The sequence below is a fragment of the Vidua chalybeata genome, chromosome 11 (assembly GCF_026979565.1).
Source record: "Vidua chalybeata isolate OUT-0048 chromosome 11, bVidCha1 merged haplotype, whole genome shotgun sequence".
In the NCBI taxonomy this organism is placed as follows: Eukaryota; Metazoa; Chordata; class Aves; order Passeriformes; family Viduidae; genus Vidua; species Vidua chalybeata.
The window spans coordinates 18,763,334-18,832,059 of NC_071540.1; the positions used below are offsets into that span (position 1 = coordinate 18,763,334).

Genomic DNA, 68,726 nt, shown 5'->3' on the forward strand with positions numbered 1-68,726 from the left:
ACACGAGCAGCTGATCCTTTCCAGCAGACACCTCTGCAAAACAGAGCTTTTGTCATCCCTTGGTGGGCAGGAGCGACTGGAGCCTCGCGGTGGGGCAGGGGAACATTCCTGCCTTCCTGAGGTGGATGGGAAAGCAGAGGCACAGTCACGGCAGCCCTGCCCACACAGGACCAGGGCTCAGAGGAAGCCAATGTCACCTCCTGGGATGAAACCACAGAAGGCTGTGGTAGCAATGAGGTCTCCACACTATTTTAGGATACATCAGCGCAGCTCCCGGGATGCTCTGACAGAGAATAGGGCCACGTGAGGCTGGTGTGGACCACACAAACCCTGTCTTCAGCTCAGAAATGAGCTGAGATTTTGCCTCCTGCCTTCCACCAGCTCCCTCTTGGACCTCAGGGGTGCAGCAAATCATGGGGTTCCCTGAGGGGCTGGTGAGAGGCGTTCCCACCTGCCTGCAGCACCTTGGCAGGGCTGTTTGTCCCAGTATTTACACAGCCTTTAATGCTCCTGATGTCAGCGTGGAGACGTGTTAATAACCCAATTAAACTGCTCACCCAGCTATGGCAAATCCCAGCGCTCGGGGAAGGCCGGCGGGTTTTGCTTTGCAATTCCTGGGCCGCGTTGCAGCACGCCAGAGCCACGTCCCCGTGGCTGACACGTAGCCCCAGCTCGTCCCCAGAGGGGTCCTGTGCAGGGCTGAGGCAGTGAAGAGCTAAAATCTAAAGCTGGATGGACACTGAGCAGCACCAGCACTTCCTGGGAGGACGGGGACGCGCGAGGCCGTGTGTGAAACGTGGCAGAAGGTGCTCAGCTCGTGGCCTGCAGAGGTGAGGAAAACCAGTTGCCCCTGTGCAAAGGATTGAATTCCCACGGCAAAGGCACCGGGGGGATGGCAGGAGAGCCCAGCAGCTGCCCACTGGTGGGGAAGGTGCAGGGCGGTCGTGGCACTGCCCACACAGGAGCAGGGCTCGGAGCTGCCTGGACTTGCCCGTGCAGGGCTGCCGTGACTGTGCCTCTGCTTTCCCATCCACCTCAGGAAGGCAGGAATGTTCCCCTGCCCCACCGCGAGGCTCCAGTCGCTCCTGCCCACCAAGGGATGACAAAAGCTCTGTTTTGCAGAGGTGTCTGGTGGAAAGGACCAGCTGCTCGTGTCCCTCCGTGGCTGTCACGCTGCGGATGTGAGCACCCTGTGGATGTGTCCATACATCCACGTCCACGACAGATCCATGTTTATATCTCAGTGTGTCAACCACAAATATTTGAATACTGTGGTTTGTATTTCCTTTAGGTTGTTCCAACTTCCTTCTGATCAAAACCCGTAAGCTCAAAATACCCTCAGCGCTGTCCCCTGAGCTATGAATTTAATACAAACTCCTGCAGGACCAAAGAAATTGCAAATTGTGTTACGTGGTCCCACCAGAAGAAAAAACCTCCCCCCTACAAGAGTCCTTAAGCTTGGATTTAACCGTGGGGATGTTTAATGCCACCTGGGATCCCCAGAGCTGAAAAACACATCCGCAAAGCTGAAATTCACTCAAGAGCTGTTCCAAACTGGGACCAGCTTAAGCCTGTGATTAAATATTTTCTTGAATCTAAGCCTGTATTAGTGGAAAAGTCATTGTTCCGTAGTAGGTTTTTATAGGTCTGTGACTTTGGGGTCGTTTTAGTATTCTCAGTAGTTTTTTTCTTTGGATGGCTTCCTCCACTCATCATTAATATCTGGCGTCAACTGTCTTTCTTCCTCATCCATTCCCAGAGACAAGGAAAAATTTTCCCTTCTTTCCACAGATGTATTTATGTTCCCCATGGAAATTCCTCTCTGTGATATATGAACTATTTTCAGAGAAGTTTAGCAAAGCCTAAATCACAAAGGGGAAGGAAACCTCCTCGGCTTGAGTTCATGAGGGGAAAAGTTGGGATTGCAGTGACCTGTAGTGTGAATTTTTTCTTGAGTTTAATTGTTATTTCCATTCAAATCCCTTATATCCCTAGCCATAAATAACACTCCTGAATAATCCTGAATTTTTGTCCCTCTATCTGCCTCCCATAAAATTAGGAGGGAATATTTAGGATCTGCCAAGATGACAAAGTGTCCTTTATGGTGGCCGAATGAAAGGAAGAATATAACTTTGGGAGAAAGCAACATGCTTTTCTTCAGCGTAGGATTTCCTCCACAGAGACATCATCACAGACTGTCAGAAGCTGGGCAGCTCTCCAAAGGTTAGAGACAGGGCCAAAACTTACAATTTCTGCTCTGCACAGGGCCAGTTCTGTCTCGGAGATTTTAAAGGCTGTCTGACCACAGCTGTGAAATTGGGAGCTCGCAGATCGCGGCTCGCTCACGGCGTTATCTCACCAGCCTGGGACAGTTCCCATCCCGGCTGCTCCTAGGGAAACTCGCTGGGAATTGGTTGTGAAACTAGTTGGGAATAGGTTGTAAAACTAGCTGGGGATTGGTTGTAAAACGTGGATGGCAGAAAGGAGCCAGCGCAGTCCTGGGAGATGACGCTGCTGCAGCCACCATGGGAAAGCTCAGCTCCACATCCCTCTGCCTCCCTCCCTCCTCTCCCACACCAAACCACCCCAAAGCCACTTCCTACACCACCTCCCTTCCCCTTGCAGAGCTGAGTGTGGGCTCTCGGCTGGGTGTGAAGCTCCCTGCTGGGCAGCTGGGTCACCTCAGAGCTGTTGGGGTGGTGTGGGGTGAGGCAGGACTTGGTGTGAGAGCTCTGTGGAGCCACAGGAAGGAGTGTGGGCTTGGATGTGTCACATGTGGAGCTTCCGTGGTCCATAAGGTCATCCTCAGGACTGGACACCCCTCAGGGCTCAGCTCCCACGCCTGCCTAAGCCAGGGAGAGCTGTGCAGAGAGGCCAGGCCACCCAGGAGAGATGTTCTGCTCCCAGAACCCAAAAGCTCCCTCATTAGCTGAGGGTGCAGCTGCCCTGGACTAAAGGTGGGTGATTAAATCCCACAGCATTCCTTAAGAACAGAAGGAACCTCCTGGAGAGACAACCCTCACTGTGAAAAACTCCACGTTCACATCTCTGCGCCGCAGCCCCAGGACTGCAGAATCCACACGGGACTCTGTGCAGCCACGACCTTGGGTTTGCATCCCAGCACTTTCCAGTGGACACAGAGCAATCCAGGGAGACCCTGAGCCTGGGAAAGGTCTGCAGAGCCCAGCTCAGCTCTCTGGTGGTCACCCTTTGGGCCACAGCAGAGCTGCTGCTCTCACCCTGGCTGGGGTAAAGCCAGCCAGGATTTATGGCTTTTGGATTTATGGGTTTTATGGGCTCCCAGTGCTGCTCCAAGCCCCCAGATGAACACGCAGGAACCCCCAGCTCCCTGATCCTGCCCAACCTTAGGAAATCAGAGGAGATGGATTTTCCCTCAGACACCATAACTGCAATAGAGTTTGGGAGGCAAATGCAGAGCCCCTGGCTCTGAGCCAAGGGAGTAAGCCTGGGATAGGTTTTCTTTCAAGAATTCCAACTCATTCATGTACTTTCTTAATGATCCAAAGTCTTCGAGGAGTTGCCTTTCAGCTTCAGCTCCCTTTCAGTATTTGTCATGTGTGTCAAAGTTGATTCTTCGCATTTCCTCTGTAGTTTTAACATTCTCAAGGAGAAACTTCATTCCTTAGACACTTGAAAGATATTTTTCCCCCTACTGAATTCCTTTTTTAATGGAAGAAAACAAGATCGCTTTTGAAGCAAACAGGGGTGAGAGCAGAGGAAAGTGTGTCTCATTTGGAGATGCTAACAAAGACATCTTAACAAAGGACTGGAAGAGGCCATGGAGTCACTAATTCCTCATATTATTTGGATGGACAAGCAACGATCTACAAGCAGTGACCACTTGTCCACCACTTCTGAGCTCTTGGAAACCCCAAGAGAATTCCCTACACCAGCTGGCCCTGCTGAGGAGCAGGAGTGGGAACAGGAGCCTCCCTTCATCCAGCTTTTTTCACAACCTGCCCCCACCTTTGGGAACTCAAGGAAAGGCCAAAAGGTCTCTGCTGAGCCACCAGGGTGGAGTATGACGAGTCCTGTCTTGATGAAAGACTTGACAAGAGCAAGGCAGGGAGGGCAAGGCTGGGAGGCCAACCCAGCAAAGCTCGGTAGGTGCCTGCCCAGGCAAAGCCTGAGTGCTGCAAATTAAACACTCAGCAAAGCTTGGCTGAGCCCTGAGAGACAGAACCCCCTCCAAACACCCCCTCCTGCTCCCCTGGGAGTCACACCAGAAGGAGCTTCCACATCCAAGAGCCCTCTGGAGAGACAGGAGAGCACCTGGGGTTTTGGGATGCGGGATGGGATTTTTGTTTTCCCCAGCGACGGAAATCATGTGTGGCTGCAATAAGAATTAGATCAGGAGACTTCAAAGGGCTGAATCACATCTCAGTCTGCTCTTGGGCTGGCTCTGCTCAGCCTCAAGCCTTATCAGGCAAGTTTGGCTACGTGATTGCATTTCACACTCCAAACACAATTCTTTTCCTAATTGTCTATAAACTACGCCTACAGCTTTCTGCCACTTGTTTTTGCCAACAGCTGACCTGTTGATGCTCAAGCGAAGTAAAATATCTCTGAAATTAGCTAAGAAAATAAAACTGGGCAATCAAAGGCTTCAAGACAGGCAGCAAAGCTGTGCAGAGCAGCAGCTGGGTGCCCTGGTTCAAGCTTTAACTTCGTCTGCTACTATTTACTCTCATTAAATCCAGAGTCGTCTGGCTTCATTTGGTTTGCCAGAAATTTGCTTTAGGATAATTTAGATCAGAGTCATCAGGCTTTCCCCCACCACCACCTTTTTAGGACAGAGGATAATAATAGAGGATTTTTTTTTTCCATGAAAGCATATGCAATTTCCTCTCTAGCCATCCAAAACAAATAATCAGGAGATTTCCCTGTGTTTACAATGGGTCTTTCTACTGACCTTCCCTGCAAAGCACTTTAGGAGAAATCAGTGAAAAATACTCCATGAGAAGTGGGTCACAATTGCTGTTATTGTTACTCAGAAATTATGTAGTGTCTAATCTGAAACCAGACACAACAACTGCGGGCTTCTCTTTGCCCTTTTCATAACAAACCAATTCTATTTAACAGTAAATACAGTTAAATGGGAATGAATCTGGTTTGTACAGAGAGACATTGCATGTTTATTAATAATCTTCGTGTTTAGTGTTTAGAGCAGTTCCAATTCTGAGCTGTAGCAATGTATAAAAACTTTTCTCTTGGCAGGGTTGAGTCACTGTGACTGACTTGGCTCTGCCACTCTTTTTGAACAACCATAATTACATCAGTTTCAAACTGGCTACATGAGCCTCAATTTGGAGCAAAGCAAAGATGGGCAAAATTGAGGGCAATTCTTTCAGATGTCATGGGCAAAGAGATTTATTCAGCCCTTAATGTGAGGAGTTTGGACAGATTTCTTTACCTTTTACCTCACTTTGAGGAAGAATTACTGGGGCTGCTTTTAAGTCACATCACTGGGTTTTGGGAGTTCTTGCTGTGAATGCTCAGCCCAAGGAAACCAGGGGTGCCTCACCTGCACTGCCAAGAACAGGTTGTAAGGAAAATAAAATCAGCCTCTTGGGTGAGCGTAGAGAGGACAGTTTAGGCAAAGGTTGCACTTTCTGCAAGTGAAATTCCACCTCCCCTAATTCCCAGATTTTACCCAGCTCCTCCGCATATAACCAAAGGGTGATTTCACCAAAGCTTGAGCCTCAGGGGGTTGGGAGTTCCAGCCCTCTGGCTGTGTGTCCTGGCAGATTCTGGAGATAATTCTGATGGCCAGCTCAGAGCAGGAATTGAGCTGTTGTGTGATGAGTGTTGATGGAGGTGAATCTAGACAAAATGCCCTGCCCAGCTTTGCGTGAGTAAGGATGGAAAGAGATCCCTGGGAACCAGAACCCTCACCTTTCGTGTCTGGGGATGTGATTATGAAATGCTCATAATCATCAGCCAGCTCCTGCCAGGAGCTGCGGGTCCATACTGCCCTCAGAACTCAGATCCTGTGCTGGAAACGAGGGAGTGCTTCTGGTGAGCTCAGAAAACACAGTTTGAGGCTCTTGTTCCCATGGTGTGGCTGATCCTGAGCGCCTGCTCCTTCAGGGGGGTCTCCACTCCTGTGCAGCTGTTAATGAGACAGGGCCCAAAAGGAGAGAGATCACAGGATCATGGAATGGTTTGGGTTGGAAGGGACCTTAAAAATCATCTCCTTCCAGCCCTGCCATGGCAGGGACACCTTCCACTATCCCAGGGTGCTCCAAGTCCCATCCATCCTGGCCTTGGACACTTCCAGGGATCCAGGGGCAACCACCTGTGCCAGGGCCTCTCAAAGAATAATTTCTCCCTAGTGTCCAACCCAAGCCTTTTCACTGTGAAGCCGTTCCCCCTTGTCCTGTCACTCCAGTTCCTGATGAAGAATCCCACTCCAGCTTCCTCGTAGCCTTTTCAGATACTGGGAGGTGCTGTGAGATCTCCACACAATTTTCTCTTCTCCAAGCTGAGCAGTCCCAGCTTTCTCAGCCTGTCCTCACGGAGGAGGTGCTTTTGTCCCCTCACCAACTTTGCGGCCTCATCTGGACTTTTCCCAACAGCTCCATGTTCTTGTGTTGGGGGCACCAGAACAGGACGCCAGGTGGGATGTCACAAGAGCAGAGCAGAGGAGCAGAATCCCCTCCCCTGGCCTCTTCTCAGATTGGTTTCCAGGTGGAACAGGGAGTTCCACTGGAACTCTCCTCCATTTAATTTTCTGCAGGACAACCACGACCACCAAATCCAACCCTGCACAGCTCAGGCGTACAGAGAGAGGCACAACAAGAAGTGAGAGAAAGTAGAAGAGATGACAAAACACAACTTTTCCTGTTTTACCTGTTTACCTTTAGGGAGGTGGATGCTTTCTGGTGCCCAGTCATCACTTCTGGGTGGGTTCCTGCTGTGCTGAGGGAAGGGTGCAGCAGCAGCTGGGACACGTGGCAGGACAGCACCAGCTTTTGCAGGGGATGAAGAGCTCCTTACACACTGTGAGATCCCAAATCCATCACGTGGAGCCTAATGAGGGGGCTGAGCCAGGCCAAATACAACTGTTTAACAGTTTATTTTAACCATCCAATGAGAGAGAAACAACTTAAAAGGATTCATGCTGCCAACAAACTTTTCCTTTTTTTTTTTTCTCTTCTTCCCCTCCTTGCATGGCATTTGTTAGAAATCAGGATTTTTCTTAACTAAATGTCTTGTGGTCTCCTTAGCTTTGTTTCTTAACAGGGTTGTCTTTATGTTAGTTTTCTTTGGCTTCCCAATAGAAGAGTAACAGATTTCTTTTGAAGTTTTTATTGATGAATGAGCTCCTATAAATAACTCTCTGTGGCAGCAGCTTGATCTCAGAGTTTACTCTGGAATAATAGTAGCAATGGGAATGGAGGAAATTTATGGCAGCATGACATGAAATAGTTTAATGGGCTTCATACTGTTTAACTTAATCTTTACAGATGTAAAAACAGAAATACAATTATTGTAACAACTATTATTACATATTGCTCTTCTAAGGAAAACAGAAACTCAGTAAGCAATTGGGGATAGGTAGTGAAGAATTAGAGGGTCCAGCTCACCATGGATTTGGGAATTACTGGGTTGGGCCAGTGGATTTGCAAAGCCTCATCTGGAGAGCTCTGGGAAGGATGGGTCTGCAGGTGGGATTTGGCACTGGCGTGGAAAGCTGAGGCACGGGATGTAGGTGCTGGAAGCTGCTAAAACCAGGGGAAGTGGTGGAGCTCTGACTTTGGAAGGAAAAGAAATCAGCCCTGTGTTTTATCCCTCATCCCACCTGCGTGCTTGGGGAGGAGCTGATCCCAATCCCACCAAAGGCAATGGGGGGTTTTTGGACACATCCCCTGTGCCCTGCAGCCCCGCGAGGGGCACAGCTGGAATCCTCCCACTTCAGGAGCAGAAATACTCCACTCACAGCAACCAAAGGATGGGAAGGATGGAGGGAGATGATGAAAAGTCACCTGATAAAAGAGAATTTAACTGTTTATCACATGTCTGCTCATCATGGGTTTGCTCAGGTCCCTCAGACAACGTCACTTGAGGCAAAGGTGACCCAGATGTGCCTCTTTAAGCTGTGGAACCTTAGGAAAGTGAAAAGGAAAATCATAAAATTTTCTGTCTAAATGTCCAACCCAGAGGCCAGCTGGCATTTCACCCAGCCCAGCATCCAGCTGGGGGATGTTTGAAGCAATGTGCAAGAGGTGGGTGTAAAACCCAGTGTAAGAATTACTAGGAAAGGTCACAAGACCTAATCCAAACCTGAGATTTGGCTCGTGGCCAAGCCCAGCTCCATTTGCTTCTCGGTGCTTCGCAAAGAGCTTGGGTAAATATTGAAACATGTTGGTGCTCTGCGTAATTTCTGTTAAAAAAAAAAAAAAAAAAGCTGACAGCTTTTGTTTCCTCCTTCAGGGAGCATTATTTGAAACAAAACTGCAGCGAAAATGATCAGCATTGTGCGTTTCCAACTGTCTGTTCAGTGGGAAATTCGTGTCCTCCACGGCGCTTTCCAACCCACGGAAATCGCCCGTGCGAGAAAGAGCTCGCAAATTCTCCCTCGATTTCCAAAAATGTGGGAAAGTTTATTTATTTCTCCATGCATTCCTGATTCGCAATGTGCTCTCTAAAAATGTCGCTAAGATTTAGGCTAACCGAGCTCATGCTAAATTTAGCAACTATATTTTAAATAAACATTCTTTACGCTTTGCTGAGCCGGCTTTGAAGCTGGCTTAAAACAAATCGTGTTCACATGAACATGAGCAATGTTTGACTTTGGCCTAAGAGAACATCTGAATAAGTAATAATGTATTATTCGTTATAATCCGAAAATGAGATCTTAGAGGTCTCATTCAGTCAATTTAGGAGAGATTCCTGTGAGGGATAGCGAATCAGGCCTGGATTATTTCTGGAAGGGCCCGTTCTGTTCTAGCTGACCACACAAAACTTCCTTCTGGTGTCTTGTTAGACACTGGAGCTGCGAGGCTCAGTGAAATCAGCTGTGACTTAGCACGCACTGCATTTGAGGAATCTGGCCCATTTGAAAGCACTTAATGATTTGTCTGGATAAAGCACTAAAAATATACTGTGGGGAGCAATTATGCAACGTCCAGACTGATGGATTGCATAACCTCATAGACCTTTTCCATCTGTAACCTCTCTCATTCTGTGATCTTGTCTTCTTGGTCTTTCACTTCAAATCAAATATGTGATCTGTGTAATATCCTGAATGCTGTCTCCCAGGAGATCTCTTCTCTGGGTGTGTGGGGCCATGAATCAAGTGAGGAAGCAGATCCTTCTTCCCTTTTTTGCTTCAGGAATTGGCTGCTCCTCACACCAGCCTTAGGAGCAGTCAACAGGAAGCCAGTAGGGTTTGGTGTGGAAAGGGATGGTCCCTCCTTTGTGTGTTTTCTGTGGTAAAGAATGGAAAGAGAATTCGCTTTTAAAATTAGGGAAGGAGAAGATGCTACAAAGTCCCTCAGATTTATGTCACCTTGGAATCAGGCACACCTTGAGTGACAAACCCTGAAAGTGGCTCCTGCTCATGCATAAATACTTGATTATATTTTATACGTGCGATGGGACCAACTTTAGGAGAACACACACTGAGCCTATTTAAAGACTGGAAGCCCCATTTATGAGGAATTAAACTCCAGAATGATTTTAATACGCCCAATTTTCAGTTCCCCTCACAGGAAACTCACGTTTGGAGCAAAGCCCTTCTGGGAACCAAACAACTCCTCTGTGAGCCTCTCCCACTCTGTGATCTCCCTGCTCCTAGGAGTTAAAATTGGCTGCAGAGCTCTGGAGATGAGAAACCTTGCTGGGTTGGGAGAGGTCATTCCTCTGCAGAGGAAGGGGAAGGCATCTCCATCGCCCACACAGGCCCTGTGCTGTTTATTCTGCATCCTGGGCTACTTCCACTTCTCCCCAGTATTCCAGACTGGTGTTTATAGCCAGCCCTGAGAGGTTGGGCAAGCCAGGAAGAGGAAGATTCCAGGGATGAGTGAAGTGCTGGGTGGCAGTTCTGTGCTTGGCATCTGCTTTTTTGGCTTGTGAAGCAGGTGTGAAACCATTGGCACCCATTCCTTGCAGCTTCTCAGGTCCTTGATGTTTCCCTTTGCTGCACAGCACCAAAATTCACGTGGATGTGGAGAGGATTAAAAGATGCTCAGCCCCCATCCAAAGGGCAGGAATTGGTGAGCTGACTGCACGCTCATTGCTCTGCTGTTGTTTTTACTGTGTGTTTTTATTTTATGTTTTTACTGTATGTTTTTATTGTACCATGACTTCTCCCCTCTCTATAAACAGATGACGTGCAGAAGCCGTGTGTGGTTACTCATCCAGCCTGCTGGCAATAAGACCCTTTTTCTTGGTGTTCATCCCCTTGTTACAGCACTGGCCTGATCCCAATTAATTCCAAATTGCCCCTCAGAACTGCTCACCGGGTTCTGAGCTCATTGGAGTTAGTGTCACTTTTGTGCAGAGCATGTGAAGTTTACTAATTTCACTCCCTCAAGCGAGACCAAAATCAAGCTCAGTGAGGCTTTTAAAGGCTGCAGCTGTACTTGGTCCCACTCCACTCCACCAAAACAGAAATAAGATCAAATGTCAAAGCAAAGCTTCGCAAAGAAACAAATTCCCATTGCATAGAAAAAGCTGGGTTTCCAAAAAAAAAGAAAAAAAAAAACGTGTCTGTGATAAAAATATACATCGTGTATATTAAACTGAGACTCACTTTTTTCCACCAGTAAAAACTGCTCTTGTGCAGAAAGGGCTTGGACAGGGAGAGGTTCCACATGTGTGAGTGGGAAAGGAAGAAAAGCCCTGTTTGCAGGTCCAAAAAGGTATTTTGGGGGCTGGAATAGGAGCTGAGAGGTGACACAACTGGGGGTCACAGCTGGAGGCCAAGTTAGGAGAAAGGGAGACAGAGGAGCTGAAGACACAGATGAAAAGTGATGACTGAGAGCATAAATATCCAATTTGGGGGGGTGAAACCTTTCCATGGGCCGGGCTGTGGGGACACCAGGGATGTGGGGACACCTTCCCTGTGGGAAGGGCTTGATGGAAACCCATCACACGAGCCCTGGGAGGCAGCATCAACCTCCCAACCCCACCCTGAGCCCAAATCACCACACAGGGCGTGCAGGGAGGGTCTGAGGTCTCTGTTGGGCTCATTTTCCTCCCCCTTGCAGCTTCCTGTGGGTGATGTCCCCTCACAGACCCCAAAGGGGCTGGTGAGGTCAGTGCCAGCCTGGCATGCAACCTCCTGGCCAGGTGACCCCTTCTGTACCTGGCACCTGTCCCTAATGCCACACAGGAGTGGCACTGCAGGGCAGGGGTGGCACACAGGGAGCTTTAACCCTCTCAGCACTCACCCAGCCCTGGGAATTATGGTGGGGACTGAGCAGCGACACCTTCACAACCTCTTGCAAGTGTTTCTTCATTTTCTAATTCAGTGCCAGAACTTTAAACAGTGGCCTCAATAGATATCCAAACAGCAGCTGTCAGAAATAGGAAGCTAAGAAGGGATTTTATTAAAACAAAGTCTATCTTGCAAATCTGATTTTAAAAAATAAAATTTTTTTTTTTATTCTCTTTTTTTCACATTGAGAAGCTCCAGCTCAGCCTATCCAGGGATTTGCCTATGAGCATCCTTTTTTTTTGCCGGGGGGGAAGCTAAATAACAATTCTCATGCTTTGGAGATTTTCTGTCCTTCCCCACGAGCTCTTTGCCTTGGGCTGAAATGAGCAACCCTGGTCCAAACACCAAGGAACTGATGCCAACCTTCCTCTGCAAAAACTGAACCAAAACTCACCCGAAATCCCCCCACTTCCAATACCCTGGGGCTCATTTAAGAGCAAGCTTTGCTTTTGAGACTGGGTGGGATGAAAGAAGGGGGAGAGAAGGAGGAACAATCATTTGGGGAAAGATTTCATCAGTTTCAAGGAACAGGCAATTTCCCAGGAGCCTTTTTGTAGCTTCTCCCATCTTTTTGTGGCCCATCATGTCAGCACCAGGATATTTGCAGCAGGCCCCTCTCCTCCATCCTCCAGCACAAGCCAGGGGGTGTTCCACATCACACCAGCCACAATCCTGAACAAAAATACCTTTATTGGATATAGGTTTGGTTTCATAATGAAAATTGAGAATATATATATTTTTTTTCCCAAAAGGGCATTTATCCACGAATATACAAAAAGCCTCTATTTATGGCAAACAAACAATAATACAAAATATTCCTGATTTCTTGCAATGTGTCAGGATTCTTCCTTCTTTACAAAAAAAACAAGAAAACTTTAGAAACATAGCTGATGTCTCTCCTTTTTTTTTTTTTTTTTTTTTCCTGGTATTTGTCCTGGCCTCCACAACCCTGCCTCAGTCTTTTTTGGTCAGAAGCAACCAATCCCAGTAAGAGATGGAACAAGACAAAACTCCGTGTTTGCTCATCTATCCCCTTTTTTTTTTTTTTTTTTTGGCCGCATCCGTGAGCAGAAACTCTGTGGGGATACTCCAAATCCTCAGTGCTGAGCAGGAAACCAGTTCCACACCATGCTGGATCAAAGCAAGCAGGAATATTCAGGATGAGCCTGGATTGCTCGGTGTGCCATGAGCTCAGCTCCAGTTTCCCACTGGGAGGATTGGGCCAGTGGGGAATAGCAGGAATTATGATGTGCCTGTAGGTATTCATGGCAAAATTACCGGTATTATTAATGCCTGTGGGCATTGATGGCAAAACAAAACTCAGCCTCCTCCCCCCGGGATGGGGCTTGGCTTTCAAAGGAAAAATAAAAGAAGAAAACAGAGACCTGGAGGGCCCGAGGGAAACCTGGTCTGAGGAACCTGAGGGATGCAAAGACTAAAGGTGCAGAGCAAACCCCACGGGGCTTGGGGCCAGCGTGGGCATTCCCCCGGTGCTGCCTCTACCTCCACCGCCCACGGGAGAACAAAGCCGCTTTACCTTCCACAGTCGCTCTGGCAGGGGGTGGGAGGCACCCGCACAAGAGAGTCCGCAGCGAGACGCGCCTTGAAAATGCCCTGAAATCCTGAGTCACCTTTAAAACATCGCTTGGGAGGGGGCTTTTTTTTGTTTTTTAGGTCTTTACCCGCGTGGTGAGGTCGGAGTCCGATCTCCCCCTCCCACGGCGCCCCCCGGAGCAGCGCTCGGGGCGGGGGGGGGGATGGGGGGCGTAAATTGCGGGGCAGCTACTGGAAATTAAACACCGCCTCGGAGAAGTGCAGAGGGAAGCAGGAGAGGAAGGGGATGCCGATGTGGTAAAGCCTCCCGTGCACCTGGGAGTCGAGCATGAGGGACGCGTTGAGGGCCGGCCCGAAGGCGCCGCTGGCCACCAGCGAGCCGCCGAGGCAGCCGGCGGGGCTCTCCCGGGCCGCCTTGGGGGCTGCCCCGGGGGGCGGCGGCCGCAGCCCCTGCGCCAGGATGCTCTCGATGCTGAAGCTGCGGCCCCGGGGGCCGCTCTTGTGCGGCGGGGCGGCAGCGGGGGGCAGCGGGGCCGGCCCCCCGGGGGAAGCCGCTGTCCCCCCGCCCGGCCGCGGGACCCCCGCGTCCCCCGGCGCCGCGGCCGCGCTGCCCTTGGCCCGCTTGGGCTCGACGGGGCGAGCGGGCGGCCCCGGCTGCTCGCCACTTTTGGCGTCCGGCGGGGCCGCGGCTTTGGGCTTCCTCTTCCTGCGGCGGTAGTTGCCGTTCTCGAACATGTCCAGGCACCGCGGGTCCAGGGTCCAGTAGCTGCCCTTGCCGGGCCGGCCCTTCTCGCGGGGCACCTTGACGAAGCAGTCGTTGAGCGAGAGGTTGTGGCGGATGCTGTTCTGCCAGCCCTGCTTGTTGTCGTGGTAGAAGGGGAAGCGGTCCATGATGAACTGGTAGATGCCGCTCAGGGTCACCTTCTGCTCCGGAGCCTCTTTGATGGCCATGGCGATGAGGGCGATGTAGCTGTAGGGGGGTTTCTGAGGGGGGTCCTGCCGGGACATCGCCCCCCCGGCGGTGAAGCCGAGCGCGGCGGGCAGGTAAACCATGGACGGGCTGCCCAGGGGGGAGAGGTGGCTGCCGTAGATGTGGCTCATCGCCGGCGGGCTCGCAGCTCCGCGTCTTCCCCCTCGGAGCCGAGCGAAGGGACGGGGCAGGGCAGGAACGTGGGACGAGTCCACCGGGGAGCTGTTTGTGCGAGCTCAGCTCCCAGCCCTGCCCGAAGGAGCTCGCTCTGCCTCTGTCCCTGCTTCATAGCTCTTAAAAAAAAAAAAAAAAAAAAAAAAAAAAAGGGAGGAAAAAAAAAAGTTAAATAATTGTTGTAAGTTTGCTATTATATGTTGACTTAGCGCTGGAAAATAAATTGTCTCTGATAAACAGTCGTTTGTGTTCTCAGCCCACCCACATTAATTAAAATTTCATTGCTACAAAACTCCGAGCTCTCTCCACGTGTCTCGCTGGTACCAGCCAATGGTCTCCGGGTTATTCCTTCATTTGTTTATAGAATTAGTCTGTTGATAAGTCTGCCCACCCAAGTCGAATCAAGCTGTGTTTATTTGGAAAAATTTCCGGGCACCCAATATATAAACGCACTGATCTGATGTTTGAAATATCACGTCCACCCTTTGACGCTGTAAGCACACACAGCAGAGCAGGATGTTCACTGCTGGAGCTGGGGAGCAGCGGGCAGGGATCCCCGCGGCAAAACCGGGGCGTTCAACAACACAAAAATTTAAAAAAAAAAAAAAAAATAATTGAAGGAAGAGAAAGGGGTGGATGAGGGGAGGAGGCAGAGCTGCGATGGCGAGGAAGCAAAAGGGAAGGGGGATCAGGTGTGGAGGGGTCCTTGGCACCTCCCGCTGCAGGGACCCGGGTTTGCACCCCGAGGGGACCCCCGGGCACGGGCGAAGGGGGACCCCCGGTGCAGCCCCGCTCGCAGCCCGAGCTGCGCCGGGGGAGACTGCAGCAAGAGGGGAATTTGGCAGGCCCGGGGAGGAGGGTCAGTATTTGTGAATGCGGGCCTGTTGCTTTATATTATGTACTTTCCTGTTTATAACAAGGAGGGGGATTATAACAACTTTACAAGTGCACACAGCTGGCCGGTGCTTACATTAGGAATTTGTGATGCTCTTTTTCTGTATAAACGTCCAGGTTTGGGGCTGTGTTTTCTGTTGTCGGATTTTTTTTTTTTTTTCATTTACTGACGTAACAGCTTTAATCCGAGGCCCCGAGGGATTCCGATGCACTTGGAGGTGTCGCCTCTGTCGCCAGTCCCCCCGCGGGTTTAGACCTGCGGGACCCCCTGTTCTGTGGAGCATCTTTTCTCCGAGGGAGGGAAGAAAAGGCCTGAGGGGGATCCTTTTCTCCTTCAAAGGGAAATATCCCAACAGCGCAGCTCCCACGGGGCTGCTGGGATTTTTACCTGGCAGGGGAGGAGGTAAAAGCCGAGCTCCGGGTGTCCCCCCAGCACCACCCGGCCCTGGCGATGCCATCCCCGGATTTCCCTGCAAGTTCCCCTTCACCCGTGGGGTTTCTGGCCCAGTGTCGCTCCCCTGCCGGGAGAAGGATTTTCATCGCCGAGGTAAAACCCAGCGCGATGCTGTGGAGCTCCGGATGGGTCCTGAAACCGCCAGGAGAGCCTGGGAAACGCAGCCGGGGTGCGCAGGGAGGCGGCTTCTGGGGCGGGGGTGTGGGGTTCTCCCCTCTCACTGGCTGGGCCCACGCGTGGGAGGGGAACTCACCCCTCTAACACCGCCCTCGCCCGTAATTCCGCGTTCCTCCCGCGCCCTGCGCACCCCCTTCGCCCCCCGGGAGCCGCAGCACCAAAAGCGCAATAAAGACCCAAATAAATAATAATAAAAAAAAAAAAAAGACGGGCTGAAAAAAAGATGGGTGAAAGGAGGGCTCCCCGCCTGTCGCCACTGGGGAGCAGCACGCCCGGGCAGCCTCCCCGCCCCTGGAGCATCCTCGCCGGGGAGGGATGGGGCAGAGCGCGGCTGCTCTGAGCCGCCCGGCGCATCCTCAGAGCGGCCGGCCGAGGGTCTTCCCCCCTCACCCTCCTCCTCTCCCCGCCTCGGGGAGTCCCCCGCTCCTTGAGACACTCCAGGCACGGATTAGTAAAACAATAAATACTCGCGTGTACGGCGGGAGACACTCACAGGGCTCCCGCTCTCTCCCCGAGCTCCCTCCCCCAGGAAAATTCTTGCTTCCTCCCTTTTTTTCCCCTCTTGGCGGTGGGAAATCCTTGGAGGCGGGGATGCGGCTTTTCTCTGCGTTCCTTCTCCCCCGCTCATGTGCTGCGTGTTATCCCTGTTATCCCTTTCCTGCCGCCGGCATCGCTGGAGCTCTTTAGCTGCGTTATCCGCACGGGATCGGCCTCCGAGAGGCTCCGACGGCTGCGGGGAAGCGACAGAGGGGGGTTCTCGTTGATGTTGTTGGTACCGTCGCTCTTTCCCTAAACAGAAAAAAAAAAAAAAAACACCAAAAACCAAACCAAAACAAAAATAAACAAACAACGCGGAGCAGGCGAAGGAGGCGCTCCTGGATGGGTTTCCCCTCCTCTCCAGCTGACGAGCCCCTTTTAAAGCAGCAGCGAGGAGAGGTCCCGGGCGGAGCCCCCGGCGGGAGCAGGGCGCAAATGAGCTCTCCCCATTGCTGCTGCATCCCGGGAAACGGGGGAAGAAAGGGTGCAGATCAGAGATTCCCAATCCTGCTGCATCCCAGTCTTGGGGGAAAGAAGGGGTGTGAATTAGAGCTCCCCTTTCCTGATCCATCCCGGAAAATGGGGAAGAAAGGGTGCAAATCTGAGATTCCCAATCCTGCTGCATCCCAGTCTTTGGGGGGAAGAAGGGGTGTGAATTAGAGCTCCCCTTTCCTGATCTATCCCGGGAAATGGGGAAGAAGGGGTGTGAATCAGTGCTCACCATTCCTGATCTATCCCGGGATGGGGGGAGCAAGCCAAAAATCAGAGCTCCCCCCTCCTTCTGCATCCCAATCTTGGGAGCAAGAAGGGCTGTACATCAGCGATCCCCAATCCTGCTCAGTCCTGCCCGGGGGAAACGGGGATGTAAATCAGAGCTCCCCGTTCCTGCAGCACTCCAGGATGTGGGGAACAGGGCAAAAAACCGTGCTCCCCTCTCCTGCTGCATCCCGGCCTGGAGGGCAGCGGGAATATGAATTTGAACTCCCCATTCCTGCTGCATCCCGGCCTGGAGGGGAGCGGGAATGTAAATCCGTGTTCCCCGTTCCTGCTGCATCCCAACCTAAAGGAGAGCAGGAATGTGAATCAGAGCTCCCCGTTCCCGGCCTGGAGGGGAGCGGGAATGTGAATTTGAGCTCCCCGCTCCTGCTGCATCCCGGCCGGGCTCCTCAGGAACGAGCTCCCGGCCGGAGCTGCCCGCCCCTCGCCCCTGGCCGAGCACGGCGCTGCCCGGATGCCGGTACTGCCCCGGGATCAGGGATGTATTTCCTTCTCTCCCGGCCTTCCAGTGCCGGCTATGGATTTTCTGCGAAGTCCCTTCGGAAATGACAGAAGAGCTCATGGCCTTCCCCAAAAACCGCTCGGGCGGCGCAGTCCCGCGAAGTCTGGGGAAGGTGGGATTGATTGGGAGGGACGAGACAGCTCGTGCTGGGCTGTGCTGGGCTGTGCGGATTCCTGAAGGGAATGTGTTTCACCCGGGCCCTGGAGCACCAGGGAAACGCTCCCTTGACTGGGCTACGGGCACGAGATGAAAACCGCTGGCTCTTCTCCCCAAGACCGAAACTGTCTGGGGTTTTGGACAGGTTTGCAAACCCGGTGGTGAATGGTAATACGAGAAAAAAAAAAATAGGAAACCCATCCACCATCCTTATCCTCTTCCCAGAGCCACCCTAAGCCCCAGCCGGGGGCTACCGGCCACGCAGCACCATCAGCCAGTCCCGCGGGGCCAAGCCTGGCCCCCCTGACCTGCGGGGAGAGGGGCTTCGGGGGGGGTTTTGCTGCTCCTTCAGGGGGCTGCAAGCCAAATCTGGTCATGGCTGCCTTCAAAAGTTACCCTGGGCCTTCCTCTTTCCTTCCCCTCTGCTCCGGCCACGCTGGAGTCACCTGTCGCGACAGACTCCGATGGCGGTGCCGAGCTCCCTATGGCAGCTTTTAAACAGAGTCACCAAAGGATCCTCTCGCCTCTCCTGTGACACCAGCCCACCCCAAAGTGCTCTCCTGCGACACCGGCCCACCCCAAAATGTTCCCCTGCGACACCAGCCCACCCCAAAAATGCTCCCCTGCGACACCAGCCCACCCCAAAATGCTCCCCTGCGACACCAGCCCACCCCAAAAGTCTCTCCTGCGACACCAGCCCATCCCAAAGGGCTCACCTGCGACACCAGCCCACCCCAAAATGCTCCCCTGCGACACCAGCCCACCCCAAAGGGCTCCCCATGGGTGTTCGGGGTGACTGGGGACGGGCGCCAGGGACAGGAGGGGACACAGCAGAGGGACGATGCTCGCAGCCCCGCGGGAGCGCTCCAGAGGGACGGGGAGAGGGGAGAGGGGACGGGAGCGGCGCCGATCCCGTGCGGGAGCGTCCTGCCGGGGCCGGTGGGGAAAGAAACACCAAAAAAAAAAAGGAGTTTTTTGGGGGGAAAGGGGATGCCAGGAACTGTCCAGCAGCAGCGCAAGGGGGAGGTTACAGAGCCCTGGGGGTGTCCCTGATCCCGGTCCCGCATCCCATCCCCGCCTGAGGAAAAGGGTCCCCAAATTCCCAGCGCCCTGGTGGGAAGATGTGGGAGCGATGCCGGGATTTCTCGACGCGCGTGGGAAAACCCACAGCAGGCACCTGACTTCAGCCATCTCCCCCCACAGCGACCCCGGGATGCGCGCAGGAAAAAAAATCCCACGGGAAAACGATCTGGAGCGGGGAAGAATTCTTTCCCAATTCATATTCCCCCCCTTCCCCCAGCTTTTCCTCTTATTTATTTTCTTTTCATCATTTTGCTCCCTTTATTTCCCTATTTTTTAATCCTTTACACTCTGTATTTTCACTTACTAAGAGAGCACTTTGACATTTATTTCATTAAAAAGTAATAAAAAAGAAAAAAATATAAAATTAAATAAAAAACACCCTCTGAGAGCCAGGAAAAACGGCAGGGAGTTGTTTTTTTTTTACAAGAATGTTCCTTAAAATACAGATCAAGTGAGGTTCAGACATTTTTTTCTCATTTAAATCGAGAGTTTCGGTGCTTTTTGCCAGCTTTCAAGCGCAGGCGAAATTTAACCGGTCAAAACCAATTTAGATCATCGATTTCAACAGCCTGACGTGGGTATAACCAGTCCCGAATCCCCCCCAAAAAAAATGTTTTGAGGGGCCTTGGGGGCTGCGGGCGGTGGGATGGGGCACGGTTGGGATTTTTCCCCTGGAAATGCTGGATGGATGTGATTTTACAGCTGGGAAAGGAGCCTGGCTCCGGACAGCTGGGTTTGAAAAGTTCCAAAGACCTCCTAAACCCTGCTTCGGGCTTTGCCGGCATTCCCAGGCTTTCAGGATTGCTAAATCCGGCGTTTCTCCCAGGATTAAAGCCGCTTGAACAGGTCAGAGGATAATTTGGGAAAAGCCAGAATATCTGGCAGTGCCCGGCCTTGCGAGCAGGAGCTTCAAGAGATGAAGAGAAACGAAAACCAACCAATTCCTCAACCAAGAGAGGATTTCAGAACTGAAATGACTCTCGAGTGAACTTTCCACCTTTCTAAGACTCCGCAGCGAGGCCGGGTTGAAATGATCGCTCTCAGGCACTCGGGGTTCCTTTCAAGAAAACCAAATAAATAAATGAAATGGATTTTTAGAGGGGGGGTTGTTTTCTGCCCTGGAAAGAGGCGGCTCCGGGCGCCGAGCCCCGCGCAAGGACGGGGCGAGAGGAGCAGAAATTCCCCTCCCTGCACCTCCCGTTTTCCTGTTTTCCCCATCGCAGGCCTGGGAAAACTCCCGAAATTTCACGCTGGCAGGGATTTAGGATCGAGGGGGCTCAGCCCCGCCGTGGTTTTCCTTCCCCCCCTCCCCAGTTGTACAATTCCAGCTCTTCACGTGAATTCAACCTTTTCTCCAAGAAAGAAACCTCAGAAACCTTCAGGAAAAATATTTTTTTGTTGTTGTTTTAAAAACAACCACTGCCACGTTTTCTGCGTGAAAGAAGGAAAAAAAAAAAAACAAAACCTGTAAAAAAACCCCAGTTTATACACAGAGAAGCGCCAGACTTGGAGCAGAAAAAACCAGCATGGATTTATTTTAAGGTAAGTACAACAATTAGGACCACATCAGACAAACGAACTTTGAAGCAGGTTAAAGCAAATAGTCCTTAGGAATGGTAAAGGTGAAATCTATTATACAAAACATCACACGTCGTAAATAATAATAAAAAAGTATCAGATACTTTGTCTATTTTTTTTTCCTTAAAAAAAAAAAAAAAATCCACCAGCAAAAAATAAATTATTTCCTCGTCTTGCGAAAAGAACAGCTCTAAAACGAAAGAAAATCTATTGCATAATTGTACACAGAAGAAGAAGAAGAAGAAATCACTTGTCATTAATTTGGAAGTTAGGAACCGTTGGGCGAGACAAAAATAATCCAGTGAACTCAACTTTAAATATTATATTAATGGCTCTGAAAAATCAGCCTGATTAGAAATCCACATATTTTTTACAGCACAACAGAGAACTCAAAAAATACCCAGGACATATATTTATATATATATTTATAAACTTTTTTTTTTTCCTTTTAAAACGTATAAATGGTCACTGCGATATTGGTCCATAACTTATTTTTCTGAGACCCCCTATATTTAGCATATAAAATTTGCCACTTTTAGATAGACATATATATATATATAATTTTTTTAACCTTTTTCTTTTCTTTCTTTTTTTTTGGTTGGTTTTTTTTTTTTTCTTTTTCAAATGAAGAGATCCCTCTTTTTTTCAAGTAATATCTACTTGTCCGGAATTTAAGGAGGCCCAAAAACGGGGCTTTTGGGGGATCTTCAAACTCTGTGGCCGCAAAGTCCACGGGGAAGCTGTCAGATTTATTTTTTATTGCCGTGGGTTTATTTCTCCCGATTTTTTTTTTTTAATAATTATTATTAATAATATTTTTTTTTTATGAGACTAAGCTGGGGGTGGCGGCTACTCAGTACTTAGTGCAGTCGTAGGAGTAGGGGGCGGCGTGGCGGTATAGGGAGGGCGCGGATCTGTAGGGGATCTGACAGGCGGAGTTGCTGCTCACCTGGTGCTCGCTCAGCGCCGCGCTCTCCATCCCCAGCCGGTGCGACGTGAACATTTCCCGCACGTTGGGAAAAGTCTGCTGCTGAGAGCCGAAAGTGTGCCCGGGCAGGTGGCTCAGCTCAGCGCCGTGGTTCAGGTACCAGGAAGCCGCGGGCTGTCCCCCCGCCGCCCCTCCGCCGCCGCCGCCGCCGCCTCCGCCGTGGGGATGCCCGGTGCCCAGCGCTCCGTCCTGCCCCGCGGGCAAGCTCAGCGTGCCCAGGGGCGACGGGGCGCCCGTGGGATGCTCGGCCAGCCCGTCCTCCAGCGGAGCGCACATGTGGGCCGGCCTGTCGCCGCTGTAGAGGCTCATGGCCCGCATGCTGCAGTGGTAGCTCCCACTAGTGTCCAGCGCCTGGCTGCACGCCGCGCTGTAGCCCGACGGTTGCCCCGCGGGGTAGCCCAGCGCCAGCCCGCCGCCCGTCCTGCCCGAGGCGGCACTCACCGGGCTCAGCTCGCCCGCGGGGGAAGTCCGCAGGGTCATGATGCTCTCCACGCTGAAGCCCGGCAGCCCGTTGCCGGCCGGGTGATGCTCGGGCAGCGACGCGTCCGGCGAGGCGGCGGCGGGGGGCGAGGCGGCGCTGCGGGGGCTGTCCCGCAGGGCCCCGCCGCTGGCCGGGCTCAGCGTCTCCACCTTGGTGATCACGGGCAGCTCGGGAGACGCCGTCTCGCTCTTGATCACCACCTTCTTCTCGGAGGCCGGCGCCGAGGCGGAGGAAGAGGAAGAGGAGGAGGAGGCTTCCTTGGGGAGGTCGGCGCCGGGCAGCCCGGGGGGCTTGGGCTGCTCCTTCAGCAGCCGCTCCCGGGCCTCCTCCTTCTCCTTGGAGACATCCTTCTTCTTGAAGCGTCTCCGGCGGCGCAGGAAGCTGCCGTTCTCGAACATGTTGTAGGAGTCGGGGTCCAGGGTCCAGTAGCTGCCCTTGCCCGGCTTCTTGTCGTCGCGGGGCACCTTGACGAAACACTCGTTGAGCGAGAGGTTGTGGCGGATGCTGTTCTGCCAGCCCTGCTTGTTCTCTCGGTAGAAAGGGAAGCGGTCCATGATGAACTGGTAAATCCCATTGAGCGTGATCTTCTTGTCGGGGGCGTTCTGGATGGCCATGGTGATGAGGGCGATGTAGCTGTAAGGTGGCTTCACCAGGTCCTTGGGGGCGGTGGGTTGGTGCGGGTGGTAGGGGCCGTAGGAGCGCCCCATGCCCGCCGCGTACTGCTCGGCGTGGCCCGAATAGACGCTCATGGGGTTGCCCATGCCGCCGTACGTCCCGGCAGCCCGGTAGTAGTTCTGCTCGCTTAAATACGGCACCACTCCCAAAGCGTTGGGGTCCGAGACGGAGTAGCGAGCCTGCATCATGGAGAGGGGCTTCCCGCGGCCGGGGAGGAGAGGAGGAAGAGGAGGACGGTGGAAGGGCCTCACCCCCGTCCGGGACCTCTCCGCGGAGAAGGGAGAGAGGGAGAGAGCGGGAGAGAAAGAGAGAGAGAGTCTCGGAGCCGAGCTAAATCCCAGCGTGTCCTCTAGCAGCGGCACCGCAGCGGCATCCTCCGGGTCGCCGGGGGCAGGGTGGTCTCTGGCGGCCTCTCCCTCCCTCTGTATGACTGTGATTCTGGTACACACGCCTACGGGCCCGCGGCGGCGGCGGGCGCTGCTGCGGGGAGCTGGGCTAGGGGGTGGTGGCCTGTTCTCGCAGGAAAAGGGAATTAAAAAAAAAAAAAAAATTAAAAAAAAACAAAAAACTCCGAAAAAAAAAATTTAAAAAAGAAGAAAAAGCAGCCTTGCGGAAAACCCAGTCCTTGTCACAAGAGCGGCCCGAAGCGTTCCGGAGCCCCCGGAGGGGTGCGGGAGCCGCCGAGCTCCCTCCCGGCCGCGCCGCGCAGCTTCAAAACTCGCCCCGCGCCGCCGCCGCGCTTTTACTCCCCGCCGGCCCCGCCCCGCGCCGCGGCCGCCAGCCAATGGGAGCGCGCGGCGCCGCGGCCGCAGCCAATGGGAGCGCGGGACGCGGCGGCGCTGGCGGGCGGCCCCCGCGCGCTCCCGGGCCGCGCTCCCCCGGCCCCTCCGCCCCCTCCGCGGGGCTCGGCGCTCCGGCCCCAAAAAAACGGCCCCGAGCCGGCCGGGGGGATCTGCCCGCTGCCCCGCGGGGGCTAACGGCGGCGTTTGTAAGCGCTTCTCGCACGCAGGTTGATGGCGGGGACGGTGGGAGCGGTGGCAGCGCGCCGGTCGCGCCGTAGCGGCCGGTGTCGCGGTGTCGCGGTGTCACCGCGTCCCGGTGCCCGGCGCGTGGTGCGTTCGCGTTTTGAAATGTGTTTTAAGTGGAGTTCAATGGGGAGAGGCCGCCGGGTGCTCGCACGGCGGCGGTGGCATCGCGGCTCGGCCCCGGCGGCGCCGTCGCTGCGGGTTCAGAGGTTCCTCTGCCGCTTTGGGGGGGTTCGGGGATATTTGATTATCACAGGGAAAAACCCAACAAAACCAACAAAAAGCGGCGAGCGCATTTAAGTGTCCATGTATTTTTTTCGTTCCGGGCGTTGAGGTGGATTTTCTTGTGCCTGCGAAATCCGCCCCTCTGCCTTCTCCCTAATGAGTTCATTAGAGGCAATCAGAGCGGGACAATTAGGGACGCATGGTGACCAAGTGTAAACTCAAGTGCTGGGGGAAACTGCTGCGAATTGTTCTGTTCCACCCGGGAGAAGCGTGGGTCTGCCGGGCCAAGGAACCGAGGTGGGAAATCAGCGATTTCCCCGCTCCGCAGGAGAAAAAAAAAAAAATAAAAATCAGAATATAAGTATAATCAAAAATAGCGCGGTAAAATCGATTCGAGCCCGAAAAGACCGAGATAAGGTCGAAATGAATTTGCTGTCACTTCGCTCGGGCTCCTTCCCGCCGCCTCCCCCGAGCCTGCCTGCTGCCGCTCTGATTCCTGAGCGGTGATTTTTGGGTTTCTTACACTGTAATTTTGCCTTGCCCTCCTTGCAATTTGTGTGGTTTCGTAAGGCTTTAAACAAAGATATTTTTTTCCCCCAAAGTCGGGCTGGGATTTTGGCTGGCTGCTGGGATCGAGGGTCCCTTTCCCGCTCGCAGCCCGGGCGGTGAGGACGAGACCGCAGCCGGCTCCGGCCGTGGGAACCCGGCGGGGCTGTTAATTACCGGAGATTTTCTTAATAAGAAAGGAAACGATTTTATGCGATAACTAAGGGGACGGAAAAAAAATTAAATTATGAGGCAGCTCATCTACAAGGAGGGATGGTTAAAAATGATCTGCGATGGAAAATTTGATTGGGGAGTTTCTCCGGGCGCTTCAAAATTGTTATTTAATTTTGACGGAAATAATTTTGAATGTTCGGGGAGGGTTTCATCCACCGAGAAAATGTCCGGGGATATTTTGTTTGGGAAAACAAATAGTGAGTTCAGCGAGATAAGCTGATACTTTTCATGTAAATGTATGACCATAAGAGAAAACTTTTATTTTTTCTGGAATAATTTGAGAACGACTTCACACTTTTATGTTCGGTTTTCAAATAAATCACATTTCTCGTAACAACCTGGGCTGTGTCTTAGCTTACACAAGTACATGGGATTTCTTTAACGATATAAGTTTATAAAATGCTGGAAATTTTAAATGTAGAGCTTGAGCAAAGCCACCCCTGCGGTGTCGCAGTGCTGTCCCTTCCTAGAAGCCTGGAGAAATATCCCTGATGGAATCTTACCTCTCCTCGGCTGAAAACTTTACCGAGCTGAATTTCTACAGAACCCCCAGAAGCAGCAAAAGTTCTTTGCTTGCTGCAGCTGGGCACTGAGCAGAGACCGAACCAGCGGGCTCGGAACAGCCCAAAATTCGAATGGCTCGAAGAAAACAAAAAAATAAAATCAGCACTATGAAAAATACGGGAGCGCGGGCAGAGGAGCCCCTTGGAGCGCGGGAGGCGCTTGGAAATGCGGGATTTTCCCCGCGGGGCTCCCTTCGCCCGGTTCCCCGGGGGAGCCGCCGGTTTTCCTCTCGCAGCCTTTACCGGCAGCGGCAGCGGAGCTTTCGCAGCGCTCGGGGCGCCTCGGGGGCCATTCCCGGTGTCGTTCCCGTGGCCGCTCCGGGGCCGTTCCCGGGACCGCTCTGGGGCAACTCCAAGGCCGTTCCCAGTGTGGTTCCCGGGGCCATTCCCGGTCTGTTCCCGGGGCCGCTCCGGGACCGTTCCCGGTGTCTCTTCAGAGTCATTCCCGGGCTGTTCCCGGTGCCGCTCCGGGACCTTCCCTGGACCATTCCCGGGCTGTTCCCGGTGCCGCTCCGGGACCTTCCCTGGACCATTCCCGGGCTGTTCCCGGTGCCGCTCCGGGACCTTCCCTGGACCATTCCCGGGCCGTTCCCGGTGCCGCTCCGGGACCTTCCCTGGACCTTTCCCGGGCCGTTCCCGGTGTCGTTCCCGGGCTCGCTCCGGGACCATTCCCGGGCCGTTCCCGGTGTCGTTCCCGGGCTCGCTCCGGGACCTTTCCCGGGCCGTTCCCGGTGTCGTTCCCGGGCTCGCTCCGGGACCTTTCCCGGGCCGTTCCCGGTGTCGTTCCCGGGCTCGCTCCGGGACCATTCCCGGGCCGTTCCCGGTGTCGTTCCCGGGCTCGCTCCGGTCTCACCTGCCCGCGGGGGCTCGGCACGGCGTGTGTCGCCCCCCAGGGGACACCGCGGGGACTGCAGCGCTCCCCGGCACCGCCCGGGCGCGGGGACAGGGACGGGACAGAGGACAGAGAAAGAGACACGAGAGACTGAACAGGAAAAGGGGAAAGAGGGAGAAGCACGGGAGAGAGGATGGAGGTGGGAGCAACGGAGAGAGAGGGTGAGTGGAGAAAATGAGTGGGCAAAGGGAGAGGAAAAGTAGGGAAGGATGGAAGAAACAGAGAAGGAAAGAGAGAAAGGAGGAAATGAAGGAAGGAAAGAATGAGGGGGAAAAGGAAGAGAAGGGAGGGAGGGAGGGAGGGAGGGAGGGAGGGAGGGAGGGAGGGAGGAAGGAAGGAAGGAAGGAAGGAAGGAAGGAAGGAAGGAAGGAAGGAAGGAAGGAAGGAAGGAAGGAAGGAAGGAAGGAAGGAAGGAAGGAAGGAAGGAAGGAAGGAAGGAAGGAAGGAAGGAAGGAAGGAAGGAAGGAAGGAAGGAAGGAAGGAAGGAAGGAAGGAAGGAAGGAAGGAAGGAAGGAAGGAAGGAAGGAAGGAAGGAAGGAAGGAAGGAAGGAAGGAAGGAAGAAGGAAGGAAGGAAGGAAGGAAGGAAGGAAGGAAGGAAGGAAGGAAGGAAGGAGAACAGCAAAGAAAGACATGAAAGAAGTGAGAGGAGAGAAGGAGAGGAAAAAAAAGATGAAGAAAGAAGGAAGGAAAAGAAAGAATGAAAGAAGTAGGAAGACAGATAAAGGAAGAAGGAATGAGAAAAAAAAGCAGAAAGAAGAGAGAAGGAAAGCAGGAAAGAGGAAGAGAAAAAAGAGGAAGAGATGTAGAGGAAAGGGAAAGGGAAAGGGAAAGGGAAAGGGAAAGGGAAAGGGAAAGCTCTGTCTGGCACCAGTCCAGCCAGGACCCGTTGATTTTCTCCCAGTTTTGCACCCATACTGGAGAGGGCAGGAACCTGTGGCTGCAGGGGGCTGGTCCATCCCAATTTTCCAGACATTGCTGGACAGCCCAGGCCAGCCCCACCTGCCCTGAGGTGCCTCCTTCACCGGGTTATTTCATGAACACAAAAATTCACCCATCCTCTTTATTCACACATGGAAATCCACACTCCTTTCATTAATGAAAACTTCATTAAAAATGCCTCCCTTTAGAATTTGTAGCCTTTTTAAGCCCCTTTTAAAGCTTTTTCAGCCCCAGTAGAGCATTATGGCTGGTTTAAAGCTCCTTTTTGGGTGCATTTGGGCTGATTTTTGTGGCTGCCCTGGCGTGTTCAGGCTGCACTTCCAAGGAATGATTCCTGCAGCACAAGGAGTTTCTTTCTGTGTTTTTCCCAGGGTTTAAATTCATCTGATTCATCTGTCCCTCCCTTCTTTTAGGTGTTTTCGCAAGTTGTGGGTGTTTCAAGGGAGAGCTGAGTTTTGTTTGTTTCAAAATCCCAGATCTTTTTTTTTTTTTTAAACCTCTTTCACTGAAATATTTGATCCAGCTTGGTAAAAGTGGATTTTAGAAGCGATTCAGGCCCATCCAAAGATTGATTTAATTTATAAAAGATCTGGTGGCCTTGTCTGCTTCCTGAAGAAAAGAGATTTTCCTGTGGCACCTGTATGAGCTGCTCCAGGCTGCAGTGACAGAAAAGACCCTGCAAAAGGAATTTGGAGCAAATTTCAGCCCTGTGGAGGCAGAGCAGAGAATTGAACCAGCAGGAAAAGATTCCACCCATCAGCAAACTCCTCCTTTTTTCAAGGCAAATTGCCCTGATTTGTAGAAAACAGCTCGGAGCCTCTTTTCTGGAAGCAAATCCTGGGAAGGAACAGCTTTGCTGAGCATGGCTGGATGGAGATGTAGGTGGTCTAGAAGGATCTCAGCGCTGCTTGATTGCTAAAGGATTAATTATTAATTACCAGCACTGCTCTCCCTTCTAAATTTGCATGCAATTAATTCTAATTACAATAGAAGAATGACCAAACAATTTTTTTTTTTTTTTTTTTTACTGGCATTGATACAGGTGTGATGATCTGGATGTGTCATTTTTCTAGGTTTGCTAATATATTTGTGGGAAAAATCAGACACATCTGAGGCCTTTTTGAGGTCTGAAAGAGAAGCATCAAACTTCCCAGGATTTGCTTCCAGAAAAGAGGGCCTGAGCTGTTTTCTACAAATCAGGGCAGTTTGTCTTGAAAAAATGAGGAGTTTGCTGATGGGTGGAATCTTTCCCTGCTGGTTCAATTCTCTGCTCTGCCTCCACAGGGCTGAAATTTGCTCCAAATTCCTTTTGCAGGGTCTTTTGTGTCACTGCAGCCTGGAGCAGCTCATACAGATATCAGAAAACTTTAATTAAAATATGTGAACTGATTAGATCATTAGAGATTATCTACTTCACACCTGTGGAACAGTGAGGGCATGGTGAGAGCTGAGAAATGAGAGAGTGACACCATAAAAGTGATCTCTGTGCTCTGAGGTGGCCTTTAGAGACTAAAAACAGCCTCTGAATGGAAAGACTGCTTTCAGCTGCAGCTTAAATGGAACAGATTCATTTCTTTGTTAGAATATTAGCTCAAGCCTTGAGCTGATGGAATAGCATAAATATTGTAAGTGCAGGTGACCCCGGTGGGAAGAAATGCTGATGTGTGACTCCAGCTCAGCAGGGTGATTGATTTCTTTATTATAACTGTGCTATAATACATTAATATACTATTTAAAGGAGATACTAAAACTACAAACCTGCTTTTCTAACTACCATGTCTAACTCACAACTCCTGACCCTCTGTGAGAGTCCAGGCACAGGTGGGTTGGATTGGATTGGGTTGGATTGGATTGGGTTGGGTTGGATTGGATTGGGTTGGATTGGATTGGGTTGGGTTGGATTGGATTGGGTTGGATTGGATTGGGTTGGGTTGGATTGGGTTGGGTTGGGTTGGATTGGATTGGGTTGGGTTGGATTGGATTGGATTGGGTTGGATTGGGTTGGATTGGGTTGGATTGGGTTGGATTGGGTTGGATTGGACTGGATCGGGTTGGATTGGATTGGGTTGGATTGGATTGGGTTGGATTGGATTGGATTGGGTTGGATTGGGTTGGATTGGATTGGGTTGGGTTGGATTGGGTTGGATTGGATTGGGTTGGATTGGATTGGGTTGGATTGGGTTGGATTGGATTGGGTTGGGTTGGATTGGGTTGGATTGGATTGGGTTGGATTGGATTGGGTTGGATTGGATTGGACTGGATTGGACTGGATTGGACTGGCCATCAACTCAAACAATCCTCACCTGAATCCATCCAAGCAATCACCCCAGGTAAACAATTCTCCAAACACATTCCACATGGGAAAAACAAGGGGCAGAAATAGAAATTGTTTTCTTTTTCTTTCCTCTGTGCTGCTCTGTGAAGAATGCTGAAAGAAAGAAGGATGTCCCTGCGACACATAAATAACAAAATGTCATTCCTTTGGAAAGCCCTAGAGCAGACCAAACTGTACAGGTATTTTTGTGGGGCGGGAAGCACGAAAGTGAACAAAGAGCAGAAGGCAGAACGCCCTTTTCCTTGGGCTGGGGACATCGGGTGACAGCGGCCAGGCAGGGCTGGCACTCCCAAATTGCTCACCCAGGCAGTTTTCCACAGCAGGAATTGCAGGAATGAGCTTCAAACACCTGGGCCCAGCTCCACATGGGTGGTCTGCTGTGCCTGGAAGGATTCCCACTGGCTCCAGTGGCCAGGGAGAGGTGCTGGCTTTGGGCTTCTTCTTTGTGCCTCTGCCGAGGTCAGGATCGAAGCTCTCGAGATGATACCTTGTGTTCAGACTTAGATTTATTATTATTTATATAGTATTGAACAGATATGATTTCTTAATTTATTTATTTCTCCTCTATTTATTGTTATTTCATAGTGTATTGTATTATTTCATATTATATTGTCTTGTCTTGTGTTATATTGTAATATAATATAATAATTATATATTATATTATATTATATTATATTATATTATATTATATCATATCATATTATATCATATCATATCATATCATATCATATCATATCATATCATATCATATCATATCATACCATACCATATCATATCATATTATATTATATTATATTATATTATATTATATTATATTATATTATATATATTATATTATATTATATTATATTATATTATATATATTATATTATATTATATTATATTATATCATATTATATATCACAGTATATAATATATTATATTATATCATAGTATATCATATATTATAATGTTGTATTATAGTACGTTATATTATATTATGTTATGTTATATTTTTATATTATATGTATTATGTTATATTATGTTATGTTTTATATTATTATATTTTATTATTTTCTATTATATTTTATATATATTTTCAGATTATTATATTATATTATATTATATTATATTATATTATATTATATTATATTATATTATGTTATGTTATGTTATTTTTTATCTCTATTACAAGTCCTGAGTTCTACAGCATTCTACTAACAAGCTACAAAATCTATCTTCCTTTACAAGGTCTTTTAAGGCTAAACTATTCAATTAAGAAATGACACCTAAATTATTTTCACTTTTAACCCAATAACCAATCACTCGAGGTCTGCAATGTGGATTTTCTGCCCTATTACAAAACACCACCCAAACCCACGGAGAAGAAGGTGCAGAAGGACCAGCCACCACCCCAAAACCTCCATTTTGCCCATATATATTGCTAGATTCTAAAACCTTAAACTCTTGAGTTTTCTAACCCTAAAAATCCCGAAGTTTTCTAACCTTAAACTCACAGTTTTACCCTGTGATATCCCACACTTCCAATCGACCTGCACACCCGCAATCCCAGTGCTATCAATCAATTTTGGGAGCCTTTCTCCACAGCCTCAGGTCCAATAGAGAATTTTCTTGTGGGTCTTCAGCACAGAAAGTTAAAAATTCTCAGCACCCAGGACTCCACCAGAAAGGCTCTTCCCAAACCCACCAGCGCTCCAAAACTTTCATTTTTTGGAGAAGGTGAAGCCTCACCGCAGCATTATATGCGGACATGAATCCGAATTTGGGAATCGCTGAGAGCTGGAGGGAGAAAAACTCCTGAACTCAGCGGAGTCTTGGCCTTTGTGGAGAGACAAAACAACTCCAAAAATGAGTTTGCACCTGCCCAGCTGCATCTGCAGCTGCTCAGAGAGGAGCACCCGAATTCGTTCTGCTTTTTTGGGCTGGCGCTCGGCTCCGAGCGAGGACCCGCAGCGTCCCAGCCAAGCTGCAGCTCCGAAGGCATTTCCCCCCTTCCCCAGCACGCTTTAAAACAAACCCTCATTACCTTTTATTCCTTTTATACCTTTTATCGCCGGCCGGGGCTCTGTGTGCGAATCACCGACTGCACCTCGAGGTGTTTAATTGCCCAGCATCAGCCTCGTTACCTGCTCATGGCAATGGAGTAATTAATAACTGTTTAATTGCCCAGCATCAGCCTCGTTACCTGCTCATGGCAATGGAGTAATTAATAACTGTTTAATTGTCCAGCATCAGCCTCGTTACCTGCTCATGGCAATGGAGTAATTAATAACTGTTTAATTGTCCAGCATCATCCTCGTTACCTGCTCATGGCAATGGAATAATTAGTATATTTTTAAATTTCCAGCATCAGCCTCATTCCATGGTTATGGCAATGTAATAATTAGTAGATTTTAAAATTTCCAGCATCAGCCTCATTTCATGGTTATGGCAATGTAATAATTAATAGCTGTTTATTTTCTAGCATCAGCCTCATTCCATGGTTATGGCAATGAAATAATTAGCAGATTTTTACATTTCCAGCATCAGCCTCATTACCTGGCTATAACAATGTAATAATTAATAGCTGTTTAATTGTCCAGCATCAGCCTCATTCCCTGGTTATGACAATGTAATAATTAGCAGATTTTTACATTTCCAGCATCAGCCTCATTCCCTGGCTGTGACAATGGGAAGAGCCAGCAGCTCACATCCCCGGCAGCAGACACAGAACTCAGTGTCACAACTCACTTTAAAAGCTTTTTGACCAATCACACGAAGCAAAAGCACACTGACAATAATTCCATCCAACCACTATAAGCACACGTGCCTGTTAAAACCTTTTAAAACATTTTAAAACCTTTTAAAACCAAACCTGGTTAAAACAGGTTATTTTAAATACAATACCTGCTTGCAAGCCTCAAAACACAATGCACAGAGCTCCGTTATTAAGCTCAGAAATTCCGAATATCTCTCTGGATAGATTTTTGTGTAGCTCAGGGAGTTATTTCAGTCAAGTGTAATACACTGACCACCCTTCTATTTCTCCTCACTTTCTACTTCTCGTAGAATTTTTTTGCTTATGTTGACTGTTTAGTTTTAATGGCAGTTCTGCTGTCTTCTTTTTGCCTTCTTGCCTTCTGCAACTTGTCTAAAACTTCCTGATTTTAAGGATTCCTACGCTGAAGGCAATTCCCCCTTCCCCAGCACACTTTAAAATAAACCTTCATAAATTTTAGTCGTCTTTTCATCGTTCCCTCCATCCTGCTCTGCTCAGCAGTGTCGGGATTCTCAACCTCCTATTTTTTTTTTTTTGGGGGGTGGTTTTAGTAGAATGCATTAATTCTATAAATAATAAATCGTGCAAATAGTAATTTATTATGCAATTAAAGGCGAGCAAGAAGTGAACTGGCGGGAAGCCGGCACAGTGTAGAGGCTGGATATTGTTTTATTCACCACCGGCCGGTTTTAAATGGAAAAGTAATTAATGTGAGGGATTATTTTACAAAAGGCAGGGTGGGATTTTGCCCCCAGCCATAAGACGTGATGGAAAGCCCGTGGTATTTATATAATGCGGGCGTAAATCTCACATTAATGCGCCAGCACCGCCTTTTTTATGTTTAATTCCAGACATAAATCGGGCCCTGCGCGACCTTCCCTCACACCGCTCCCCCAACTCCGCCTTCCAGGCCTTTTGAGCCCTCAGCGCCGCCGTAGCCGCTGCGCGCGCAGGAGGGGGCGTGGCCAACGTGGAGGCTCCGCCGTCAGCGCTGGCATAACGAGGGGGCGTGGCTTTACTATAATGACGTAATTGCTCTGGTGAGGGCGTGGTGGTGACGTCATGATTGAGGCGAGAGTGATGGGCGGGGCGCCGGTGACGTCACGGCGCGGCGGAGACGGCGGGCATGCGGGAGGGGCTGTCGGTGACGTCACGGCGGGCGGGTGCGGGCGGCGATGGCGGTGACGTCACGGCGATGGCGGCCCCAGCGGCCTGCTCCAAGTGGGACATCCGGGAGAAGGTGTGGGAGCACCTGGAGGCCTCCGGCCTGGCCGAGTTCCCGCGGCCCGTGCGCGGCCGCATCCCCAACTTCAAGGTACGGCGGCCGGGAGGGGCCCCCAGTGCCCCCCAGTTCCCTTCAGTGCCCCCCAATTCTCCCCAGTGCCCTCCCAGTTCCTCCCAGTGCCCCCCAGTTCCCTTCAGTGCCCCCCAATTCTCCCCAGTGCCCTCCCAGTTCCTCCCAGTGCCCCCCAGTTCCCTTCAGTGCCCCCCAATTCTCCCCAGTGCCCCCCAGTTCCTCCCAGTGCCCCCCAGTTCCTCCCAGTGACCCCCAATTCCCCCCCAGTTCCCCACAGTTCCTCCCCAATTCCCCCCAGTACCCCTCAGTTCCCTCCAGTACCTTCCAGTGCCCCCCCAGTTCCTCCCAGTTCCCCCCAGTGATCCCCAATTCCCCCCTATTCCCCCCAGTGCCCCCCCAGTTCCTCCTCACTGCCCCCCAGTTCCCCCCAATTCCCCCAGTTCCTCCCCAGTGCCCCCAGTCCCCCCAGTGCCCCCCAATTCCCCCAGTTCTTCCCCAGTGCCCCCCAATTCCCCCCAGTTCCCCCCAATTCCCCCCAGTTCCTCCCCAATTCCCCCCAGTTCCCCCCAATTCCCCCCAGTTCCCCCCAGTGCCCCCCAATTCCCCCCAGTTCTTCCCCAGTGCCCCCAATTCCCCCCAGTTCCTCCCCAATTCCCCCCAGTGCCCCCCAGTTCCTCCCCAGTGCCCCCCTATTCCCCTCAGTTCCCCCCAGTTCCTCCGCAGTGCCCCCCCAGTTCCCCCCAGTGTCTCCCAGTGCCCCCAGTCCCCCCAGTGCCCCCCAGCTCCCGGGCCAGCCTCTCCAGCCCCGGCAGGAAAGCAAACAGGGCAGAATTGTCAATTCCCGAGCCCCAGCACAGTTTGAGAGGCCTGGAAATGGGAGCTCCCTCAGCAGGAGCACCGAGTTCCTCTCCCACTTCAGCCCTGTCCAGCCTGGCACGGGACATCTGCAGGCATTACCCGAGAATTAACAGCCCCTCAATTAAAAACCTGCAGAAATCAGAGGGGGAGAGGCTCTGTGAGCTCCTGGGTGCTATTTTCTGTGAGCAGGGCTCCTCCCATGCTGCCACCAGGCTGCTGGGCTTGCAGCAATTCCGGGCTGCCCGTGCAGTAAAATCCAACCCCGACGCTCCCCAGAGGAACGCCCGCTTCCTGACGCTGCAAGTAAGTGAAAATACCAAAATCCCAGTCCAAAATGCTCTGCTCTTGGCTCCCTCCCCCCCTCGCAGGGCTCTCTCCAGGCCTGCTGCTCTCTCAGGGAGCTCGATGTGTTCAGCAGAGCGCGGGAGGTGAAGGTGGATCCTGACAAACCTCTGGAAGGTGCCCGGCTGGCGGCTCTGCAGGTACCTGAGCAAGCCCTGAGGAGCAGCTGGGAGGGGGACGGGGCTCACCCCCACACTGGGGTGACCCCGGGAGGTGCTAAAGTCTCTCCTCCAACCCGTGCCTTCAAGGAAAGACTCAGTAGTCTTCAGCCATCCAGTCTCAAGGCAGTTTATTGTGTGTTGTCTCAAGGCACACACACTCCCTGGCATTCTCCCTGACTCCTCTCCCTCTCTGTCTCTGTCTCTCTCTGTCTCTGTCTCTCTCTGTCTCTCTCTGTCTCTGTCTCTCTCTGTCTCTCTCTCTGTCTCTCTCTGTCTCTCTCTGTCTCTCTCTCTGTCTCTCTCTGTCTCTGTCTCTCTCTGTCTCTCTCTCTGTCTCTCTCTGTCTCTCTCTGTCTCTGTCTCTGTCTCTCTCTGTCTCTGTCTCTCTCTGTCTCTCTCTCTGTCTCTGTCTCTGTCTCTCTCTGTCTCTGTCTCTCTCTGTCTCTCTCTCTGTCTCTCTCTGTCTCTCTCTGTCTCTCTCTCTGTCTCTCTCTCTGTCTCTCTCTGTCTCTGTCTCTGTCTCTCTCTGTCTCTCTCTCTGTCTCTCTCTGTCTCTGTCTCTCTCTGTCTCTCTCTCTGTCTCTCTCTCTGTCTCTCTCTGTCTCTGTCTCTCTCTGTCTCTCTCTCTGTCTCTCTCTGTCTCTGTCTCTGTCTCTCTCTGTCTCTCTCTGTCTCTCTCTCTGTCTCTCTCTGTCTCTCTCTCTGTCTCTCTCTGTCTCTGTCTCTCTCTCTGTCTCTGTCACTGTCTCTCTCTCTGTCTCTCTCCATCTCTCCTGCCCAAGGGGCTGCTGCCATCTTTTATATCACACATTACCTATTAAATGTTTATAGTTTTTCCCCAATGCCTATCACCTATATTGAACAGTGACTTTCTACTCTAAACCAATCTGTGAGTGCCAACATCACCAAGAACATGGGGGATAGGAAGGAGAAAGGAGGACAGGGCATGCCCAAATCCCTCCATCTTAGAACCTCTGACCCCCATGTACAAACCTCAGACCCCTCTGTACAAGGCCTAAAACCCCCTTGTACAGCACTCAAAAATCCTACCTTTTACTTTGTGATTACTTCTATTATAATATCTAAACTTTTATGATTTCTTGTTCTTCCTGCAAAGTTGGTAAATTGTTCCATGGGTCAAATTCAAAGCCACAGGGGTTTCCAGCTGCCTGCCAGGGTCTCAGAGGTTCTGCCCTGGGCCTGGAACATCCAGGAGTGTCTGAGGGACACCTTGGGTTCTGACAGGAGGGGACAGCAGCACCTGGCACTGCATCTCCAAGGGGTTTTATGTGCAGCTCCTTTGAGGATATCACATCAATAGGTGTCTTGGAGTGGATTAGGCTGGGATTTGAAGGGTAATTCAGTTCCAACCCCTGCCGTGGCAAGGGCAAGGGACACCTTCCACCATCCCACAGTGCTCCAAGCCCCAGTGTCCACCTTGGCTTGGACATTCCAGGGATCCAGAAGAAGCCACAGCTTCTCTGGGCACCTTCTCTGCCCACCCTCACAGGGAGGAATCTCTCCCTAAATATCCCATCTCACTCTGCCCTTTGTCAGTTTGAAACTCTTATCTCATAAAGCTCTTTAGAGACACAGCTTTAACAAGGAATTGCCTTTAAAGGTATGTCCTAAAATATCTTCAAATGTCTGTCTTACCTTTTATTTCTTCAATAAACCTTTTTATGGAATTCTCCTGTATTGCAGGAAATTAATCTTACCAGCACTACACAATCGACAGCATCAAAAATTAAATATTTGGCCATGTGGTTTTTACTGTGTGACAACAAAAATATTTCTTCAGTGTTGAATGAAGCTTCTCATGTGGTTCCCCAGGCAAGGAAGACTTTGCTGGTTCCCACACCACGTCTGAGGACTGGGCTGTTCAACAGGATTGTTCCTCCTCCTGGTGCCAGCAAGGAGATGCTGAGAAGATGTGCAACATCTCAGGTGGGAATCGGGGATCAGGGAGGGCTGAATTAACTTGTGGCCTGAGGATGGACCAGCTGGAAGTTGGAAAACCTGAAATACCTTCCCGTTTGGATGTTATTCCTGGCTTTGTGTACATTGATAATACTGAAATCAGGAGAAAATTCAGTCCTAGGGTTGAAAGGGATTTGAATTGATATTTCTCATGTCTTTTGGAAAATCATGAGTCAGATCTTTCTTCATGCTCCTACATCCTGCAGTTTTGAGCTGCAGAATATTCTAGTGCTCTTAGGTGTTACCAGATGGGAAAGTTGAGGGTTTTTTTGAGAGTACAGCATCCAAGAGCCGTGAATTGTGAATTGTGAATTGCATTTGCACGCAGCGAGGCCCGGACACGTGCTGAGGCTCGGTTTCACAGCGCGGTCTCTTGCTGCCCTCTCGTGTTACAATCTCACCGTGCAGCCGAGGGCTTTGGCCAGCCAGCCCTGCAGGTTTTATATCCATCTTCATCTGCCCCGAAAACCCAACTGGGACGGCACTAGAGGGATTTATTCCTCCTTTATCTCCTGCTAAAGGCAATAAAGTTCTGCAGCGACCCCATAAACACTGAGGTTGGAAATGGCTGGTAATTAATAGTGACTTTCTTTGTTGGAAGTTCTATTGCAGTCATTAACTAATTAAGCTGTTCAGGGCTGAAGAGCATTTTTGCAAGAGACCTTTCTCTTGGCCTGCTGTCTGATCTGGGCTCTTACCACCATGTGTCTGGTTTTTCCCCCCAGCCCATTAATGAAAAAATGCTGTTGGCAGTTTGTATTTACAAAGCACTGTGCAAACAATCCTCACCACGCTGCTGGGAAGTGCCTGTTGGGCATTAGTGCTGATAGTCAGGCACAAATTGCTGAATTCCTGGGGTTTGTGCTCTGCACAGAAAAAGTTTGGCTCTTTATTGTGATTTTTAATATTGTGAATTTATAATTAGCAGCGAGTTGAGTTGGTGTGAGGAGCATTTGCAGTGTGCTGTCCACATGCATTGGGAGTGATTGAATCACAAGATGTATTTTTAATAGTTCTAAACCTCTGATATTTAAAAACCCAAGTAAGCATAATTTTTAATTTCTGCAATCTGGACAGAATTTTCATTAAGATGAGAACAGATTGAAGAAGAGTGGGTGGGGTTGAACAGGGAGAGAGAAGAAAAAAAATAATTGTATCACTTTTTGTAACTTCAGATTTTTTTGTGCTGTAGCTGTCTGTGTCTAAATTAACTTTGTGATTTGTATTTCAGAATTAATTGAAGCATTTGTAGTGCTCTGGTATTCCTCAAGTTTTTAGTAGAGTAGGGAAGTGTAAATAGGAAGTGTCACTTGCATTCATTTTTAGGAACAGATTTCCAAAAAAGTGTTTCAAAATTATCAGGTTTTGATCCTAAATAAAAAAAACCCCTTGCTTCTAAAAGTGCCCACCTCCCTCAGCCCTCCTTGCAGTGTGCCAAAATTCCTGTCCCTGTAGTAGGGAATCTATTCTAGGATTCCCTGGGGGATAACTTCCCAGACATGTACAGCTTGGCTAAACATGGAAGAGACACTTGGAAACGTGGGGAGTTACTTGGATTTATCAAAATATCCTGGATTTCTGCCTCAGTTTTGGAAGATTGTGCACTCTGCAAACGTCAAATGCTGTTTTTTTTTATTTTTTCCCTGCAGGGTGTAAAAGACTACAGCGTGCCTGTGGGGCTGGATGGGAAAGCACAAGTGGACTTGGTTGTTGTGGGATCAGTGGCTGTCTCTGAAAAAGGTAAGGAAAAACTTCCAGCAGAAAGGTCCCAAGTCCCAACCCAGTGGCAGGAAGGCCACACCACGTGGCAGAGACAGATTTATCCTTGGAGCTGAGTTGTGCTCTTGGGTCTTCTGTGTGTGCCAAATCCCTGCTCCCAGTGCAGGGAATGCCTCAGGATGCAGTGGGCACACAGCAGTGGGCTCAGAGATGTTTTGGCCTTCAGGAAAACTCTCGAGGCAAGCAATTCTTTGTGCTCTAAAGGAACCCAAGCAGGCTCCCTGGTCAGAGATCTGCTCTGCTCACACAGGCTCTGTGAAAGGACATGTGTTAGACCTGCTGATTCAGGACCTATCTGGGGATCAGATTTTGCATTTTCAAGTATTTTGGAAACCTGCTGGTGCTGAAAAATTTTCCACTGACTTTATCCCTTGCCTAAAATAACACAGTTTTTATATGTGACCCAAGCTCCTCTTTGCCCACATTAACCTGTGTTGGATGTGAATATGAAGGTTCTAAATACAATTGCTAGATAAACTTCTGTTTTAACTGCATTGAATTTGTTTATTCTGAATAGGAAGCTTCTGGGATCTTTTAGGAGTCATTGAAACTGATGTTTTGTTTCATTTCAATGCTGATTTCAAGGGAAGCTGCACTCTGTGAGAGATGCTGATCTGATTTTTTCCAGAGTTACAACTTGCAGACTGCTGGGTTAATTACACCATTTTAACAACTTTCCACTGTGCTGTTTGGTTTTTTTTTTTTTTTTTTTTTCCACTTTTCTGTGCTTTAGGCTGGAGAATTGGCAAAGGAGAAGGTTATGCAGACATGGAATATGCAATGATGGTGTCCATGGGAGCAGTGCAGGAGGACACACCTGTGGTTACCATTGTGCACGACTGCCAGGTGAGTTCTGATGTTCAAATATCCCCTCTCCAGCTGGGAGAGAACTCTGGGACACTTCCTGCTCTGTCTGGAGAGGAGACATGGAATGAAGCTGGTTTGGCATCTTTATTCCCATTGTCTTTGATGGATTTTCATGTGACAAGACACCAGGAATGGGGCACAGCTTTAGGGAGTTTGTTTTTAGCTACTTAACCAAATCTCTGCCTTGTAGGTGCTTGACATAGCAGAGGAGCTCCTGGGTGATCACGATTTAACTGTGGATTACATCCTCACTCCAACAAGGACTATCCAGACTAATTGCAAACGACCAAAACCTCAGGGAATAATGTGGCACAAGGCAAGTCCAATCTTCATTCCAGTTAAATCTTAAATTTTTGCTGCTGGTGGCACAAGGCAAGTCCAATCTTCATTCAAGTTAAATCTTAAGCCTTTGCTGCTGGTGGCTTGCTAATACCAAAAACCTGCTGATAAACCCTCCATTTTTATATAGAAACAATTTTTAAAATGAGAAATACTTGGTGAAAGAGCAGATGTGTTTGTCAGGTGAAACAAAACGGCAGCATCTGTGTGCAGAGGGGTTTAAGGGGTAATGGTGAGGAGGAGAGATATTTCCCTACAGCTGAGGTTGCTGTTTCAAGAGCTGGAAGTGTCCAAGGCCAGGCTGGATGGGCTTGGAGCAATCTGGGATAGTGGGAGGTGTCCCAGGGGGTGGAACTGGTGGGTAGAAGTCTGTGCTGCTCTGGTTGTGAAAGGAGAACACAACCTGCTGCTGGTACATTCCTGTTTGTGCAGTGGATTCACTTTCCAAGGATAAATTTGTGGCTGGAGCTCATTTTCAGGTGGAAGAACGGGGACTTTAAACATGAATCTTCCTTTATTGGTAGTTCCTCTAGTGTGGATTTGGCCTTTTCCCCCTGCCCAGTGTCAGAAACTTCCTCAGCTTCCCAAATAGTTTCAGGAAAGCCTTGAGTGAATTGTTTTACTGGAGGTTCCTGCTGGGAAAGCTTTTTCTTTGTCATTGGATTTTCATTTCTAAAATCATCCAGTTAAGAGAGCAGACACAATCCTGCATGAGTGAGTAGAGCAGGAATGCTGAAATGAGGAATTGTGCACCCACATCTCACAGAAACTGAGGAATTTTAAGGGAGTACTCCCAGGGAAATCAAAAGTTGCTTGTTAAAATTTGCCAACCAGCTAAAAGAGTTAAATTTCTTTAGGTAATGTATCTACAACAAATAAATTCTAGCCAGGACTATTTTTATTCCAATAGTGGGAGAGCATTTTACCCTGCCTGTGGTTGAGGATTTGAGGTTATAAATAAATAAATAACAGCTCTGTCTGTCCTAGTGCATTTTTTCCATTGAATTATTTTTGAATTGTAATTTTTTTTTAGGATATTATTGAATGTAATTGTGTTGAAGGCCTACCCCTTGTGCCCCATCCATCTTGCCAACATATTTTTGATCAGTTTGTCTGCCTTGGTGTCAGACTTCTCAGTAAGTGGCTTTGCTGACACGTTTTTTTTTTTGTTTCTTTTTTTGTGCCTTTAGCAGAAACTGATTTTTCTGCAGCTTTCACTGAGAGTGGAGCACAGATTGACCCTTTATTTGTATTTGAGTGTTGATTTAACACCTCTTGTTTGGAGCTGTGTGGATTAAATAGGAATATTGGGGAAGACCAGGGATAATCATCACTTTTCTGTCATTTTGGGACCAGAACAAAGTGTGGTGTCTATATGAAGCAGAAATCACCATGATTCCCCAGGGAAATGAGTGACATTTATTTTGTGTGTGCCTCTGGTGGTACCTGAATGTTCAGCTCTTGCACAGAGGGGTTTGGAGGTGGGAGGTCTGGTTAATCAGCAGGGTGTGAAAAAGGCAGCATTTGATAGGGGCTATTTAAGTGTTTGTCCTTTGGATTTTCCTGGCTACTTCTCCATCATTTGCTCTCCATCCTTTTCTCCTTCAAATCCTGGCTTTGCCAAAAGAGCAAAACTAAATGAAGCAAGAGGCAGTGAGTAAATAAATCATCCACTTCTAAACACGGGCTTTTGTCAACAGAGAGTAGCTTAACTTCATTGTGAAGACTTGTGAGCTGGAAAAGACATTGTTAGGAAAAATAAAAAAAAAGCTGATCCTCGGGGAGCAGGGCTGGCTGAGGCCAGGAAAATGTTTAGGAGTTTGAAATCCAGGTGTTTGCAAATATGGGATTACAGCTGAGGATTGCTGTAAGGATGTGCTGCACCCTCAGCTCCAGAGGGAAGGAGGTGCTCACCCAGCAGACAAATCCATGGCTGCATTTTCCTGGAGTGCTCTGGTGTGTTCTGAGCTGTTTAAAGACTTTCAAGGAAGTGGAAGAGCCACAATATCATCAGTACCAAAGAATCATTATCAAGCACTCCAGAAACACTTCTAAATCCACAGTGCTGGGGGGTGTTTGTGGAACTTTTGTGCCTCTGAGGTCAGAGTTTTGGGACATCAATTTGAGTTACTGGAGGGCAGCAAGAGCTGCTGAGAGCTGAGCACTCTGGAAAACTTTATTTGGATGCCAGTGGAGAATTATTTGGCTTCATCTGTCTTGAAAATCCAACCCATTGTTTCTGGGAACTCTAAATTCATGAAGCTACTTGCTTTCTCATTTAATGTTTTCTATGGGTAACTGTGATCTTTATCTGGGACACTGGCTATTATATTTGTCCCAATTATCAAGTTATTTGTGCTGTGCTTATTATAAATTGAAACTGTACAGACAAATTAAAATATTTGGGTTCATGAAGAGGGAAAGGAGAGTAGTTGGTGGAAAAATCACTATATTTTAGCAAGCATTTCCTTCTGGTTTTGAAATAATTCTTTTGCTGAGAATTTTATAGCAGTAGGAAAAGAATTTTCCTGAAATGAAATGAACTCTGGGGGGAATCCCTGTGGCAGAGATGGAAACCCTCTGACAACAAACAGCACTGGGTGTGTGATAGAATATTTGGAAAGGAAGGCTCAAAAAACGCACCCATCCAAGCTGGCAAATCCTTCAGCAGAAGGAAATTGCAGTCAGTGTAGGCAAGGCTTTGTTTTGGTGTGGTTTTTTGGGATGGTGGGGGGGCAAGGAATGCTTCCACACATCTCAACACCTTTGCAAAGCTGAGCCTCGCTGCAGAGTCCCCGGCGTGCACGGGTGGCATCCAAGTGTGGGCTGCAGAAGTTTCTCCTGAGGGACACCAGCAGGCTCCACGGGCTGCCAGCTCCCAGAAATACATCCTTGGATTGTGTGCACATATTTGGACATTTTGTGCAAATGAATGATAAAATGTTCAACTGTGCTGGCCTTGCTGCCCCGGCCTTGTCTGTGCCACAAATCCCTGTTTGCTCAGAGCTCCTGGAAACGAGGACACAGCGTGAAAAGAGGACACAGCATGAAAAGTTGGGTCTGTCCCAAGGAGGTTTGGAACAATCTGGGGTCAGAGCCCTCTGAGGATGGGCAGAGATGAGCTTTGCAAACAGCTTTTGCTCACCTGTTTGGAAGGGCTGATGGATCTGCAGCACTGGAGATGTTTGGTGCTGTTTGCAGCCTGCCAGGGCAGCAGCATCAGTGTCCATCTTAAAATCATGGAATGGGTTGGGTTGGAAGGGATTTGAAAGAGAATCTTATTCCAAACCCCTGCACACCTTCCCAGCTGTCCCAAGGTCTCCAAGCCCTGTCCAACCTGACCTTGGACACTCCCAGGGACCCAGGGGCAGCCACAGCTTCTCTGGGCACCCTGTGCCAGGGCCTGCCCACCCTCACAGGGAACAATTCCTTCTCTATATCTAAACTAAATTTTCCTTTCTTCCATCCTGAGGCCATTCCCCTTGTCCTGTCACTGAGGAACAGTCCACAGTCCCTCTCCAGCTTCCTTGTAGCCTGTTCAGATCCTGGAAGGTGCTGGGATGTCTCCAGGCTGAACAACTCCAGCTTTCTCAGCCTGTCCCCACAGGGGAGGTGTCCCAATCCTCCTACCAACTTCGTGGCCTCCTCTGGACTTGATCCAACATTCCATGTTTTTCTGCTGCTGGGGACACCAGAGCTGAGCACGGGATTCCAGGTGGGGTCTCACAAGATCCAGGTGTTCCTGTGTCACTGAGATGAGGAGCTGTGGGAAGCAGAGTGAACTAGCAGGATAAGGACAGCCTCCCATCCCATCCCATCCCATCCCATCCCATCCCATCCCATCCCAGTGTGCCTCACTCCAGGACTGCAGTGCTTCCAGGGAAATGTCAGTGCTGTTTGCCTTGGCCTGGGCTGGCCCAGGGGTCAGCATTGCTCACTCTGACACAGGACAAACACATCCTTCATTCTCCACAGCAGAATATGGAAAGTGGCTCTGATCAGAGATCTGGGAGAGCAGAGGGTGAGGAGAGCCCTGGTGTCCAGCAGGGATGCTCAGGAGTCCATTTGCCACCACATTTTGGGATCAGTCCAGGTAGCCATGGATGCTGTGGGTTAAGTGCTGGGAGATTTGTGTTGGCACTCAGCATCCAGGACTTTTTCCCTCAGGTTTCTGTCAGAAAGGGGCCACATTTCCCTCCTCAGCTCCTTTCCCAGTAATTGTGTGCCAGAAGAATTTATCCAGCCTGCTGTCCTCTTTCCCCAAGGCTCTCCCAGCCATGGCAGGGATTATTAAATGATTAATTGCCTTTGGTGGAGTTATTTTTAACCCAAATCACTTCAGAGTTTATGGCACAGACCCACGAGCACTTCTTTTGGCCAACCCCAGAGGGCTGAAGTGTGGAATTGGTCTGAGAATTGGTGGCCAGGGGATGACAGGGAACTTGAGCTTTGGTTTCACTAGAAAAGCTAAATCCCAACACTCAATCCAAAGTTTCAAAACACCAGTAAATGGTTTGGCTTTAAAGGGATGGGGGAAGCATCCAGTGCTGGCTTTGCCCATGTTCACATAGATGGATCAACCAGACTTGGGCTGGGATGTCCCTTCAATTCTGGTTTGGCCAAAAGCAGTAGGCAGGGACAGGAATAGGGGTAAGCAAGGCTAGAGAGGACTGGCCAGCCAGCACAGCACCCAGAAGTGTGCAGCTTGTTTGAAAGAGAGGAGGAATATCTTTGGCCTCCCTCCACATGGAAATAAATCCTTGCAATCCTCCCCAGCTCACAGGACAAAAGGAACTTTTTGCATGATTGTAATTAGCAACACATTGTGCTATCACAGGGTTCTTTTGTTTGCTCTTTTGCAACAGAGCAGAACAAGCTTTTTCCTCTCCCCTGCCACCCACTGCCCCCTTTGCCCTTTCAGTTCTCACCCCCAAAACCCCAAAAACCCAATGGATTTGTTTGTTGAATTGAAACCCCAAATCAAGTTTCTGCCTTTCCATGGAATAGAAGTGGGAGAAAACAGGGATAGGTTTAGAAGGTTTGACCCAGCTGAAATATTCTCCTGGAGCCCAGAGAAAAAAAACCCTCAAGGTAAATCCTCTGTGCCTCTTGTGACAAGAGGGTGTCAGCTGACAGTGTCAGAATTTGCCTAATGTTTTTTACAAATCTTTGCTAAGACAAAAAAATAGAAATCTTAAATCAGCTGCCTTTGTTGCTTTGCTGAAGGTCTGTTGCTGTTGTGTTTGCACAGGGCTGGATTTTGAGGGAATGACAGAATCACTTCATGGTGGTGTTTGATCAGAACTTTAAAGAAAATCGTTCATAGCCCTTACAAAAATCCCAGAATTGTTGAGGTTGGAAAACACCTCCAAAATCATCAAGTCCAACCTGTGACTGATCCCAGACCAGACAACTGAGTGCCATATCCTGTCTTTCCATAAACACCTCCCTGGGCAGTAACTCCAATGTCTAATCCCCCCTTCTGTGCAGAAATTCCTCCTAAAACATAAATGCTGTTGTCACTGCATCTTCCTGAGGTTGCCAGGAGCCTGAAACAGTAGCTCCAAGAGTCTGATGCCAAACTCTACTTAGTGAGAGGAGATGCCTGGTGGAAGTCTCTTACAGATGCTGTTCACTGGATTATCTAAATCCTGCCCTTGGATTGTCCTTGAAAGCCTGGGAATTCCAGGGTTTATCCTCTCAGTGCCCATCTCTGATTGCCCTCATCTCCAAAGCCCTGAGGGTTTGCCCTTGGTAGCATTTCCCTTTCTGACCCAACACCCAACCCGTGCCTTGGCAACTGAGTTTAATTTCAGGATGAAAGGAACTGTTCTTGGATTGTGCTTTAGGGCCAGGAGTGATTGGTTGCATGAGAACAGAAAAATGTTTTTCCTGTTTGGTTTAATTAGCATAGAGCTTACATTTCACATCCAAATTTGACAGAGGACAACAAACGTTCTTAATTGTTGGCCAGTACAAGCAAAGAGAGACCCTTCAGCCCTTGGTTTGATGTTGTATCACTCAGGGAAGGGCAGCTTGCTGTCAAACACAGCACTTGGAATTCCTGGCTGAGAAAAACAAATCAGCCCCAGAATCCACAGGGTAATAACTCTGTAAAATGTGGAAATGCTCTGCACCTTTCTGTGTGGAGGCTCCTGGGGCAAGTCCCCAGAGCAAGTCCTTGCTGTTTGATGTTGTGTTAGCAGAACTAGCACAGGCTTTATGGAAATCATGTTTTTATTTAGTTCCAGCCTGAAATAAATCCTGCCTGTTTGCTTTTCAGAAGATTAAGAGAATTCTGTTGAGTGACTTGCCTGTCACCTCATCCTGACATTGCCCCCACCCTGCCTTGGCTTTTCCTCGAGTCACTTCAGAGCTGAGCTCCTGTCCCCAGAGAGCTGAGCTTGATGTTGTGCAGATCCAGGCTGGCTGTGACTGTGACTGTAGGAGCAGGAATTCAGAGGCTCTGGGGTGGCTGAGGTCTGAGCTGGGAGCTCTGCAGGCTTGTGCTAGCTGGGATGTACTGGTGCTGCTCCAGTCCAGCCTGCTGAGGGTGGTGGCCCTCTCACATTCTGGGCTACTAGCCTGGGTCTCTGCTAGCTCAGGCATTGCTTCCCCAGGCTCTGTTTTGCTCCCTACATTTCAGCATTGGAGCTGGTGTTGATGGATGTTGGACTTGTCCAGCAGCCAAGCAGGAATTCCTCCTCCTTCCAAGCTCAGTGTGCAAGCCAAGAGCTCGACCACATTAGCTGGGGAACCAGTGCATTTCCTGCCAGTGTCTGAGTGCAGCCTGGGGCATCTCATGCCTCACATGGATGGGGTTCAGCTGTTGAGAGGAAGAGCCCTTGCAGAAAAGCTCTTTGGGAGCAGGGCATGGATGCATGGACGGAAGGAAGGAAGGAATAACGGGCTCTCAGTGTGAAGCGCAGTGTCCGAGCGCTTCCGTTCCCTGCCCCAGCCCAGCAGATCCATGTGGGATCTGAGGAGCTGTGGGTGGTGTGGGAGGTCGGATGGCACAGAGGGGATGTGCCCCAAGCAGGGGACGTGCCTCCAGCTGGCCCCACATCCACAGGAACCCTGCTCCAAGGCACGCTCCTGCTGCAGCTTCCACCATTGTGTGACCCAGCCCATGGGATATCCTGTTCTGGGGGAAAAGAGCACCAGGAGCTCTGCAGAATGGAAGTGTCTGATGGATTGGGATGGATTCTGCCAGGCCAGGGATTGTGTAGGATTCTGCCAGGCCAGGGATTGTGTAGGATTCTGCCAGGCCAGGGATTGTGTAGGGTTCTGCCAGAACAGGGATTGTGTAGGATTCTGCCAGAACAGGAATTGTGTAGGATTCTGCCAGGCCAGGGGATTGTGTAGGGTTCTGCCAGAACAGGGATTGTGTAGGAATCTGCCAGGGTACGGATTGTGTAGGATTCTGCCAGGGCAGGAATTGTGTAGGATTCTGCCAGGCCAGGGATTGTGTAGGATTCTGCCAGAACAGGGATTGTGTAGGATTCTGCCAGGCCAGGGATTGTGTAGGATTCTGCCAGGCCAGGGATTGTGTAGTAATCTGCCAGGACAGGAATTGTGTAGGATTCTGCCAGGCCAGGGATTGTGTAGGATTCTGCCAGGCCAGGGATTGTGTAGGGTTCTGCCAGAACAGGGATTGTGTAGGATTCTGCCAGGCCAGGGATTGTGTAGGATTCTGCCAGGCCAGGGATTGTGTAGGGTTCTGCCAGGCCAGGGATTGTGTAGGGTTCTGCCAGAACAGGGATTGTGTAGGATTCTGCCAGGCCAGGGATTGTGTAGGATTCTGCCAGGCCAGGGATTGTGTAGGGTTCTGCCAGGCCAGGGATTGTGTAGGATTCTGCCAGGCCAGGGATTGTGTAGGATTCTGCCAGAACAGGAATTGTGTAGGATTCTGCCAGAACAGGGATTGTGTAGGATTCTGCCAGAACAGGGATTGTGTAGGGTTCTGCCAGGCCAGGGATTGTGTAGGATTCTGCCAGGCCAGGGATTGTGTAGGATTCTGCCAGGCCAGGGATTGTGTAGGATTCTGCCAGGCCAGGGATTGTGTAGGGTTCTGCCAGGCCAGGGATTGTGTAGGGTTCTGCCAGGGTAGGGAATTGTGTAGGATTCTGCCAGAACAGGAATTGTGTAGGATTCTGCCAGGCCAGGGATTGTGTAGGATTCTGCCAGAACAGGGATTGTGTAGGATTGTGCCAGGGTAGGGATTGTGTAGGATTCTGCCAGGGCAGGGAATTGTGTAGGATTCTGCCAGGCCAGGGATTGTGTAGGGTTCTGCCAGGCCAGGGATTGTGTAGGATTCTGCCAGAACAGGGATTATGTAGGATTCTGCCAGGCCAGGGAATTGTGTAGGATTCTGCCAGAACAGGGATTGTGTAGGATTCTGCCAGGCCAGGCATTGTGTAGGATTCTGCCAGGGCAGGGAATTGTGTAGGATTCTGCCAGAACAGGGATTATGTAGGATTCTGCCAGGCCAGGGAATTGTGTAGGATTCTGCCAGAACAGGGATTGTGTAGGATTCTGCCAGGCCAGGCATTGTGTAGGATTCTGCCAGGGCAGGAATTGTGTAGGATTCTGCCAGGGCAGGAGCACAGGCCCTCAGTCAAAGCAAACACAGAGGGAGAACAAGGAGAATGAAGATCTGAAGGCACTCGGATAAATAAATGTCAAATTGGAATAGTCCTGACTTTGGTTGGGATTTGCCTGCTGGATCCATGTTGTGCTGCTCCCTTCAAGAGCCACTAATGTTTATTTTTGTCCTGCAGTGTGTATTTAAGGAGACTTCCCAATCAGAGCAGCAATTAGGAACATTTGGAATGCTCTGGCACTCTGTGTGGCAGCAGGATAATAAGGCTCCTCTCTTTTTATGGCACAAACGAGCCCTGATGCTCATCATCTTTTTCTGGAAGGCGAGAAATCCTTTTATAATAATTATATCCATCTTCCTCCTTTTTAGGTCAGCTCTGAGATGCTGGGAAAAATCCCCATCCTAAAGACTCTTCGTTGCAGGGAGAAGCAGGCTGGCAAGGATGTCACCCTCCAAGATGAACTCCCAGCCCTGGCAAACACCAAGAGAGCAGCAGTTTCAAACAAGAAGGTGATGGCTGCAAATCCCCAGGCACAGGCTGCTCCAGGCTCAGCTCCAGTGGGACAGGAAAGTGATCCTGTAAATCCCAAATCAGAGGGATCTGACACAATCACCACTGTGTTCGTGGGGAACTTGCCTGGCAGCCTGAGAGTGAGCGAGCTGAAAAGTGCCCTGAGGGAATTGCAGGTGGTTCCTGTTGGCTTGAAGTGGCAGGGAGCACAGCACAGGGCTTTCCTGGACTACAGGGATCAGGGAGCTGCACACAGAGCTGTGTCCTCCTTGCAAGGCCTGAGCCTTGGGGGCAACGCTCTGAGAGTGGAGCTGGCCAAAAGCCAGAGGAACAAAGGGCAAGGAGGAACCAATAGTCACAAATGAGTATGGAGGAGAAAAAAAAAAAAAACACAAAAAAAAAGGTGTTTTCACTGTTTTGTGAGAAGCCAACCTGAAGTTTAAAGGTTTTTTTGTAACCCTCAGGTTTAACAAAATCAAATTTCTGCACAAACTCTCCTCACTTCTGCACTCAGACATGCAAAGGTTTATCCCCACAGGTGACAGAGGAGCCATTTCTCTATAAATAATTGCCCACAAAGTACCCACACTCTGGTTTTGGTGCTGTTTGGTGTTTTTGTTAAGCCTTAAAAGCTTAAAGCTTAAAGCCCTGCCCCTTAGCACCTGCAGCAAGGTGGCTCCAGTCAGTCATTAAGGTTAGACCTGCCCCTTTAGACCTGTCAGGTTAAAAGCCAGCAGCAGGAAATCTGTCCTAAGGGTGACAATTCTCTTTACTGAAAAATGGGCTTTGCCTGTTGGAAGTTTTCAATTTATTTTTTATAAAAATGACCAGGGAGAGAGAGAGTTTTTCTTTTTTGTGCCTTGAGGAGTGGCTGTGGAAACACTGGGTTAGTTCTAGCTCTAGTAAGAGCTGGTGGGAAAGATGAGAACCCTTTTCTCAGCTTTTTGCTAAATCACCCCCTGGTAAACCTTAGGAAAGCAAATCCCAGTTTTCTCTGCTTTTCCCCAAAACTGCTTTTCTGATGGATCAGATAATTATAAAATTATAATTTTATAATTTATCTATATAATTTTATAATTAGCTGCTTTTCCTGATTGTCTCTTCTAATGGGATGTGATTCCTTTGCCTTTGTGATATAACATTAATAATAATAATTTATTATAATCATTATTTACAATATTATTTATAATTATTTATATTGTTGTTGTTGTTGTTGTTGTAGTGGAAATGAAAAGCAGTCACACCATGGTCAGAACTTGTTGGTGCTTAGTCTGGCGTGGAATTCTTTGGGAATTTGCTGGAGATTGATGCTTTGTCAGCATCCCTGATGCTCTTCCACATCATCAGAGAGGAGGGTGAGACATCACCACCCAACTTCTCCAGGTGAAAGTGCTCCCAGGCACTGTCCTGGACATGAACATTCCCTTCCAGTGTAATGGCCAATAATGATTTATCTGCTATGGCTCTTATTACCTTTTTTTTTTTTTTCCCTTGGGTTTCCTATTCCTGAAAAACAAGTTAAATTTTGGCCCAGCCATCCTTTTTAAACAGAAGCACTTTTGCCAGTGATGCTGGGCATGTAGTCAAAGTAAGCATCTAAATGGATTTTTTTTCTTTAAAGTAAGAGTTGGAAAGTTGTTTTTTTTTTTTTTTTTTTTTTAGCCAGGGAGTACTGTTAAGTATATTTTAAGCAGATTATTATGCCTTGAGGGTCAGACGTTTATTCAGTATTAAATAAAAAGTTCTCATCGTTATCACGTGGCTCTGTAGGGAAGGGCTGAAGGAAAGCTTTGGAGCTGCATCCAGCCCTGGCATCCCAGCACAGGAAGGACAGGGAGCTGCTGGGCAGAGTCCAGAGGAGGCACCAGGATGAGCAGAGGGATGGAGCAGCTCTGCTGGGAGGAAAGGTGGAGAGAGCTGGGATTGTTCACCTGGAGGAAGGAAGGCTCAGGGGTGAGCTCGTAACTTTCCAAATGGAAGTGACTCCTCCTCCCCATGGAGAGGGACACTGGACAAGGGCCTGGAGTGACAGCACACAGGGAATGGCTTCAAAGTGCCAGAGGGCAGGGTTAGATGGGATATCAGGGAGAAATTCTCCCCTGGGAGGGTGGGCAGGCCCTGGCACAGGGTGCTCAGAGCAGCTGTGGCTGCCCCTGGATCCCTGGCAGTGCCAAGGCCAGGTTGGACAGGGCTTGGAGCAGCCTGGGATGGTGGAAGGTGTCCTTGTTCACAGCACAGGTTGGAACAAGGTGATCTTTCAAATCCCTTCCAACCCAAACCATTCTGTCATTCTGTGAACTTCTTGTAAGGTCAGCAAAGGATCTGGAAAAAATCAGTAGTTCCATTCCATTCTTTGTACAGCTCCAAGTGATTTCCAGGATCACTGGGCCCAGATTCAGACAAGCACTGCACAACCCTCTGGGTCTCATTTCAGGGCTTGTGCATTCAAGGCTGAGAGCCAGGGTTATGTTACTACCCAAACACACTCACTGCATCATCAGCTTCCAAAGCAGAGGAAAGAAAAACAAAAAAATAATTATCCATCCCTGCCTGCCCTTTCCAAATGATGGCAAATTGAGAAATGAGATCATTTGCTGTTCCTTTTGACTCTGGGATATTTCTTGCTCTGCTGAAGATGCCCAGGTGACCTTAGCAGTTAAAAGCCAGTGACTCTGCCAACGAAAACTTCAGCATCTCAAACTTCCCCTGTTGCATTTCAGGTGAAACCACCCTTTTCTGGTCACATTTGTGGGAATCACATCCTCTACCTTCTTTCCTTTCTTCCCATCTTGAGTTTCAGTGCAGATCTGTTGATGTGTTCTGTAAATGTGGTAACTTTGCTTGCTGTCCTGCCAGCCCAGCCTGCAGCCAGGGGCCAGTTTTGTTTGGACAAACATCTGGATGTTTTTCTGTTTGCAGTTGTGGCTCTGGATGAAGCCCACAGGTGAGCAGTGTCCAAAATCTTGGCTCTTTCCAGCCTGTCCTGTGTTTCACTGCCACATTTCACTGTATTTACCCAACATCCTGTTGCTTTCCCAACTGAGAGTTAAACTCCAAACCATCCTGTGAGGAGATGCTAACTAGGGGTATACAACAGGTTGGAAATCAGGAGGAATTTCTTCATGGAAAGGGTGGTCAGGAATTGGAAGGGGCTCCCCAGGGAGGTGGTGGAGGTGTCCAAGGAAGGGCTGGACCTGGCACTCAGTGCTCTGGGCTGGTGACAAGGTGGGGATGGGTCACAGACTGGATTTGATGATGCTGGAGCTCTTTTTCAACTTTCATGATTCTATGAACTGTGGTTAGGAAGAAAAATAATTACTGTAAGCTTAAGCTTATTAGCATTTTGAAGGGACTGGAAAAATGCTGCAATGATCCTTGTATTTTTTGCTTGAGGTTATCCAGGTGCTGCCATCCCAGTCAGTAAATCCCTCTGAAATCAGTGCACTTCTACCTTGGAGAGTCAGGGAAGCAGGGGCAGGGATGGGGCTCTTGGTGCTGCTCTTCTCCAGCCAAAAGACATTTCAGTGCCAGCTGCCAAAGTGCTGTTGAATTAAATGAAATGAATTAAACACAAGAGTGGCCAAGGCACAGCCCTGCACGGCCTTCTGGTGTCTCCAGCTGCATGATGTGGATTTTCTCCTGTGGGCTGACCCTAAAGGAAACAGCAGACTGTGTAGGAAAAGTGAATGGGGCAGTCTGCCTCTGTCAGAGCTATTGTTCCAGGCTCTCTGCATGCTCAGGAAGGCATCACTTAGAGCAGAGTCAGGAGGGATTTCTGTAAGTCCACAAAACTCTGAAATGCAACAGATTTTATTGAATCCTTGGGTTCTGATCTTATAAGAAATCTCGAGGAATTGAAGCCTGCTTATGTTTTACTTCAGTTGAGACCAAGGTCATGCAAGATACCAACAATCAAACCATAAAATCCATACTCTGAAATATTCTCTGCCTGAATGAACAGCCTTTAAAGAGCAGAATACTTCCTCAAGTTGTGATTCCTCATTCTGTACCTGCTGTAGCTGTGACCTGTGCACAAAGATACAAAATGTGCCTCATCTCAGGTGGCTCCAGGCCCAGTTTTACTGCTTAAGACTCATCAGAAAATCATCAGCAGTGGCAAAGCAGTGCCTGGATGCTGCAGAAAAGCCTGAAATGCTGCTGATAGATCTCTACTCTGCTTTTAATAGGGAGTGAAGTGATCCCTAGCACAGCCTTGGGTGCAGCAGCAGCAGAGCTGTGTGAGGAGAAGAAAGGTTCAGCAGTACAATGGGAAATGCTTTCCTGAGCCAACTTTGTTCCCAGTAATTCAGACTGAGGGCTCTCTATTCTCTGCACAGCCCGATGTCCTCGCCTGTCATGTGGTCGGGCACATTCTTTCCAGCTCCTTTCACGGCACAAACACTTGGGATGCTGCTGCTGAGCTGCTGTTGCTGCTCTCCCCTCTTTTTGAAGGTTCAGTGGGGGAAGATGCTGGTCTGGAGTGAACCCCTGGAGCTGGGTTTGGGACCACCAGTGACCACCAGTGTTCCATGAGGGACATGACCTTCCCAGAACCATTCTCCCTTTCTCCCTACCTTGATTTGTGGCAGAAATGCAGAGTGAAACCAGCACGGGGTGAATGGAGCCTCCACCAGCCCCATGATGGAGAACAGGGTGACTTTGGAGGGGGTTTTTGTTGGAGGCCATCAGTCCCAGCATGGTGTGTGGCACAGAGCAGTGAGGCAACGCTGGAATCTGCTAACAATGAGGCCGAGGTGGCTCCGTGCCACCCCAGAACTGCACAGGCTTGAGGGTTTTCCTTCAGCCAGCCGTGTCCATGCGTTTCCTGGAACACAGACAAGGCCACACAAGCTTCCAGCCACCAAAGACAACAGTAAACAAGCTGGGTTGTTGGGTAGGCTCTGAGCTACAAGAGTCAGAGACTGTTTGTTTCCAGGGAAGGAAAAAGGGGAGAAGAAAATCTCTCACCATCAAGGCTTTGTCTTGGATCTCACATCCAGGTCCACATCCAGCCCTCCAGCATCTCCCTGATCCCCTCCCAGCAAGCAGCCTGGAAGGACAGAGGTTTTATCCCATCATCCCAATAAAAAAAAGTCAGGAAAGGGATGGTTAAATGCTGTCTCCAAGTCATGCCTTTATTTTGTGTATGCTTTTTTTTTTTTTTTTTTTTTATTTCATCATCTTCTACTGCTCCAAAGGGAGAAACAAACAGCTTTTAGGGAAATGTTTCCATTGAAAAGTCCAGCACTGGGGCTGTGTTTTTTCTCCACAGGGCTGAGGAGGGGGAGGAAAAGCATGTGCAGGGATTTCTCTCGTTCCGGTTCCTCCGAAGGAACAGCCCCTCACAGCACTTCTGGCTCTGGAGGAAACATCTGTGGCCATGGCCACGTTCCTCGGGCAAACCCCCCTGCTTGGGAGGCTGTTGTGTACCAAATGCTTTGATTTCCTGGTTGCCATCTCTTAAAGATTATCTCCCTCCCAGAAAAGGGCAGCATTTCCCATGTTTCCATGTGTAACGTCCGTGATGGCTGCTGTAAACATCATGGAACGTTTCCCTGCCCCTCCTCTGACATAGGTAGCAAAATCTCTGCTTTTCATCTTTCAAAGCCCTGCAGAAATGTTTAGGGTCGTGTATCCTGCCATTGTTCTGGGCTGGGCATCCCACTGAAATGCCTGGGAGAAATGAGTTCAGGATATGGATCTATCTCTGGTCCATCTCTGCTGCAGCCCCAGGAACATCCACATTTTACGGATGGCAAGGCAGAGATGGCTCCTGATAGACTGGAGGCAACTGGTCATTCCCAGCCCTTTGGAAAACAACAGGAGGAGAGGCCAAAAAAATCAGCAAAAGCTCTCAAAAAACCTCAACCAAGCCCCTCTTGGGCTTTTCTGTGTGACAGAAGTGATGTTCCCAATGGGAATTTTAATACCTGGAGCATCAGGGTGGCTCTGGGAGCCTTTAATCCCACTGGTTCTCCTGTTCTAGAATTTTCCATCAAGGTAGCCAGCACCTTGGTATGCCAAGGGATAAACCACAGCTCCTGTTTCTTTGGAGACAAGGCACCAAAGAGAATTTTTTTCCCAGATTTTTCCCAGAATTTTGCTTCAGGAACATCCAGATTTTACGGATGGCAAGGCAGAGGTGGCTCCTGATAGACTGGAGGCAACTGGTCATTCCCAGCCCTTTGGAAAACAACGGGAGGAGAGGCCAAAAACTCAGCAAACGTTCTAAAAATCCACCAATCGAGCCCCTCTTGGGCTTTTCTGTGTGACACAACTGATGTTCCCAATGGGAATTTTAATACCTGGAGCATCAGGGTGGCTCTGGGAGCCTTTAATCCCACTGGTTCTAGAATTTTCCATCAAGGTAGCCAGCACCTTGGTATGCCAAGGGATAAACCACAGCTCCTGTTTCTTTGGAGACAAGGCACGAAGGAGAATTTTTTCCCAGAATTTTGCCCCAGGAACATCCACATTTTGCAGAATGGGAAGGCAGAGGTGGCTCCTGATAGACCAGAAGCAACTGGTCATTCCCAGCCATTTGGAAAACAATGGGAAGAGAGGCCAAAAACTCAGCAAACGTTCTAAAAATCCTCCAATCAAGCCCCTCTTGGGCTTTTCTGTGTGACAGAAGTGATGTTTCCAACAGGGAGCATCAGGAGGGCTCTGGGAGCCTTTAATCCCACTGGTCCTCCTGCTCCAGAACTTTCCATCACAGTACCCAGCACCTGCCAGGGACAAGCCACAGCTCCTGCTTCTTTGGAGACAAGGCACCAAAGAGAATTTTTTTCCCAGATTTTTCCAAGAATTTTGCTCCAGGAACATCCAGATTTTACGGATGGGAAGGCAGAGATGGCTCCTGATAGACCGGAGGCAATTGGTCATTCCCAGCCCTTTGGAAAACAACGGGAGGAGAGGCCAAAAAAATCAGCAGAAGCTCTCAAAAAACCTCAACCAAGCCCCTCTTGGGCTTTTCTGTGTGACACAACTGATGTTCCAAACATTTTGTCTACCAGGGGATGCCTGGAACCTTTAATCCCAGTGGTCCTCCTGTTCCAGAACTTTCCAGCACATGCCAGGAACAAACCACAGCTCCTGCTCTGGGAGACAAGACATGAAACACAAATTGTTCCCCAAATGTGCCACCTCCAGAGGTGTCCAAGTCACACAAATGTGTTATCATCCACTCATCCCACACTTTGAGCCAAGCCAGGTTTACCTTTCCTTAAAGAACAAACGCACAGGGCGGTTAAATGGGATCAAAAAAAGGCCAGGGGGAGAAGGGAAACGTTCACGTGGTGAAAGCTGCCACATTTGTAAGCATTACCAAATCCATGGCTACCACTCCTTCAGATTTCAGAGTGAATAATTGCTCGGACAAGAGCCATGCTTGTGCTTTTTCCAGAGGGGATCTCGTGTTTTCCGAGGGTTTCCAGGCACCTGCACTGCTCATTTCCATCCCTCTGGAGGAGGCAGTGCCTGGAGCTGCTGCTCTGCAGGGACTTCTCTTCACCCCCACGCAATTGCTGCAGCAAGTTCTGCTCCAAATGAACTCCTGGTACCCCAAAGTCCCTGCAAAACTTTCCAGGCCGTGTCATCCTGCTTTCCCAGGTGTGTTTGCTTATTTTTGCAGTAATTAGCCTGAAGCTGAGCCGAGCCACAGAGCTGCACTTTCTGTGCCATTGCAGGGCTTTTGAGTCTTGCTGCTTTAAATAAAGGAAGGTCTGTGCTCAGGCTCATGTTCTCACTGCTGAAGCCAAGTGGCACTGCCAGTGTCCCCACATCCCTTCCCATGATTTAAAAAAAACCACCCGAGGTGGTTTGACCTCTGGAATTGCCATTTGCTCTCTGGTTGCTCGTTCCAGAGGTCTCTGAGGTCACCTGGAGAAGCGTCTGAGGAAAGGAAATCCCTACTGATGGCACAGTGACCCCCTCAGTGAAATTTACCAAAGGATCTGCAGCTCCCCTGCAAAAATTTAGTTCAAGACTGGACTTGGAATATTTATCAGAAGTTGGATGAAGCAGAGCAACCTCTGATTCATGGAATGGTTGGGGTTGGAAGGGACCTCAAAGCTCATCTCATCCCATCCCTGCTATGGCAGGGACACCTTCCACCATCCCAGGCTGCTCCAAGCTCCATCCAGCCTGGCCTTGGGCATTGCCAGGGATCCAGGGGCAGCCCCAGCTTCTCTGGGCACCCTGTGAGAATGGGAATTTGGATATTGAGTCAGAAGCTCAATAAGATTTATTCCTTCTGTTGTCTTTTATTAATAATAAAGCCACAGGATCATTTAGATTGGAAAACCCTCCCCTGGGATCATCCAGTCCAACCACTGATATTAATATTCTGGTTTGAATTCCTTACTGGATTCTGACAGGGAAAGTTACTTAAGAAAACAAGGCAGCCCCGTGCCTTTCCTCACTCGTGGAGGCAATCTGAGAATTTCTGGGAATAACATCAGCTTCCAGCTGCAGAGCTGCACTGGGGGCACCTCCTGCTCCTCTGGGGGCTCCTCTCATCCACCTGTTTGATCCCTGAGGATGACTCCTTGTGGCCAAGATTCCTTGGCAGGGATAAATCCTCCAGGAGCATCCCAGCACTGCCTTTTCCTGCACAGCATCAGGCTGGAGTTATGCTTGGAAAGGGAACAGATGTTCAGGTGTGGCCTCCCAAAAGCATTGCAGAAATCAAAGTCCCCTTCCAAAAGTGACAAGAGCTGTTGTTTGATCCCCTGAGGTCCACAGATCCCAAATATTTTGAGGGAGAAATCAGGCACCCACTGATTCTTATGGATCTCAGCCTTTACACCTGCTAAGAACTTGGTGCTAAACTCATCCCTTGGCATCCCAAATACAGGTTAAGTCTCCAAGGTTTTCTGGAAATCTGGATAATCTGAGAGCATCCTGTGTCAGGTGCCTGTATCCATGGGTTACTCCATGCTTTTCCATGCCAGGTGTTCCCATCTGTCCCACCTGGGCACGGAAAAGGTTTGATGCAGAAGTGCTCCATAAAGGAATTTCACCTGGTGTGAAGATGGGATAAAAGGGATGTTCCCCCTCACAGGTCCGGATGGCAGAAGGGGAAAATGAAAACAAAATCAATCCATTTTTAAAGAGATTTTTAAAAAGTCATTAATAAAGGAAAAAAGCCCCAAGCTTTTTAGCCCCCACCTGGTGGGGAAAGGCTCCGAGCCGGCCCTACCTGGGCGGGTTCGAGGCCAAATTTTGGGAAAGCCGCGGGCCGGCGGTCCCTGCTCGCGGCCGCCAGGTGGCGCTGCCGCCAAAGGAACGGCACCGCCCCCCCAGCCCCGGGAGCCTCCGGATCCCACCGGGATCATCGGATCCCACCGGGAGCTTCCGAACCCACCGGGATCATCCGAAACCAGCGGGAGCCTCTGAATCCCACCGGGATCATCCGAAACCAGCGGGATCATCCGAAACCAGCGGGGTCATCCGAAACCAGCGGATCATCCGAACCCACCGGGGTCATCCGGATCCCACCGGGATCATCCGAAACCAGCGGGATCATCCAGATCCCACCGGGATCATCCGAAACCAGCGGGATCATCCGAAACCAGCGGGACCTTCCGAACCCACCGGGAGCTTCCAAACCCACCGGGAGCCTCTGAATCCCACCGGGATCATCCGAACCCACCGGGATCATCCGAACCCACCGGGACCTTCCGAACCCACCGGGGTCATCCGAACCCACCGGGATCATCCGAACCCACCGGGAGCTTCCGAACCCACCGGGATCATCCGGATCCCACCGGGACCATCCGAACCCACCGGGACCTTCCGAACCCACTGGGAGCCTCCAGATCCCACCAGAAGCTTCCGGATCCCACCGGGATCATCCAACACCCCCGGCCGGGATCCTCCGAACGCACCAGGAGCCTCTGAATCCCACTGGGATCATCCGAACCCACCAGGATCATCCAAACCCACCGGGAGCCTCTGAATCCCACCAGGATCTTCCAAACCCACTGGGATCATCCAACACCCCCAGGATCCTCCAGATCCCACCGGGATCATCTGAATCCCACTGGGATCTTCCAGATCTCACTGGGAGCCTCCAAATCCCACTGGGATAATCCAAACTCAGTGGGATCATCCAACATCCCCAGGATCCTCTGAATCCCACTGGGATCATCCAAATCCACCGGGATTGAGATCCCACTGGGATTGTCCAACACCACTGGCATCATCCACATCCCCCCAGGATCATCCAAACATAGCAGGGTCTTCCAAACCCACTGGGATCACCCAACACCCCTGGGATCATCCAAAGCCCCCAGGATCATCCAAATCCCATCCCACCAGGATCATCCAGCATCCCTGGCATCATTCAACAGCTCCAGGATCATCCAAATCCCACCAGGATCTTCCAAACCCCCCAGGACCCTCCAGAATCCCCAGGATCCTCCAAACCCCCCAGGATCCTCCAGCCACCCAGGATCCCTGAGAGACCCCTCGCCACCATCCCCCCCCCCCCCCCCAATGCTGCCTCCCAAAAACGGCCGCAGATCATCCCAACGGACCCTCCCAAAAATGTGTGCCCCCCACAGGGGACCCAGCCCCACATCCCCTCTCCCAGGCCTCCCTTGGGATCTCTGCACTATCCCGTGCTCCCTCCAGCTCTGTCCCCACGTGGCGCTCACAAACACGAGCCCACGAGCAGGTGACAGTGGCAGACACAGCTCCAGCTCCACGGTGGCCTTGTAGGGATGAGGGAAACATCCTGGGAGGAGCAGAGGGAAGCATTTTGCCACCAAAATCCCTGCACAAGGCCTGGGGACACCAATGTCCCCTGATCCAGAGGGGACAACCTGCCTGGAGACACCAGGCCCTGCTTCTCATCACGCTCCAGAATTTCACCCCTGTAGAAAATTCCTGGGCAATTCCATCCCTGTAGAAAGTTCCTGGGCCTGCACAGGGCATCAGCCATGAGAAGCTGTTTGCTGAAGTAGAAATGCCAAAACCCCGAAAGAAAAGGAGTTGTATTCCCTAAGGACTGGGATGTGAGGGATGAGGAGCAGGGAGCAGCTCGCTGGTGCTGAGCACAGCCAGACCTGAGCCTTTCCAGCAGCAAATCCCACGTTTCTGAGCGAGCCCTGCCTCACTGCTCTCCCAGGGCTCCCACGGCATTTCTGGGCACGTTTATCCCTCCTCAAGCAGATTGGGGTTTGCCATCCCCTGGGACTGAAAATACTGGGGAAAAACCCCGTTGGGCTTTTGCATATGGAGAGCTGGGGGGGTTTGCAGGACCTGGGGGGGTTTGCAGGAGCTGGGGGAGTTTCAGGAGCTGGGGGGTTTTGCAGGACCTGGGGGGGTTTGCAGGATCTGGGGGGGTTTGCAGGAGTTGGGGGGTGCAGGAGTTGGGGGGGATTTGCAGGAGCTGGGGGGGTTTGCAGGAGCTGGGGGTTTGCAGGAGCTGGGGGGGTTTTGCAGGACCTGGGGGGGTTTTGCAGGAGTTGGGGGGGTTTGCAGGAGTTGGGGAGGATTTGCAGGATCTGGGGGGGTTTGCAGGAGTTGGGGGGGTTTGCAGGAGCTGGGGGGGTTTTGCAGGAGTTGGGGGGGTTTGCAGGAGTTGGGGAGGATTTGCAGGATCTGGGGGGGGTTTGCAGGAGTTGGGGGGGTTTTGCAGGACCTGGGGGGGTTTTCAGGAGTTGGGGGGGTTTGCAGGACCTGGGGGGGTTTGCAGGAGTTGGGGGGGTTTGCAGGAGCTGGGGGGGTTTGCAGGACCTGGGGGGGTTTGCAGGACCTGGGGGGTTTGCAGGAGTTGGGGGGGTTTGCAGGATCTGGGGGGGTTTGCAGGACCTGGGGGGGGTTTGCAGGGGTTGGGGGTTTGCAGGAGCTGGGGGTTTGCAGGAGCTGGGGGTTTGCAGGAGCTGGGGGTTTGCAGGAGCTGGGGGTTTTGGTCTCTCCTGGCTGCTGGAGGGCTCTGGGATGGAGAGCTCCTGTTTAGACTGCGCTCACTGGCTTGAGGAATATGTGGCGTCCCCGGAATGCAGCGGCTCTGTTTTTCCAGGTTTGGAAAGCCACGGGAGGGAGAGGAATGAATCACACCAGGCTTCGGTGGGGAGCAGACACGGAACCCCTGCGAGCTGGGCCCGAGCCTCGCAAGGTGCTGCCTGCCCTTCCCCGCCTCCAGCAGCACCAAATGCCAAGGAGGATCCCAAATCAATCCGAAGGGATGAAAACAAACCTTGGGAGTGACAGTCGGATTTCAAGGAGCTGAGCTCCTAACCCTGGACCATTATTGAAGCCACACCTCGTACAGGTATTTGCTTCAGGAGCAAAAAAACCCTCTGTGTTCAGCTTGTACCTAAAAGGATGGAGACAACGCGCTCGCCTCCAACAGGGATGGGAAAAGATCAGCCCAGAAAAGCATAAAAATGGGGAAAACCAATAATGCTGCAGGCATATTGCTGCTGGCTTAAAGAGATCTAAACAGAGATTTTAAAAAAACCCAAAAGCATTAACAAATTTTTTTAAAGAACACCCAAAACCCCACAACGCTCCTCAAAAAAAACCCCCGCAAAACAACAATAAAAACCCCCGCTCTGAAAAGGCCTCCCCCAACTCTAATAAAGCTTTGCCTTAATTACAATAATATTATACATTTCTCCCTTGTTACAGCAAACTTGGATTTTAATTAAGCTGATTCCACAGAGCTGGGCTAATTAGTGTGCACTGATTAAATTTCCCTCTATAAAGGCAGAAATCCACAACCACATCATCAGATTAATTCGCCCGCATCTCTTTTTTACGGGCGTTGATATTGAATATTGATAGAGACAGATTGGCCCACGAATTAAAGCAAAAATATCTCCATACTGGAAGATCCTGAATTTGCCCAAATCCCCCCAAATTTCGCAGGAAAATGCCAATATTTAAATGCAGATTCATCATTGCCCCATGCACGACGGAGATGGTGCAGTTGATCTGCTTTATTTTTATTCCTGCTTATTAATTCCTAATAATTTGGGTAAATTTCCTTCAATTTTATGAATTTTTATTTCTTTTTTCACACGGGAAGTTTCCTGACTTCTCAGAAAATTCCCGGGATGGAAGAGGAGGAAAAAAAGGAGTTAGAAAATTCCTGGGATGGAGGAAGAGGAAAAAGGAGCCGCGGGCTCCATCCCGGCAGCCTCACGCCTGGAATTCGAGGCAGAGTCAAAGAGCTGTCAAGAGCCTTTAGCCTTGAGGGAAAAAAATGGATTAATCCTAATAATAAAAAGCTAAAAATAAAAAGCTCCGCCGCTTTTCCTCCTTCTGCGTTTCAATATCCTCAACTGAAATATTTCCCGCCAGGGAAATTGGCCACCAGGACTCCGCAAAGGTGAAAAAAACCCTAAAAATTCGGTTTTGAGTCTGTGCCGGGAAGGGGAATTATTGCCCGAGGGTTTGCAGGGCCGGACTCCTCATTAATTAAGCTTAATTACACCGCATGCTCGTTTATTTGCTGCTCATACAATCGTGAAGCCCATGTACAAATAACATACAGGTTTTATTTCGGGACTTTTTTTTTTTTTTTTCCTTTAGGGACAAAACGTACACAAAAAAAAAAAAAAGGCGAAAAAAAAATCAAAAAAACAAACCCACATAATTACAATTTTATACAGTGCAGAAAGAATTAAAATAGGTGTCACCGAACTGTACAACGTCAGGGTGGAAAAAAAAAAATAGAGAGGGGAGGGAGGGGAATAATCCTTCATTATATATATATTTCTATAAAAACATATGGAGGATTGTCTTTACACAGAGACCACGGTCGCTTGCAAATTTACAAAGGTTAACTAAAAAAACCCAAACCTATATGGCAAATATTGCCAACAGAGATTCCCCGATTTAATACTGATCAACTGAGACTATTCGTGTCTCGATTATTAGCAACAACAACAACAACAACAACAAAAAAAAAGAATTGTAGAATAAATAACAGGATGAGCATGGCTGTCTCTTTCCAAAGTGCCTTGTTCTCTCTGCATAGGGTCTGATCCTGCAGTCTTTATGCAGGCAAAAAAACCACAATTAATAGTTCCAAAAAATCCCTCTGAGAGATTTTTTTGCCTGCTGGGTGTTGGCCGGCAAAAAAAAAAAAAAAAATTAAAAAAAAAAAAAAAAAGGAAGGAAAAAAAATTTTAAAAAGTATTTTTCCGGGCTCGAAGTGAGACGGCACCGAGGGGATTTGAGTTCGGGGTCTTTTCCAGTCCCCTCAGCCCGAGCCGGTGGCATCGCTCACTGCCAACTCCCCAAACTGAGTTTGCAATTTCATTTTTTGGTTGGTTTTGTTTTTTTTTTTTTAAGAAGCATCAAAACCTCATTCGGCAAAGCCTCACCCCAAACTCGCAGTCGGGGCTTTCGGGACGGACGCGGGGGCTGCTTTTTGCTTTCTCCTCCATCCCTCCCCGAGCAGAAGAAGGCACAAGACGCTGCGGGCTCGCACCCCCGGCCGATGCTCAGCTCGCTCCCGGGGCCGCACTCCGCGCTGCCGCCGCTTCCCGGAGCTCCGGGCCGTTCCTGCTGCCCAAAGCCAGGCTGGCACATGGCTCATCCCCCCTGGCACCCCGAGCGTCCTGGGGGATGCTCAGCGCCCGGCTCCGGCCTGGCCGGCCCCAGCACCGGGGTTTTTCCGCCCCGGCTCACATAACGCACGGCTTGATGTCCTGGTATGTCACTTGTTGGTGGTAATAGGAGCCGCTGCCCGCTGAATGCATGGAGGAGGAGGCCATGGCGTTGAAAGAGAAGACGAATTCTTTTCTGTCGCACATGCTCGGAGACTGCGAGTGATACCGCGGGATGCCTGCGGGACGGGGGGAGAGATGGTCAGCACCGCCAAGAGATTCAGCAGGGGAGGGTGAGCGCGGGGGAGGGAGAAAAACGCCATGGGGTTGAAGAAAAAAAAAAAAAAATCCCAACAACCCAACCCGCCCGCACGCCGCGGTCCGAGCGCGGATTTGGGGGTGTTTGGGCACATCGGGGCTCCGCGGGTGCGGGCAGGTGCGGCAGAGAAAGCCCCGCGGCCCCGGCACGGCGATTCCCTGCCCGGCATGAGGGCACTGCAAGGAGTAGGGATTTGCGTTGGGTTTAGGGGTTTTTGGTTTTGTTTCAACACTTAGATTTTTTTTTTTTTTTTTTTTTTTCGCCCCGGCTGCTTCTCCCATCGCCTCGGCCCGTGCGGGAAATCCGCCGGGTGCGGAGCGGGGCAGCTCCCGTTCGTGCCGGGAGCGGCGGCGGGGACCGGGAGGAGGCCGGGGCCGAGAGCCGGCGGCAGCGGGGCTGCTCCTGCCGCCCCTTCCGCCACCTCGGCATGGAAAAGCGCCCCGGGAATTGGGGATGCGCTGGGCATGGGCCGCCCTGCCCCGGAGCGCTCCCGCCGCTCCTTCGGGCGATAATCAGAGCGTTTGGTGAAGGCCGCGCACGGGCCCGGCGGCTCCGCGGGGAGGATTCCCAGCTCCCTTTTCCAAAAGCCCTGGATGCGCTGAGCTCCGGGAAGTGCCCCGGGGCCGGAGGGTGCCCGTGGTGGGCACTGCCCCGGCCCGGCCGGGACGGGGGCTCTGCCCGGCTTCTGCAGCTCTGACGCTTTTTCCCCGCTTCGCTTTGTGTTTTTGACCCATCTGCTGTCCGCTTCACAGCCCTTCCTGTCAGGCACGTCCCGCTGCCCCGAAGGCCCGGGGTGATGGGCAGGGACCCCCAAATCTGCCCCATCACCCGCCCGTGGCCCCGGGGTTCCCCCGTGCCACGAGACCCCACAGCCACCGCCCCACGAGGGGAATTTGGGCAGCAAAGCGAAACCCAGCGCTGGCCTCGTCCCTTCCGAGGCCTCTCCCCGGCCAAACACCGTCTCCGTTCCAAGACTCGGGGCAAATGTAGCCCCGACAGCTCCAGGGACGAGACCGAGCCGGGGTTTTGGGGCGCGGGAGGATTTGGAGGGTCGGGGCCGCCGGCTTCGGCTTGGGCGACGGATGGAGGGAGGCGATGGGCCTGGAAAACACGGCCCTGAGATGTGTGAAAAGCACAGCTGATGGCGGGGAAGGGGCCGGGGTGGCATGGGGTGGGATGGCGCGGGTGGCGGACCACCCGATGGGGAATTCCTCCCTTTTCCCTCCAAGTGCCGATGGAGGTGGGAGAGCCCAAGGGTGCGTTCCCGGCCTCTCCTTCCCGCAGCTCCCCGCTGCCTGAGCCCACCGGCCTTAGGCCCGGGGCGGCCCTGGACGTGAAGCAGCGGCCGGGAAGAGCGGAGCCCCGGCCCGGGAGAGCCCCGACGGGCGCCCGGCTGCCTCAGGGAAAGGAGGCGAGCAGCGAGGGCAAGGCAGCTTCCCCTCGGGACCTGCATTAAAACCGCCCCCGAAGCGGGATCCCGGCCGGCAGCGGCACCGCCGGGATCCACTCGGGGCCCGCAGCCCAGGCCGACCCCCGCGGCCGCGGATGCGCCCCACGCGCGGCCGCGCCTTACCTTGGAGGTCGGCGGTGTTGTGGCTGTTCTGGTGCAGGTAGGGCTGGTCGAGGGAGTGCGTGGAGAGGCTGGAGGAGAGCGGGTTGGCCGTGGGGTTGCAGGGCGAGAGGGGCTGCTGCTTGATGTAGGACGCGCCGCTGTTGAGGGCCGCCGAGGCGCTGGGCGCCCACGCCGAGGCCGAGCTGGAGTAAACCGAGTGCGGCTCCATCACGCCGCCGGCGGGGAGCAACGGGGACGCGGGCACGGAGCTGTCGTGGTGCGGGTATTCCCCGGCCGAGGAGCCGGTGCAGCCGCCCATGTAGGTGTGCCCACCGTTGGCGGGCAGGTGGGGCACGGAGTGTCCCGCCAGGCCCATCCCCTCCACGTTGCTGGACAAATGCCCGTTCATCATCCCCAAGCCCCCTTCGAGGGAGAGGCTGTTGGGGGGGCAGGAGAGCCCGCCGGCCGAGCCCTGGAAGCCGTAGCTGTCGGGGAGGTGGTTGAAGCTGAGCCCGTTCATCATGCTGTACATGGGCTTCAGCGCCTGGCATTTCCTCCGGAACCCGCGGGGCCGGCGGCGGAACGAGCCCTCCTCGAACATGAACTCGCTGGCCGGGTCGATGGTCCAGTAGTGGCCCTTGCCCGGGCGTCCCAAGCCCTTGGGCAGCTTGATGAAGCACTCGTTGAGCGAGAGGTTGTGGCGCACCGAGTTTTTCCAGCCCTGGTAGGAGCCTCGGAAGAAAGGGAAGCGGCTCTGCAAGAACTGGTAGATCTCGCTGAGGGTCAGGCGTTTGGAGGGAGAGCTCTGGATAGCCATGACGATGAGGGCGATGTAGGAATAAGGCGGCTTCTCCGGCCGCCGGATCCCCGCGTTCGTCTTCTTCGCCTTGGGGCCGCCGCTGCCCGGGGCCCCGCCGCTGCCCGGGGCGCTGCCGGCCGCGCCGCCGGTCCCCGCGGAGGCGGCGTCCATGGCCGAGCTCTGCGGCTGCTTCTCAGCCACGGAGGACATGGGGCCGTAGCTGCTCTGCACCGGAGGAGGAGGGGGCTGAGAGGACAGAGCCTGCTGCGCTTCTGCAGTCATCTACGGCCAGGTCCGCGGCGGCCAGCCCCAGCCCCGGCCCTCCTCCGCCGCCCCCCCAGCGCCCCCGCAAAAGGCCACGCTGCTGGGGGCTCGCCGCCACTCACCCACCACCCTCCCTCCGGCGTCCTCCCGGCCCCCCGGCGGGTTCGCTTTCCACCGGGAGACTTCACCCCTCCGTGGATAAACAAATGGAAAGGACGACACCCCCCCACCCCCCCCCCCTTTGCCTCCTCCTCCCACTTTATCCCTAAATCCGAGCGCGGCTGCAGAAGGCGAGCGAGAGGCGGAGGGTCGGGGGGGGGGGGGGGGGCCGCAGGGAGGCGGGATGGGGGGGCGGGTGGAAGCGAGCTGAGCTCGGCTGCTGCGAGAGAGGAGCCGGGGCCGCCGCCTGCGCCTGCCCCGCTGCCCCTCGCCGGGCCGGGCTCCCGGGGCCGCCGCCGTCCCCTCCGGAGGCTTTAGCTGGGCTGGCGCTGCCGCTGCTGCGGGGAGCTGCTTCCCATCGCGGTGGCTGTCGAGTCTGCCCCCGGCCCCGCCGCTCGCCTTCTACTTTATCTCTCGCAGCGGCGTCTGCCGCTCCTTGACAGACGTAAGCGCGGAGCGGAGATCCCCGCCCCGAGCCGCTCCCCCCCCGCCCTCCCGGGCGGCCCCTCCGCCGCCCCGTGCCGGCCCCCTCCGCCGCCGCTCCCCGCTGGTGGGCAGCTTTTAAAGAGCCCTTTCCACGCCGCCCTGCCCCACCCGGGGGGGCTGCACGCCGCGCCCCTGCCCGCCGCGGAGGGCACCGCGCGTGTATCTCTGCGTGTGTGTGTGTGTGTGATTTATGCCACGCGTGACCGCGACGCGCCGTGCGGCTCCTCCGCCCCCTCCCTGCGCCCCTTCCCAGCCCGGGAAAAGCACGGCACGGGCCCCACGCGGGCCGGGGCAGGGCCTGCGGGCAGCGCGGAGGCTCCGCGCGTGGCGTGGGGCAGCGGCGGCGCTGCCCGGCCGCCGGCTCCGCGCTGCGCGCAGCTTCACCCACTTCAAACCCCCTCTTCGTGCGCTCTTTTTAAGCTCGGCGGGCCCGGGCAGGATGTTTATACTGCGCAATGTAAACACGGGCTCGGGGGTGCTTTAATAAAAAGAAATCGGCGAAAAACTCCCGCTGCCTCGCGAAATGCCCTTTTCTGCCTCCGCCGCCGCTCCGGGGCCGGGAACGGGCTTCGGACCCCTCGCCTGCTCCGAAGCTGCTTTAGGGATGAGGGTGGGTTGGTTTGTTTGGGGTTGTTTGAGGCTTTTTGGTGGGGGATGTGTATAAATCTGTGCTGGAGTTCCGCGGCTCCGTGCCCGGAGTTTGACGCTCAGCTCCGGCGGGGCCACGGGCACACGCGGCGGGTGGGGGGAAGGAGAATAGAAAGCCAGAGGGGCAGAGACCCCCTTTGCTCCCTCCCTCTCCCCCAAAAGCCACCTCTTTTGAGCACCGTGCCACCGGCAGAGCTGTCACTCGAGGTAAGTCGCTTGAAACCTTTGTCACCTTCTCGCGGCCCGCGCGTGGAAATCTGCGCGGTGCGGGGGGGGGGTGGGATTGTGGGTGGGCACGGGGGAAGGAGCCTGGGCTCTCAGGGCTGCCGATGTGCCGGCTGCTGCCGCCTGATCCCTCCCGACACTGGGGAAAAGAAAAGAGAAAGGAAAAAGGGGAAAAAATCCAGCCCGTCCCCCCGCACCCCGTTGCAGGCCTCGCCGCAGGGCTGTGGGTGCATCCCTGTGCAAAGAGAGAGAGGGGACACCCCCCTCGCCAAGCCCCCCGTCTTCCAGCTTCGCTTCTCAAGGTTTTAATGATAATTTAATACCTTTTAAAGGGAAGATAGGCACCGATCGGGTTTCCAAACTCCTTCCGCGTTATTGGCGAGCAGTTGTGAGCAGCCTCCGGGGCGCCTGTCACATCTGTGGTACCACCAAGAGGAATTTCACATCAGGGTTTTCTTTTTTTTTTTTTTTTTTTTTTACCTTTCTATCCTCCCCCCTCCTCTCTTCCCCCCCCCCCCCCTTTTCAATAAAAAGAAAAAAATCATCCTGCAGACAGCACCGGCCCTCCCGTTCTCGCTGCAAACGGGCCCGGGACAGGCACGGGAGAGCCCTGGGCAAGCCCAGGTAGGCAGGGAGGGGGTGGGAGGAGGTTGGGACAGTTATTTCGGGAGCTTTTCCCCGGAGGAGGAGGAGAACGAGCAGCTCCGGCTGCCCCGGGAGGCAGCGGCCGCTGCTCCCTCGGCGCGGAGCAGAACGTGGCGCAGGGTGGCTGCTCAGGAAGCGGGGAAAGCACCCCAAAAATCGCTTTTATTTCGGGAAGCAATCACCTTCCCCGGGGCTTTCATCCCCGAGGAGGCTGGTGCAGAATATTCCCTCTGTTTCTCGCTCTATTTCTTTTTATTTTTGCTGTGGGAGCGCATCTCTGACCCTGAGCTTTGCTCCGCATCGAATGTTTCCCCCCCGGCTCGCGAAAAGGGTGGATT

General features: G+C 51.2%; 4 protein-coding genes and 1 long non-coding RNA gene across 6 annotated transcripts; 1 reads left to right on the forward strand and 4 right to left on the reverse strand.

Moving 5' to 3' along the window:
- Positions 1 to 13,249: 13,249 nt before the first annotated feature.
- FOXL1 (forkhead box L1) lies at positions 13,250 to 14,122 on the reverse strand. The gene has a single exon (XM_053952869.1). It carries the CDS (start codon positions 14,120 to 14,122, stop codon positions 13,250 to 13,252), a length of 873 nt encoding a protein of 290 aa, XP_053808844.1.
- A 6,134-nt stretch (positions 14,123 to 20,256) lies between these two features.
- Positions 20,257 to 22,935, reverse strand: FOXC2 (forkhead box C2). Its single transcript, XM_053952868.1, has one exon. It carries the CDS (start codon positions 22,653 to 22,655, stop codon positions 21,177 to 21,179), a length of 1,479 nt encoding a protein of 492 aa, XP_053808843.1. The 5' UTR covers positions 22,656 to 22,935; the 3' UTR covers positions 20,257 to 21,176.
- Positions 22,936 to 29,093: 6,158 nt separating this feature from the next.
- On the reverse strand, positions 29,094 to 33,171 carry LOC128793426 (uncharacterized). Its single transcript, XR_008432805.1, has 4 exons — positions 32,114 to 33,171; positions 31,272 to 31,353; positions 29,530 to 29,714; positions 29,094 to 29,341 (listed from the first exon to the last, which is right to left on the reverse strand). It is a non-coding gene; the product is annotated as an uncharacterized LOC128793426 (long non-coding RNA).
- Positions 33,163 to 49,563, forward strand: MTHFSD (methenyltetrahydrofolate synthetase domain containing). 2 transcript variants are annotated; one of them, XM_053952584.1, is made up of 7 exons: positions 33,163 to 33,300; positions 34,330 to 34,443; positions 36,477 to 36,590; positions 38,273 to 38,363; positions 39,136 to 39,248; positions 39,460 to 39,585; positions 48,580 to 49,563. In XM_053952584.1, exons 1-7 carry the CDS (start codon positions 33,181 to 33,183, stop codon positions 49,084 to 49,086), a joined length of 1,185 nt encoding a protein of 394 aa, XP_053808559.1. In that variant the 5' UTR covers positions 33,163 to 33,180; the 3' UTR covers positions 49,087 to 49,563. The 2 variants fall into 2 exon arrangements, with proteins under 2 accessions (XP_053808559.1, XP_053808558.1); XM_053952583.1 differs by lacking the exon at positions 34,330 to 34,443 and adding an exon at positions 34,509 to 34,622.
- Positions 49,564 to 62,165: 12,602 nt separating this feature from the next.
- FOXF1 (forkhead box F1) lies at positions 62,166 to 66,304 on the reverse strand. The gene is made up of 2 exons (XM_053952582.1): positions 65,184 to 66,304; positions 62,166 to 63,530 (listed from the first exon to the last, which is right to left on the reverse strand). Exons 1-2 carry the CDS (start codon positions 66,241 to 66,243, stop codon positions 63,370 to 63,372), a joined length of 1,221 nt encoding a protein of 406 aa, XP_053808557.1. The 5' UTR covers positions 66,244 to 66,304; the 3' UTR covers positions 62,166 to 63,369.
- Positions 66,305 to 68,726: the final 2,422 nt, after the last annotated feature.

Excerpts from the sequence above, each read along its gene's own strand:
- FOXL1 (XM_053952869.1), bottom strand. The coding sequence starts at position 14,122 with ATGAGCCACATCTACGGCAGCCACCTCTCCCCCCTGGGCAGCCCGTCC.
- FOXC2 (XM_053952868.1), bottom strand. The coding sequence starts at position 22,655 with ATGATGCAGGCTCGCTACTCCGTCTCGGACCCCAACGCTTTGGGAGTG.
- MTHFSD (XM_053952584.1), top strand. The coding sequence starts at position 33,181 with ATGGCGGCCCCAGCGGCCTGCTCCAAGTGGGACATCCGGGAGAAGGTG. Across the intron at positions 33,301-34,329 it reads GCCGCATCCCCAACTTCAAG|GGCTCCTCCCATGCTGCCAC; the intron begins GTACGGCGGCCG and ends TTCTGTGAGCAG. Across the intron at positions 34,444-36,476 it reads CCCGCTTCCTGACGCTGCAA|GCAAGGAAGACTTTGCTGGT; the intron begins GTAAGTGAAAAT and ends GTGGTTCCCCAG.
- FOXF1 (XM_053952582.1), bottom strand. The coding sequence starts at position 66,243 with ATGACTGCAGAAGCGCAGCAGGCTCTGTCCTCTCAGCCCCCTCCTCCT. Across the intron at positions 63,531-65,183 it reads CAACACCGCCGACCTCCAAG|GCATCCCGCGGTATCACTCG; the intron begins GTAAGGCGCGGC and ends CCCGTCCCGCAG.